Here is a 71339-nt window from a genome sequence, read left to right as displayed (position 1 = left end):
TATGGAGGTCAGAGGACAACTCTGTGCACTCATCACTATGGGGAGGTCAGAGTTCAACTCTGTGCACTCATCACTAAGGGGAGGTCAGAGTTCAACTCTGTGCACTCATCACTATGGGGAGGTCAGAGTTCAACTCTGTGCACTCATTATTATAGGGAGGTCAGAGTTCAACTCTGTGCACTCATCACTATGGGGAGGTCAGAGTTCAACTCTGTGCACTCATTATTATGGGGAGGTCAGAGTTCAACTCTGTGCACTCATCACTATGGGGAGGTCAGAGTTCAACTCTGTGCACTCATTATTATGGGGAGGTCAGAGGACAATAGGGATGAGTGCACAGCGTTGTCCGCTGGTGTTGAGCCTAGTGAGGCCGCCCAGGATCAAACTCAGATTTTCCAGCCTCTGAGTGACCTCACCAGGCCCAACACCAGACATTTTAACTTAAATAGACATGTTAAAGTAAATCACAACATATTCTTCTCAAGACTTTTTTTTTTGATCCTCTTTCCTTCAAGACTCCAGGAGATAGATGAAATAAGAAAACGAGAGAGAGAGAGAGAGAGAGAGAGAGAGAGAGAGAGAGAGAGAGAGAGAGAATATTTGACCATGATTGTTTTAAACAGGGAAAAATAACGCTGGTTAGTGTTTCAGAGCAACACAAGAAGCCAACAAATTGCTACCAAATAAGCTCAATTGTTTAAGTTATATAAAATTTGGAAATTAAATCTTTGTTTTGAAAAATCTTCCTATACATTTGGTAGTAAAAAGAGAACTGGAAAGAACCTGTGTTTATGAAGGATGAGTAACGGATTAAAATTTTAAAGACTGTGGAGAGGGTGGGAGGCTGTAGGTCCAGAGACTAACGCCAGCTTCTTTGGGGCTGTCTTCTGCCCCCTAAACAGCTACACCTTCACCCCCTCTGTGTCAGACCCAACACTCTGATAAACATAAAACCTTGGAACATACTAATTTAACAAAACCCTATTCTCTGCCAACCAAGGGCTTAGCACGCATCTGATAGCACACAAGACCCAGAGCTGAGGCCCCTGCACTTTGCAGGAGAGCCCATTTAATGCTCCCACCAATGGATTTGAAAAGCGCCTTGGTTTATGATTTTTCGTTGTTCTGTTGCTATAAAACCCTCATAAAACTGCTTGCCCTGTGGACCATGGTATTTGGAAAGAACAAAAATGTAAGTCCCTGGGCCAGGATCACTCACATTTGCTCCAGGATAAACTGTCTCCGGGTCTCTTTGAGGGGAGAGCTGTGAATTTTGCATGGAATCTGTAAAATAAAGAATCTGTAAAATAAAGACCATCACAGAGCTTAATCAACAGACCCTAAAAAGAAAGTTAAACAAGAGCAGGATTAGCGTAGTGAAGGCAGGGATGCCTGCAGGAGCTATTGCTACCTGTGCTCCTCCTGGCCAGGCTGAAGGAAGAAATCCTATAATTACGGCATCCTATATGGAGCTTGGCATGGAAAAGAAACCTTTTCTTTCTCCTTTGTCAAAAGTGAGGCGATGCTGACTCCCTGAAACGAGAACAATGTGCAGAACCACATCTTAGATGAGTAAAATAACCCACGACTTCCCTTGTTCCTGCTTCCTTTCCAATTAGAGGCAGTCGGGAGCTGGCTCCTGGGGGGCCTTGTCTCACAGCGTGGAAGACAAATAATCCCTTAATGGTCTTGTTTCCCACACCAACACAGTGACTGACACAGCATACGGCAATTAAAAATGAAGGGGACATTTATTTGAGATAAATCATACTTTAATTGGCATTTTAAGTGAGGATGTGTTAAGCGCGATGTCACTGTGTGAGGGCAGACAGCACTCTTTAGGCAAAGCCTCATGCTACTGTCGGTTGATTGTTGGTACATCTGAGCCGGTAAAGAGGCCTTTATTTAACAATAACTGTCAGTATTTCATGCTTGAAAAGTGTGTATCGTGATACCAGTGAGCCAGCTTCTGCCAGGTTCCTTCCTGCAGTGTTCAGGTGGACATTTCTCCATCAGGGCCCATGCTTCTGCACTTTGGGGCCCCTCACAAGGGTCACTGAGACCCTTCCTCTGCCTCTCTGCCTCCTTGTCTGAGACAGGGTCTCTCACTGACCATGGAGCTCATTGACTCAGTTAGGCTGCATGCCCGTAGAGCTCTGGAGATCCACCTGAATTTACCCCACTTCCCTGCCCTGGGGTTACAGTTCAGTAGCACCATGCCCGGATATTTATGTATGTGTTGGGGATCAAATTCAGGTCCATGTTTGTGGGGCAATCACAGTGCCAACTGAGCTATCTCTCCAGTGTCACAAGTTTTTTGTTTTTGTTTTATTTTATTGTGTGTGTGTGGGGGGGGGGGTTGTTGTTTAAAATTTAAAAAAAAAAATCCTTTGGTCAGATTTTGTTCCAGGCTGCCTTTGCATAGACTATGAAACAAAGGCCTTGGGACACAGAGTTGCTTACTCAGGGGCAAAAGGCAAATGGTTTCTTGACCAATAGAAGAAGGAAAATGTTTAGTGCTTGGCAATGTTTGGGCAGATTTGCTACTGACCTTTCTAAAAGCCTGGATTTCTCAGCTCAGGCTTCCTTAGCTGTGGCCTGCATGCACACACACGAAAATGCACACACAAACAGATGCATATGCTCACACGCATATCCAAATGTGCACACGAGTACACAAGTGCACACAGGTACACACACACACACACACACACACACACCCTGGGCAGCATCTAAATGTGCTGCTTCCCAGTCTTGCCAGGGACCCTGAGAAGAAGAGACATTCATTACACACCTAGGAAGCTCTGGCAGCTCGTGCCGTCTGGGGTGCTCTTATTAGCAAAGGCCTCTTGTATCTGAACCAAGAGTTCTGTGGCTCCCACCAGCATCTGGAGAGCAATAGCAGAGCATCCTGATCCCCAGCGCACTTTACAAACCAAAGGGTTCGTTCCTGAGAGGTGAATCTCCTGCACCAAACAAATGGGCATTGTCTCCTACTTAGAAACACTCCAGCCATGATCAGGATACCCCCATCTATTGTATATCAGTCTTGTAGCTAGGCCCTCAAAATTAGCTTGGGGGGTGTTAGGATCTGAGATTGCAAAACTGAAAAGAAGCAGATGGGAGTGGGAAGAAAGGTGTGTGAGACACATATTGACTGGATCCTGTGACCCTGAGGTAATGGATCCTGTGACCCTGGTTAATGGATCCTATGACCCTCAGGTAATGGATCCTGTGACCCTCAGATAATTGATCCTGTGACCCTTAGGTAATGTATCCTGTGACCCTCAGGTAATGGATCTTGTGACCCTCAGGTAATGGATCCTGTGACCCTCAGGTAATGGATCCTGTGACCCTCAGGTAATGGATCCTGTGACCCTCAGGTAATGGATCCTGTGACCCTCAGGTAATGGATCCTGTGATCCTCAGGTAATGGATCCTGTGACCATGAGGTTCTGGTTCATATACAAGCCTGGAATGAAAGGGGGAAGCTCTGCTCAGTCTCCCACCCTTGGGTTACAAATCCTGCTTCTCAGGGTGCTGTCTCTTCATCAGGTCATTCTTGCAGATTTGTGTCCCTCAAGGTCATGAGGTCCTAAGCACAAGAGTAATTCCACTAATGAGTGTCCTCCCACTACAAGACTCTGCCCTTCCTACAGAGAGCCCTAAGTCCCAAGGACCATCACCAGCAACCTACTCAGCGAGAGGTGGGTGTTGCTCCTCACAAACTTTGTCAAGCCACAGAAACAAATGCCACCTTTGACACGGACCTTAGTCTATAAAGTACTTCAGGACGCCTCTTTGTTATAAATCCCAGGTCCCTGACCTGCCCCTAACACTGGTGAAGGAGCCCCAGATCTCTGTAGTCCCAGGCTCTTGTGCTGAACAGAATACGTAGGTATCCCAGAGAAGCCTCTGGTGACTTTTCCTTTCAATCGGATGCCCATTTGGAAGTGTGGCTCAAGTTTCCTCTGCTGAGTTGATGGATCTTCACTGCGAACTTGGCTGGATTTAGAAGCAAGCAGAAGACACATCTTGGGAGTATCTTTGAAAGTGGTTTCAAGGAGATTTTACTGAGGAAAACATGCCCTAAATGGGGGCTAGGATCCTGGGCAAGATACAATGGAGACAGGGAGCTGAGCATGAACGTTTATGTCTCTCTGCTCCCTGACTATGGATGCCGTGTGACCCACTGCCTCATATGCCTAAGGTGATCTCAGCACTACACCTTGCCCTCCAAGCTGAACCGTACCCCCAAACTAAACCAAAGTAAAACCTTTCTTTCCTAAGTTGTAAGCGAGCTTCCTTGCTTGCTTTCCATGCGTGTGGGCTTCTGTTTGTGTATTTTCTTTCTGATCTTTGAGAAAGGGTCTCACTCTCCAGCCCTGGCTTGCCTGGAACTGGCTAAGTGGACCAGGCTAGTCTCAAATTCACAGAGAGCTGCCTGTTTTTCTAGTGCCAGGATTAGAGGTATGTGCCAGCCTGCTGCGGTTTAAGCTGCTTTGGCCAGGCGTTGCCACTGCAATGAGAAGGTAACGACAACATGAGCAAAGGGATCCAACACACAATGGTTGCCAGCCAGAACTGTACCACCCACGTCACAGAGCGCTGAGAGAGAGGAGCCGCAAAGCCAAGCACTGACCCCAGCACTTGGTAGAATGTCTCTATCTCCTGTCTTGTCCCATTTTGCAATTGGCCATCTTTTCCTTGCAACAATCTAGAAAAATGACTCAAACTCGACCTTCTGATTGGCTCTGTCCCTTGGTTGTCAAGTACACACTATCAGCACCACAATGATCTGGTAGAAACAGTGGAACGACAGGCCAAAACTGTCACTGAGCAGGTTGACTCTCCAGCCGCTTGTTGGATGCATCTTGGCTCTGACGTCACCACCCAGCAACAGATCACTCTGGACCTAACTTGTGGACTAGACTTTAGTAGGCTAAAGGTATCCACACCCAAAGTTGTTCCAAGTGGCATCAGACTCTTTTTTTTTAAGATTTATTTATTATGTGTACAGTGTTCTGCCTGCATGTATGTCCGCCTGACAGAATAGGGCACCAGATCTCATTATAGATGGTTGCTGGAAATTCCCATGTGGTTGCTGGGAATTGAACTCAGGACCTCTTGAGGAGCATCCAGTTCTCTTAACCTTTGAGCCATCTCTCCAAACCCAGCATCAGACTCTTAAAGAGCTGAAGAGATAGCTCAATCAGTACAGGGCTTGCAGCACAAGCACGGGGACCTATGTTCCATCCCCGAACCCATGCTTTCTTTTAAAAAAATGCAGGCACAGTTGGGGGGGCATAGAGCCAAGATGATCTCTGGAATTCCTTGGCCAGACAACCTACCCTACTCAACAAGCCAGGCCAGTAAGAGACCTTGACTCAAAAGACAAATTGAAGTCTGTCTGTCTGTCTCTCTCTTTCTCCCTCCCTCCTACACACACACACACACACACAAGCACATGCATGCACACACCCCTGACATATAGTATCACACCCGGCTTAAGCAGATATGCAGAGCCCTCAGATCCCCAGCAAATAACACATAATAACTCTGCCTTGTCATTAAGTCATTGTGGGCAGAAGCAGAAGGAGCTGTGTTTTAACTGAGATGTAAAGGGTCGTCTTTGAGAGACCTCCACTCCAGGAGAAACCATCAGATCAGAGTTGCCTGCAGACTACCTGAAGTTCAAACCAGCTGCGAGACTGTGCCCCCCCGCCCGTCTCCACGGGCAGCAGCATTTTCCTCCCCGTCCTCCCCTGCATGAAGCAATCCGTGCACTCTGTAATTAAGAAATCCACTAATTACAGCACAGGTCTGAGATGAACGTAGCTGTGTTCCACTGGGGGACTGTCAACTCCCCTGGAAGGGCGAACACGTTGAAGTGGGTGGGTTCTGACAGGCAGCTCGGCTGCTTCTCCCGAATGCCTCACCTCAAGGTGCAGAGACAGATTGTTCAGCTCTCAGGTAGAAGCCCTAGATGGTTTCCGGGTATAAAAATTGAAGAGGCTAGGCAGCAGACGGTTTATTAGCAAAGGTAGTGTTACATGGATGGAGGTATTCAAGTGAATAGTCCACAGCACTTGAGATTATACATGCATGGGCAACCACACAGTATGTGTGTGTGTGTATGTGTGTGTGTGTGTGTGTGTGTGTGTGTGTGTGTGTGTGTGTGTGTGTGTGTTTCTGAGGCTTGAATCTTAAGGAGTTTGTGCATGTTAGGCAAGCACTCTGCAACTGAACTGCAAGTCCAGCCCTCTTTTTTCCAAATCTCAGTAAATTGCTCAGGCTAGCCTTGAACTCACTACATAGTCTAGGAAGGCCTCCACTGGGTAATGGACCTGTCTTCATCGTTTTTGAAAACTCCTAGATTCATATTTAGTGATACTTTTGTTTTCAGATGATGCCACCTTTCCAGTCAACACTAACCATTGTCACGCTTCCTTCTCAGTAACCCCACTAGCAATTCAATGTCACTTCTTTTACTCTTTATTGTCTCTTCTGCTTGCCCCTCGAGAACCAAGGCTCCCTTTCCCCCAGACTGCCACAACGAGGCTCCTTTTATGGAGTATTTTAGACAAACACCTCCGTAGAGATCTGCCTAACTGGGTCGTGTGGTCTTCAGGACTTCACAGATTATGTGTCTCTACTGTCACTAGAACTATTTTTGTGGAGTTTTTAAGTAAGATGCCCTGTTGGCAAAGGGCTATTTGCTGACTCTAAATCCCAGATTTTCCCACTGAAGGGCTCTCTGGGACAATCTACTCACAGCTATGGCGATCGCTGTAAAGAAAGGTTTGCTGTTTCTGTCGAGGAATTAGTGGAGCTGGGGAGGTTATTTACACAAGCTGTCCTATGCTTGACTATTTTTTTTCATCTTGTTAATTTTTTTTGAAAAGTTCCTGACATTACATAACTAAACTGAAATGTATTAATATTCCACTTTTACATTTCCATGACAAACAAAAATTCATGAGCCGAAAAAAAACCCAAAAAAGGAAAAGGGGGGGAGAAGCTTATAAAACTAAATATGGATATCTCAGCGTAACTGCTGAACAGAGAAAGAATTAAAACACTTTCAATTAAAAAATCATGAGTGAATGATAAAGTGTGTAGAAACTGAAAATTTATAAACTGAAACCGCTGACTGTTCAGAAACTACACAGATGGATCATGGGTGGTGGTGAACAGCAGAAAGGGATTATGGATGAATCTGCACTGTTCTAGTTGCTCCCTGTGCCACCTCTCTCCGAGGAAAGCCTGACATTGATTAGATACTGAGCCAGGTTGATGCTGGCAGCAGACCCAGTGATGGTGACCTGCCTATCAGTAGATCCTTCCAATGGGTTTGCGACTTTGATCTGCACCCCAGACATCTGATGAATCTCATTGATTTGGGTGCCCTGACACCCAGTTATGCAGCCAACCAAATCATTTGGAATGGTGAATTCATGAGAAGTAGTTTGAGCAGATGTATTCCAACCTGCCCAATAGCCTTTCACCTCTGGAGAGCTGGATCCGATGCCACTGAATCCGGTGTTGCCATGGGTCATGGGAAAATGAGACTGTTGCATTGCCAACTGGTGCAGCTTGGTCAAGTCTGCCTGGGGAATGGCATACTGTCCTTGAATAATATAGGCCTGGCCACCTGCAAAGATGACTGGAGAACTCGAGGGCTTGGGCCGGTACGGGATGGCCATGCCTTTTCGGGTGGATTTCACCATGACCACGCAGATCTGTTTGACTCACTCAGTGATGGATTGTGAAATGCCAACAGTAGTGACTGCCCACTCGGGTTGAGCTGGGGAGCACATCCCCTGCCACCTGGACCTGATTTCCTGTTCTCTCTCTATTTCCTTGATCTAGCAACCCCCTTTTCCAATGAAAGAGCCACACTGACTAGCAGGGACCACGAGCCATAAGGTAACTGGGGGTCTGCTGGCAGCTGTGCTATTGGTCACATAGCCGCGTATGTCCTCTTCCAGTTTATCAATGATCATAGCAAAGGCTTTGAAGATGGCACTAGTTGGTCCAGCCAAAGTGATAATTCTCTCTGGACAGTTCTTTTCTGAGATGTGGATCCGTACACCACTCTCCTCGCGCACCTTCTTAACAGAGTCTCCTTTCTTTCCGATGACACCGCCAACTTCCTTCCCTGATAGTAGCCCGATAGCAAGAGTGACATTTAATCCACCTTCAATCGACTGTTTTAAAGCAGGAAAGACTTTTTTCAACAATGTAATTAATGAAATCATTAGGAAGGATGTCTACGGACTCACGGACTGCGCGAAAGGTGTGCTATGCATTGCTCCTCCATGTCCATGTAGGGAAGCTGAGAGGCAGCGAACGTAAAGAAAGCAGCTGGGATTTAGAGGGCTTGGAGCCGAGCTTGCCATTGCCATTCCAAACTCTGGGCAACCTTGAGCTCGGAGTTCTGAGCTCCGTTTCTGGGCGGGGTGGGGGGTAGGGGGCAGAGGGGTGGGGTGGGAGGCAGCCTTTCTATAGCACCTACTGTAGAACTGGAAAGATGTCAGGCTCCCAGTTTTCTTCATTTCAGAGGGAAACTGGTAATGTTCCTAGCTCCTCCATGATTGAAAAGAGAAGTCAAGAAACCTTAATTGGGTTCCTAGTTGGTATAATTCGTGTGTGTGTGTGTGTGTGTGTGTGTGTGTGTGTGTGTGTGTGAGAGAGAGAGAGAGAGAGAGAGAGAGAGAGAGAGAGAGAGAGAGAGATTTAGTTTTCAACTACAACAGGATTTTTTATTTTATTTCATACTTAGAAAGGGATGACATTGGAGAAAGGGGAAACGATGAGCTCTCGTTTTGAAATTATGCGTGTACCACATCAGAACTCTTTTGGGAATGTCCTCTAGGAGTCCCTTCCACCCTCACAGAGCTGCACAAAGTTCCCCAGGTGAGGATGCATGGTGTGTGCTGAAGGTGGTCAGGAAAGAGCTCCCATTCACAGCTTCTATGGCAGGAGATTCATCCCTTGGGGGTCCTTACAACCCGAAGGCCACCAGCACACACTTTGAAAGGCACCCACACAGCACTGAGAGGGTGCGTGCCCACAAACAAACTCGGGAAAAAGCTCAGTTCATTGGAGCAATCGAATGAAGAACAGACGGAGATGGACAGGAAGGCACTCTGGAGAAGTCATCGGGGTGCGTTAGGAAATAAAGTCAACTCCAGTACAGGTCAGACGGACATTTGTCAACCTCTGCAATGGGCGTCCCTCAGTGCAGATTGGCGGCCTTCATGAGACAAAACGTCTAGCAACAAACACGCCGTTGTCATACTGTCTGCCAATTCATTAAAAAATAATAAATACTGACCATGAAAAGAAGCATGAATAGTACACATCACTGGGGAATAAATCAATAATACGACTGACAGATGTTAGAGGCGAGCAGAGTGACGTCAGAACACTTCTTACATAACCACTGCTGGTGCCCAAAAGGGCATTGAAAGAACCAAGTAAGACTTTCAGAGATGAAAACTAGAAAATACAAGATTTAAAAAAAAAAATACATAGGGGCTGGCAAGATAGCTCTGTGGGTAAATATGTCTGCCACCAAACCAAAGACCCGAGTTCAGTCTTAACCAGGAGCCAGGTCTCTTGTACTTTGAAGGTAATATTTCATTTTGTTTATTTTGTTTGCATTTGTTTGTGGGAGTGGGCATGGGTCAGGACAATAGGCAGGAGTCACTTCTCTCTTTCTACTGTGTGGGGCTGAGGGATTGAACTCAGGTCAGCAGGCTTGGCAGCGAGAGCCTCCAACAGATGAGCTATCTCACCACCTGGCGTATTAGGAGCATCCCTGATTTGACTGTGAACTCTGCTGCCAAGAATGATGAGAGCTGGGTTTAATGTGTTTTCCCCTTTGCTGTTAGGTCAGGCAATGTATTTGTGCAACACACACATACACAGATATGCATACATATACACATACACAATACACACAGATATATATACACAAGTGTACACATACTGGAAAGAGCTCTGTTACACAAGATAACCCAGGGCAGTGAGATGTCTGGAATACAGGAGACTTGGCAAAGACTCTCTGTAAGATGCCTCCCTGACAGTCCTCTGTACTCAGAGCAATCACTGGGGTCAAAAAAAGCTCTGAGCAGTTCTTGGGACTCCACAGAAGTTTGGAGGCCTTTTATTTTTTTTTTTTGTCCATCTTTTCTGTTGATGGCTTTTAACCACAAGCCTGATTATACTTCCCTCATAAAAGAAAGGTCACCTTGGTCCATTGTGGTGCCCTGGATTTCCCTCCCATAGCTCTGTCACCTTCAGTTTAATCTCTGCAACCCCTGAGCCTCACCCTTCCAACAGCAGGTTATGCGCACAGCTCTCCTGCCTCCTAAACATCTGGCCATTAACCCCACACTGCCGTCCCTTAATTCCCATAGGGCAGATGTTGGCAATTAGCGCTTCTCAGGTTCAGACCTCCAAAAGGCCTCCCGCTGCGATCTTTCTGTAAATAGCTTCAGCTAGCTATCAAAACTGATGATATAAGTAAGGACTCAGGGGACAAACACAGCCATCTCTCCAGGCTCCCAATGGGGATATTCAGAGACACAACTCCCCGGTGAATATTTGAAACTGCCTATAGTAGCCAACCTTACATATAACTAGGGATTATTTTTCTATGTACATCACAGATACCTATGACAGAGTTCAATTTATTTTCTAGACACAGAAATGTTAGGCCATCCTCTTTAGGTTGCTCTTAAGAGGCCAGAAAACACAGTCATAAGAAATCAGGTCACACACCCTGCAATTCATTTTCTCTCTCTCTCTCTCTCTCTCTCTCTCTCTCTCTCTCTCTCTCTCTCTCTATATATATATATATATATATATATATATATATATATATATATATATGTGGCTTTCTCTTTTCCTATCTCTCTTATTCTTGCTCTTTTCCAGGTTTTAAGGTAAGTCTCTCCTTCCCTATAAGGTTTGTTGTATTGTCTTTAATGTTGTCATTTATTTCTAATCCTGTTTCAGTCCAAAGTCCAATCGTGCCCTTGAGTCCTTCCTCCTAATAAAACACTTTTAAAAAAATAATATCTTTATTCCTTGAACATCATACATACATACAACATTTGTTGGTCATAGCCACCTCCTACTCCCCCTTCCCACTCACACCCACACCCAGCATTTTGTATTCTTGTTTTCCAGATCCTATCAAGTCCAATTTGTGCTGCCCAAATGTTCATGGGGCCATCCCCAGGAATGTGACTGACCTACCAGAAGCCACACCCTTAAAGGGAACTGAGTTTCCCCCTCTTAGAAGCTATCAACTGTCTGTGGTTCTTCAGTTGGGGGTGGGGGATCATGAGCCCCTCCATGCTCCATGCTGCCTGGCTTGATCTAATACTGGTCTGGTACAGGCATGGACAGCGGCTGTGAGTTCACAAGTACAGAAGTCCTGTCGTGTCCAGAGGACACTGGTTGGGTCAAAAACACCTCATTCCTGAAGGGCAATTCCATGTTACTGTCCTTTACACAAACCGAACTGTGCCTTTTCTCTTTTTCCTTATAGTTAATAATTCCTGGAAAGAAGCTGCATCTACAAGAACTGGTTAGAACTGGTCATGTGGAAAGGTTAGAATGTGCTGGTTCTTTCCAGGGCACTAGCTTCAGTCCCCTGAACAGTCACCACTCGCCCGCCTCTGTGGACGAACTAACATCTTAATAAACAAAAACATTTGGGACTCTATTATTAAAAGTTAAATCATCAGATAGCATCTGAGTCTCTAAGAAAGATACCCCCATTTTGCTGTGACCATCTCCCTGATGGGTGGGTACCAATATATTTATGACTTCCTTTATTTTCTTATAAGCTCCCTGAAAATGCTTCCACGTCAGGGATGTGGAACCCGGGGTGACCCATGGCCACAGTCATTCAAATTTGGCCCAGAATAATCAATTTCCCTTCACTTCATTGAGATGTAAGCTGTGGTGTGTGTGTGTGTGTGTGTGTGTGTGTGTGTGTGTGTGTGTGTGTATTAATAGACAGAGATTTGCAACCATAAGAACCAGGAAAAACCACTGTAGGCATGCATTGTGCCCAGAGCTGGGGGGCTGGGGTCTCCTTCTCTCTCTAAAGGTCTCATTGCTGTGCTCTCCCATCAGGACGGTACGAGCTGACACAGTGCCTACGTTATAAGGCGGTGTGCAGCGAGTGGCGCAGGCCCATGACACAGCACCAAGCTTCCGCAGGGGGTCACTTGAATGCAAGCACAGCCATACGATGGACATTGATCTGATAAGGAGGGTGACTGATGACTAACGCGCAGGGAGCACAGTCCTTGAGGACATAAACAAAGGGGTGACTCCCTCCCAGGCAGGATGGGGCAGGGTGATCTGAGATTCATTATGTCACTCAAGTCAGCATGCCACTATAAACCTAACTGAAACTGTTTACTTTTAGAATTTGCCATGTACGTTTTTTTGGACTGCAGTGAACTGTGGGTAGCTGAACCCAGAGGAAAAGTTAAACTGAAGATAAGTTAGGACCGCTACGTTCCCCAGAGCAGTGTTTCCTATCTGTGACAGACACAGCCCGGGGGTCCAGTTTGATGGCACATTCTTGGGGTAGGAAGCATCCTTTGCAAAGCAGGCATTTGGGACAGTCACACACCTACTCACCTCCTAGTCCCTTCTACCTCCTCCATGGGCATGCTCCCCGGGGCTTGCACCCTTCGTGCTCCAGCACAAGCTCCATCCTTTCAGGGAGAGCATAGCAACTGGAGGAGAATTCAAGGAAGCTGACCATTGGCTGTACAAAATGAGATTTCATAGGGCGAGAACAGCACGTAGGCTGCCTTCCTAATGACGGGGACTCTCTTCAACCTCTCTGTGCCCCAAGTTTCTGGTCAATAAAATGAGTCATGAAGAATATCAGCAGGCTGGAGAGATGGCTCAGTGCTTAAGAGCACTGGCTACTTTCCCAGAGGACCAGGGTTCGATTCCCAGCACCGGCACAGTGGCTCACAATTGCCTGCAATTCCAGTTCCGGGGATCTGAGGCCCTCTTCTGACTTCTGTGAGCACTGCATGTACATGGTGCACAGACATCAAATAATGCAAATAAAACTATTAAGCTTTTTTAAAATGCCGTAAAATAAGGGCTGGTAAGAGGGCTCAGTAGGTAAAGGCATTTGCTGCCAAGCCTGACAACCTGAGTTTGATTCCCCAGGATACATACAGTAGAAGAGAGACCAGGTCACAGTCCTCAAAGCTGTCCTTGACCTCAATATGCATGCAAGCCGTGGCACAAAAGCACCTCTCTCTCTCTCTCTCTTTCTCTCTCTCTCTCTCTCTCTCTTTCCCTCCCTCTTTCCCTCCCTCCCCTCTTTTTCCTCTCCCTCTCTCTATCTGTGTAAATAAATGTAATGAAAAAGAAATCACAAAATAAACAAAAGGGTGCCCTACAGAGAGCTAAAAGAAATAGAAACCCACTGGGCCATGGGCATCATGGGCATGGTGACCCTTGCCTACAGTCTAGCACTCGGGAAGGAGAGGCAGGAGAATCAGGAATTCAAGAGCAACCTCTGGTACATACTGAGTTTGAGGTTGGCCTGGGCTACGTGAGATTGGGCTCAAAAACTTAGTAAAATAAAAGCCTAAAGTCAAGAAAACAGAATAGGGAGGTTTGGCAGCTGAATAAAAGGTTGGCACACCATTAAAGGGCCCAAAAAATGCATGCTTTAAATCCCGTCTAGGAAGACATGTAAAATTCACACTTTTTCTTTTTAACTTTCAAGTGTTTCTCGTAGCTTTTTATGAGACATGGTTTTGGCCTAAATCTGTCATCCCAGGCAGACATTAGCATTTCCTGGGAAGGGCTGACTAGGAAAGGAGTAGAAGAGAAAGCAGAATAAGCCAGATGGAGCAGAATTTGTTTTAAAGGTCTGTGTACATCAGAAAGGCTTCCAGAAGGTGCAGACTCAGATGCTCATCTCTGAGGAATGTCTATAGCTCTGGGCAGCTGATTTCCAGTTCACTGAGAAAAATGCATCTTAAACAACAGTACTGTGCTCACCGTTTGCCAGGCAGGGTGTCACAGATTGTCCTTGCAGACATTTGGAGCTGGGTAAATCCCTGCCTTACAGGGTGCTGTCCCTTGTGACATAAAGATTAATGGCATCTTTAGCTCCTCCCCTTTGAGATGCCGGCAGTACTCACTCACATCAGGCTGCTTAGGCAGAACTGTCTCCAAACGTCACCAGATTTTACCTGGTGAGGGAACAGGGAGAGAATCAATTCCACTATCCACTCAGTCCCTCACTGTCCAAAGACACCTCTTCCCCTCTCTCTCCCTCCTCTCTGCCTAAAAAGGTTGCCATCTTGTTAGGAGAAAAATTATATATATTATTGTAATATCTATAATTACTCTGAACTTGTTCATGTCATTGATTGTTTGTCTGTGTGCACATGACATAGGGAAACCTGGAGTGCACAGTGGTTAGCTGGGGACAGAACTAGAGACCAGCTTCCAGGTGTGAACTCAGTACCAACTACCTAGTAAGGGTGTGATTTATGGCACACCATTTCACCTATCTAGAAAAGACCATCTGCCAGAAGAGTGCCAGAAATGGGCCGGAAAGATGGCTCAGCAGGAAAGGGCACCTGCCAGGCAACCCTGATAATCTGGGTTCGACCTCTGGAACCCACGGAAATGCACAGGGAAAGAACCTACTCCACAAGGTTGTCCTCTGATCTGCACACACGCCCTCCCCTCTGTTGTCGGTTGCTGTTTTACTCTTTGGCTCGCTCTTTCAGGGGCCCCACCCAGCTCCCAAATAAATCACATAGAGTCTTATTCTTTATTATGAATACCAAACCTTAGCTTGGCTTGTTTCTAGCCAGCTTTTCTTAAATTATCCTGTCTGCCCTTTGCCTCTGGGCTTTTACGTTTCTCTATTTCTGTATATCCTTTCTTTCTTCTTTTTCCGTGTCTGGCTTTAAGGCTGAGTGACTAGCCCCTGGAGTCCTCCTCTCGCTTCTAGATCTTTTCCTCCCAGATTTCTCCTCCTATTTATTCTCTCTGCCTTTCAGTTCCACCTATCCATTCTCCTGCCTCGCTATTGACTGTTCAGCTATATTGACTGACCATCAGGTGTTTTAGACAGGTAAAGTAACGCAGCTTCACAGAGTTAAATAAATGCAACATAAAAGAATGCAACACATCTTTGCATCATTAAAATAAATGTCCCACAGCATAAAAACATGTAACACATCTTTAACAAATATTCTCCAATGCCTCTTCCCAACACACACGACACTTTTTAAAAGATTGAGGCTGGGTGTGGTGGTGCCCACCTTTCATCCCAGCATTCTAGAGGCAGAGGCAGGTAATTTCTGTGAGTTCAAGACCAGCCTGGTGTATACAGTATGTTCCAGGCCAGCCAGAGCTATGTAGTGAGACCCTGTCTTAAGTAAACAAAACCGTAGCAGATTATCAAAAGCATTAAGCAGAGATCGACAAGCACAGCTGTAACATACAGCATACGGTCAGCTGCGTAAGCCAGCTGTTGATTCCCAGGGCAGGCAGAAAGGACCCCCCACCCCCACCCCAGGTCTGTGACAAGTTGTACGCAATGTGCTTTACACACAATAAACTCTGCAAAGGAGGAGGGGCTGCATGTCTGTCACCTGACCCGTTCTCATTCCCTAGGTTGCTGGAAGCACCAACAGAGCGGAGTGCTGCTGAGAACAAGAAATATCGGGAACTCACCAAGGCCAGCTGGCCTGGGTCTGAAAAAGCATGGGATAAATCCGGACTGGCTGAACATAGAGGACAATGAGGAATACTGAGAACTCAAGAACAATCGCAGAGGGTTTTTGATCCTACTGCACGTACTGGCTTTGGGGGAGCCTAGGCAGTTTGGATGCTCACCTTAGGAGACCTGGATAGAGGTGGGCGGTCCTTGGGCTTCCCACAGGTCATGGAACCCTGATTGCTCTTCGAGCAGATGAGGGAGGGTGACTTGATCGGGGGAGGGGGAGGGAAATGGGAGGCGGTTGCGGGGAGGAGGCAGAAATCCTTAATAAATAAATAAATTAAATAAAAAAAATAATAATAAAAAAAAAAAGAAAAGAAAATCCTCGACTCGTGAGGGTTCCTGGTACCAGCACGCAGGGCTCTCTCTCCCTTCAGCCGTCATGAGTGGTTGCTGGCTACCACTCACCAAGATCTTTCCCGTCCGAGACTCTTACCAGAAGGCCACTCAGGCAAAGGTTTACAGATTCGGAGACCTTCACACATTTTGGCACTGGTGCCAGAAAGGTGCCTTCAGGCTCGCCAGGAAGCTGGGATGTCGCTAGCACAAACTGAGGAGGAGGTGGGCGCTCACAGCACTCCACTCGGACTCTCGCCCACTCCGACCATCTGCCTGTTTATGTTCTTGGCTTCACTGAACACAGTGAAGATGAAGGATGGGAAAGACAAAAATGAAAATCTGACTTCAAGTACACAGATTGGCGATTCTGTCTAGAGCGCTATCTCTCAATCCCTGCCTGCCTGTGACACTCTCTGGTTCCCGGACTTCCTGACCAGAGGGCAGAGATGGAAGCAAGAAGGGTGAGACGGGAAGAGCCATCGCAGAGGAAGACTTGGGGTGTCTTGGTATGTTCTGGATTCTCCACAGGTCCTCGTGTCCCCCTGTAGTTCTTCAGTAGAATGTTGAGTGTCCTCTCACCCCGATTCACCATTAGCCGCAGGTCTCATAGCTGTATGCCCTAAACACATTAGATTCTCCACAAGTGGTCAAGGAAGCCAGAAGAGCATGGATGTAAGTTTTCTCATTCCGTAAATGTTCCTGTAAGGTCTAGAGAACAGTGGTTCTGAGAACAGCAGGAGACCATCTTTGAGATGGCTGACGTGGTGCCAACCCTGATAGTATCTGCAGAATCTGCAAAAGCACTGTCTTCCTCCTCCTTTCTGCAAAATGGGAATCACGTGATCGTTTCTCTACCATTGCTGTGGCTAAGTCTCTTTAATACAAACCTCGGCCACCATATCATTGCAACCCTTTGTATTTCAATACACTTCTCCAAGGAAAATGGGGACTTAGGCCACCTCACAGCCATTGTCATCAGCAAGAGTTACAAAATCCTTGATACTATATAATACTGAGCCCATACTTAAGTTTTTCTCATCTTAAAAAAAGTCCTTAAATTATTCTTAAGGTGTATGTATGTATTGTGTGCTTGTGCAAGTGTGTATGTGATCATATGAGCCGGCATATGTGCATATGTGTGTGTGCACGAGTGTGTGTGTATGTGTGTGCACATGAACGTGTGTATGTGTGTATATATATATGTGTATGTGCACATGGGTGTGGGTATGTGTGTATGTGTGTGTATGTGTGTGTGTGCACATGGGTGTGGGTGTGTATGTGTGTATGTGTATGTATATGTGTATGTGTGTGTGCACATGAACATGTGTATGTGTATATATGTGTGTGTGTGTGCACATGGGTGTGGGTGTGTATGTGTGTATGTGTATGTATGTGTGTGTATGTGTGTGTGCTGTGTTAGAGGACACCATGTAATTTACAGTGTCATCTCTTTCCATGTGAGTTCCAGGGTCTCACAAAGCAGAAAGAAAATGGAGGAAAGGAAAACATAGCTTCCATTTTGAAGTCCAGAACTAGAGATGCTGGGCCCCAGAACCTACAATCTCACCTCAGGGGTTCACTGGCTCTCAGTGCCTTTGATATAAGCTGTAGCCAAAAAATGCTTGCCTTCCAGCTCAGTTCTCAGGTAGAACCTGGGGACCAAAATTCATGAGTCCATCCTGTATGCCTGGCACTGAGCTGGTTACTAAGTTAAACTTACCCAAAAAGTATCTGCTGAGCACCTATGATAGCCTGTACTGTTATGGATTAAACAGAGGACTAATTATTTAAGGTCCTTGACTATGAGACTTGGGTAGATGGCTCAGTCAGGAAAGAGTTTGCTACCCAAACATGAGGACCTAAGTTCAAGTCCCCAGCACTGATGTAAAAAGACAAATGTGGTGGTGTGTGCCTGTATTCCCAGTGGAAAAGCAGAAATAGGTAGATCTCTGGAGCAGCCAGACTAACCCAGTCAGTGAACTCCAGGCTCAGTGAGAAAAAAATAAAACAGAGACAACAATTAGTTAAGGGAGACGCCCAAAAATCTGGTCTCTACATACATATATGTGTATACACATACACAAGCACATGCACACACATATACCCAACATGCATAAACACCCAAAGCCTTGATTCTACAGAACTTGGATGTTGATGGAAACAATCCATTAGCTGAGTGACAAAGAGTGGCACGAACCAGGGGACGTTTCATCCTGGCTTGGATGAAGCCAGGGAGTAACGTGGAGAACATTCCAGGCAGAGTCTAACTATTGCACATTGAAGCTCTACAGTGGAAGCAAAGGTGGGAGGTCAAGGAAAGGGAAGGCTCTGGTGGCAGCAGAGAGAGCACAAGGGGGGGGGAGCTGAAGTCACCCAGGGAGGCAGGGTCACGCCATCTGGAGTGGGCTAATAGGCCCCTTCTCACAGAGCCAGGCCATAGTTAGATTCTGTAAGTCCTTTGGTCTTCATGAAACGAAGTAAACGTTGCCATAGACAATATGTAAATGAATGGGGGTAGTTATACTGCAGTAAACCCCACTTATGGTACCAGGTGAGATTTGGCTCAGTCTCCTACCCTGTGATCTAAGGCTTATAAGACCCAGTAATTAGCACGGATTTAATTAGAAGCACAGTTAGAAGCCACTGGAGGTTCTTAAACTGGAGAACAATACAATTTAATTTACTTTTTAATGATGGTCGTGGCTGTTCTTCACGCACAATAGAAAAGCAAGCTCAGAGACCAGAAGACAAACAGAACACACAGGATGCTGTGCTGGTTAATTTTGAAGGACCACTTCATGGATCATACAAGAGGTGAGCCGGTTTGAGTCTCTAGAAATATTTAGCTGAGGAGAGGAGGCCCACCCTCCATGGCTGACACTCTCCTGTGGACTGGGGTCCCTCCCACTGTGAATAAAGGGAACGTGAGCCACGCACCAGCCTTCTTCTGTTTCAGCGTGAGCAGTCTCAAGTCCCTGCCACTGTGCTAGACGGGCACCTTAAAACCACGAGCCAGAGTAAGCACTTCCTTCAAGTTGCTTTTGCCCAACTTTGTCAAGGAAATGAGAAAAAAGCTGGTACCAAGGTTAGGTACATCCCAGGCAAGAGAAAGTGTAGTTTTGACAAGGGCACAGCACAGTGAGTGGTTATGGTTATGCTCAGGAACATGACATTGGTTAAGGATCAAATATGGGGTGTTGGAGAATGGATGACTTGCCTGTTATTAAAGAGAGAAGTGTCACCTTCTGAGACATCATAGAGTAACCACCAGCGTTCACCCAAAGAGAAAAGAGGAGTGATGTCCCATTTGTGGCTCCAGTGCAGGGGAGGCAGAGATGGTGCTCCCCTGGTGCTCACTGGCCCACCAGCCCAGCCTCTTGTCTCATTAAACAAGGTTGATGAGAAGGAACGTCATCCACACAGACCCACGTGCATCTGAACACACAAAAACATACCACTCTATTTAGTGAGCTTGAGCTAGCGACTTCTTGGTGGATGCAGCTGTGGCATCTGAGTCTTTTTAGCTCCTCTCTTTCTGAGTGAATTAGAGAGAGAAGGGGACGTTGAAGAGGCTCCCTTCAATAGTCCTGTCTTTGCTGCCCTGTTTCAGCCATCCCCGCCCATTTCCAGGACGGTTTTCAAGACACCTTGTACAGTGATGGTAGGAAGCCGTGAACACCCAGCCCCCCCACTATCCTCCCCCTTTCCCTCTCAGTGCCCCCCATGCTATAACCATTTCTAAGCACCACCTGCCTTCTCGCACCTCCTTTTCCTTTCTTCTTCTTTTTTAATTCACATTTTAACTGGAAATGGTTTTTCATTTCCTAACATCTCTTTGGCATTTTAAGCTCAGCGAAGGGTTTTCCTTAAACTTTAATGCATTTCATCAGGATAAAATAAAGCAATCTTGCCAGCTTTTATGAATAATTAGTGACTCAGAAAAGAGCCCCGGAGTGAGTGGGAAATTCACTGTGAGGTGGTGAAGCGATAAAAATACACCGCGGTATACACTTTGATGCTCTTTAAAGAATTCATCATGGACTAATAATACACTGTGTCAAAGGAGCCCATCAGGCTGACGGGAAAATTGTTTTTCAGGAAACAAAGTCAGTACGACATTTGCAGCAGCCCCTCTAGAGGTTTACAGCACAAGAGAAAGAGGAGGCTTAATTCCATTATTTCCCTGCACTTAAAAAGTAACCAAGCCCAAAAGAGAGATTGGTGGGCCAGTGTGTGCACGCATGCGTACGCACACACACACACACACACACACACACTCCCTCAGAAAGTGGGACATGTTTTCCTTCTCTCTCTAGCATAACGAAGAATGAATTGCTTTCTGGCCACGCTTAGCCTCTTCTAGAAAAGTCTGATTTTTGAATAGAGTCAAAGTCACACTAGTTGCCAGAGTGGGACATGGTAGAGGGGCCTCTTGCGAGCCATTTATGTAATATGCTGTCGTGAGAATTTCTCCCCTAGGTTGGGGTTGGACAGGGGTGGGCATCTAGGCAATGGCTCTCTCCTCCCATCCTCGGTTCTAGTAACCAAAGTTCTATTTCGTGAAAAAGGTCCCCTGGAGAAACAATGAGCTTATGGGGTTTCCTTTACAGAGCATGGGTGAGGGGTTACAGGCAGGAGCATGGGTGACCTCAAAGCAGCCGCACTGGAAAGCCAACACCTATCATGAATGATGACTTCCCCATGACTGTGTAGATGGGTCCCCTTACTCTAGTCCTTCCCAGTCTACATACCCTAGCCCCTCCCAAGACCTAAATGCAATCTGCAATTAGGGCAGAACTGGGAGGAGTGGCTGTATACTTGGGTGAGGGTTCAACGACCTTCCTCATCCTCTTCTCCTTCTTTGAGGGAACGTGACAGTCCACAGGCCCAGTTGTAATATTTTTCAAGCTAACACAGCAGATCTGATGAGGAGGGGGACAGTTGGGTTCTGCGGCTAATCCTGTACAATGCATGCCTCATCCCTAGACAGATACGCGAAAGAATTCCATCCACACCTCGTAACATCTTGATTATTAGCAAGAGATGCTGTTGACTGTCAGTGCAAAAACAGAAGAGGATCATCTAAAATAACAACGCAACAACAGCAGCCAGGCATCCAGCGATGAGCAGGCTGGGACGGGACACACCCGGTATCTCATTAGCTCCCATTTCCTCCTTCTGGGATCCGGACAGCCAGGTGGGTACAAGGCAGACTCTGGAACTCAGCATCTCATGCTAGCACCGTGTTTCTGCTTCTTTCTGCCAATGACATCTTTCAAGGGCATCTTTTATTTAAGGATTCATTTATTTTACATTACATACGTGAATGTTTTGTGTTCATATGTGTCTGCGGACCACATGTGTGCTTGGTGCCTGCAGAGGTCAGAAGAGTGCCTCTGGTGCTCTAACTGGACTCAGAGATGATTAGGCACTGCCATGTGTGTGCTGGGAACCGTATCCGGGTACCCTGAGGAAGCAACACGTGTCCTTACCCCCACCAATGTGAACTCACTTAGATCTAACTTACATTCTCTATGCTGCAGCTTCCCTGTTCAATGGAACAATGCCGCTCCCCTCATAAAATCGTGAAGACAAGAGAGCCAGATGTGATGCACACACCGACATCGCAGAATTCAGCAGGAATGCAGGAGGTCATCCTTGGTTATACAGGAAGTATAAAAGCTAGTCTGAGCTGTAAGACCCTACTGCCCCCCAAAGAAGAGAATGTGTCTTAGGAGGTAGTCAGTAACGTGCTTGCATATATAAGGCCCTGACTTTAAATCCCAAGCACCCACATAAAAATGTTGGGGAAGGTGCCTGCCATCCAAACACTGGGAAGGTAAAGATGGAATTCCTGGAGTTCCCTGGTCCACCAATCTAGCTGGGTACCTCTGTGCTATAATTTCCCACAAAGATACAATCAAGGCATAGGCCAGAGTCATTGTCTCCCCCTGAAGGATCTCATTTTAGGCTCATCTTGTTATTCATGGGGTCTTAAGATGGAGGGTCTCAATCTCGCCCCCCCACCCCCGCCATCTGTCTCACACACACCAGCTAATTAGCCTCATCAGAGGAAGCATGCAAGAGGAAGAGAGAGTGCCTGGCGAAGCTGGCACATGCCTTTAATCCCAGCACTCAGGAGGAACAGTTTGTGAGTTCAAGGCCAGCTTGGTCTATAGAGTGAGTTCCAGGACAGGCTCCAAAGCTACAGAGAAATCCTGTCTCAGAAGAGAGAGAGAGAGAGAGAGAGAGAGAGAGAGAGAGAGAGAGAGAGAGACAGAGACAGAGACAGAGACAGACAGAGAGACAGAGAGAGAGACAGAGAGACAGAGACAGACAGAGAGAGAGAGAGAGAGAGAGAGAGAGAGAGAGAGAGAGAGAGAGAGAGAGAGAGAGAGACCAAAGCGTGGGGGTCATGGGGGTTGAGTAAGAGTAAGAAGCTTGTCTACCACTGGTATGGAATTAAAGTTCATTCTGCTTCACTCTTGACTCATAGAGTCAACCACTGTGGACCTCAGTTCTCCTTTCTCTAAACTTTGAATTCTATAAAAATGTCCAAGGTCTCCGTCAGCCCCAGTTTAATTCGAGGAGACCCCAAACATTACAGACAGCACACCTGAGAGACACTCTAGATCCCAAAAGAGCTCTACCCTCTCTCTCCCTTCCACACAGTGTGGTTAGTGTCACCTCCTCCCGTAGCCATCAGTGCTAACGAAAGTCATAGCGAGGAAAGCACTAGAATGCTCCGTCAGCTCACCTGCTGGGCCATAAGATCAAAAGGTACTGCTATGGTTATGTGCCAGATTGCAGCCTTTGGAAAGAGGGGACCATGAGCTTCCAAAATTTAATTGAAATGGGTGGATAGTTTTAGCGGTTTTCCAGAAACTGTCAATTAAAAAAAAAGCAAAAAGAAGCAGCTGCACATCCTAAGGTTAACAACATCCCTGCCTTATGGACTGACTGGCAGACTCTCTCTGATGGTGGTGAAATTTGTTTAGATGTCCTCCCGACCATCTTTTCAAAAATTCTATACGCTACACTTTTTGAACTGTTTTCCCTTTGAGTGGTCTTTGTAATCTCTTTGAACTCCTCACAGCATCACAACTAAACAAGACGAAGGAAAAGCCAGAGTTATCCATTCCTTGGATGTTATTTTTCTTAAATCCTTGAAATGCTTATTTATTTAAAGGGGACCTCCTTTAGGTGGAAGACAGGAAACATTACTGAATAATGTTGTTTGATTAAAAATCTGAGATAGGCAAGATTTGATTTTATTCTGCAGTTAATTGAAAGGGTTGTAGTCAGCATGCATGGATCCCTGCTGCTGCTGCTGTTTCCTTTCGAGCTGCTGTGGCATGCTGGTTTGTGCACTAGAGTTTCTGATGTTTGTCATCGAGGCCTTGCTTTCTTCTTCTGGCAGTGTCTTATCGCTGAATGATTTGATAACATTTGAAAACTGAGAGGCCTCGCGTGGACAGTGTGAGGGTTAGTGCCAGTCTCAGAGTCCAGAATCACCTAGGAGATGGGCCTCTGGGCGCACCTGTCAGGGGTTATCTTGATGAGTAGATAGAGGTGAAAGACCTGTCCACAGTGGGCGGCGCCATTCCTAGGCTAGGCTCACAGACTATGTCATGCAGAAAGGGAGCTGCGTAACCTGCATTCATTGCTCTCTTTTTCTTGACTAGGGATGCATGTGACCAGCTGACCAGCTCCCTCAAGCTCCTGCCACTCCAATGTCTCTATCAGGATGGATGCTACCCCAGAACCCTGAACCAGAATAAACACCCCTTTCACTTGAGGTATTTTGTTTTGTTTCATTTCGTTTCATTTTTGTTTGCTTTTTGGTCAGAGTATTTCATCACAGCAACAGAGGAGAAGCTAAGATAGAAGCAAACTGAGAAGCACAGCTTCTCATGACCAATCAGAGAAGGCTTATCAGTTCTTGCATGCATTTCAACATGGCAACAGATGGCCAAAGCCAAAAGGTTGTTTACTCCTAGTGATGGGTTGGGTCCCCTAGTACAGCTACCAATTCCCCAAATTCCAAAAGTCTAAGCAAGGATGCTTTTAGCAGCAAACAATACCCTCTCTTTTACAGAAGCCAACAACTTGGTAGCTAAGACAGTAGGGTCGGTATAATCTATGGGGCTCTAGAAATTCCTGTCACCTCCAAGTCACACAGCTATTATTTATCCAGGGTTTCATTCATTTAAATGAGCTCCATAGCTACCAGAGGCATCTGAGTCAGGCTGAGCAAAGCAATTCTGGTTTAAATATACCTCAGTCCAAGACATGATTGATTCCATTCATCTTGGTGAGCACCACAGGCATCCGATAATCATAGGTGGCGAAACCCATGTTCTTTGCATGATCGTGGCTTTTCTGGGTGTCATAGTTATCTGTTCTCAGATTTCTTGTTCTGTAGAGCAACAAAAGCTTCCATTCTTGACTATATAAGATGGTGTGTTATTGTCTTTGGCTGCCTTGGTTTTGTGTGACTAGCAGCTGTAATGCCAAAACTAACCTGTATTTTACCCTTGCTGGTTGTCCTGCATGAGGCACACAGCTGTTGTTAAACACATGGAATTAAGACAATCTGATCACCCTGGTGGATCCCATGTAACACCTGTGGATCCCATGTAGCACTGTTTGATCCCAATCCCATGTAGCACTGGTGGTTCCCATGTAGCACTGGTGGATCTCATGAAGCACTGGTAGATCCCATGTAGTATTGGTGAATCCATTGTAGCACTGGTGGATCCCATGAAGCATTGGTGAATCCCATGCAGTGCTGGTGGATTCTGGGTAGCACTGATGGATCCCATGTAGCGATGGTGGATCCCATATAACACCTATATAACATTTCCAATTTCTCATTGTACAATTTTAGTCCAGTTTGTGTTTGTTTACTTTTAAAGGCCTCCATAAACAGCGACAAATGCTAGTTACCACTGAAGAGCTATTTAAATCTGACACACAAATACCATCTAAGCATGGTGAGGGTTCCCTTCCTTCCATGCTTTTCAAAGGATTCCTGTAATAGTTCAGACTATAAGCAAATAGATATTTTCTTTCAAGAAAGCCTGTGTTCTATGTTACTTTCTCGGACTATTTAGATCAGCACCAACAAACTATTTCACCTGAGAGTAGACCTGTGTCTTCTGCAGCAAGCCTGAAGGCATGGCTTATTATTTATACAAGGCTATAGGGGTTCTACCATTTTGTAGTATTTCATTAATTCTCTGTTTCTAACTCCATTCTGTATGTGATCAAATCACACAAAACATCCAAGCATAGTCATGAGTCCATCACTGAAGGAAGTCAGGACAGAACTCAAACCAGGGAAGGAACCTGGAAGCAGGAGCTGATGTAGAGACCATGGAGGGGGCTGCTTACTGGCTTGCTCATGGCTTGCTCAGTCTGCTTTCTTATAGAGCCCAATATAGCAGGCTTTCTTTTAGGCCACCAACCAGCTCCCAAATCATGACACAGACTATTAGTTTTGAATGACTGGCCTTAGCTTAGATCTTTTCTTGCTACCTCTTATAACTTAACCTGTTTCTCTTCATCTATGCTTTGCCTTGGGCCTTTTAAATTTTTTCTTTCTGTATATTTTACTTTCCTGCCGTCTCTGTCCGTCTGTCTGGTGGCTGCTTGGCTTCTGGCCCTGGGTATGTCCCTCTCTCTCATCTCTCGTTCTCTCCTTTTCCTTTTCTCCTCTCTCTCTCTCTCTCTCTCTCTCTCACACACACACACACACACACACACAAAGTACATTTAAAAAAAAAACTAATTTCCCAGGAGTTTCATGCTGGGGAAGGGAAAGGCTAAGGACCTGGTGCCAGCCCAAGGGCAGTCTTGTCTTTATGCTGCCTCCTCAAGGAGAGATTTCACATTTTCTGACAAATTTGTTCTACCACACCGCAGGGAAGACTGGAGTGAAAACGAAGATAAATGGATCCAGGAAGGCCAGGACTCCTAAGGAGAGATGGATCCACGAAGGCCAGGACTCCTAAGGAGAGATGGATCCACGAAGGCCAGGACTCCTAAGGAGAGATGGATCCACGAAGGCCAGGACTCTCGGTTCTGTGTGCCTCTTACCATCTACTTGACCAGATTCCCCATGTCAGAACTCAGAAGACCTCATTGTTTCTCTTCTCCTTTCCCTGCTTTTGAGTATTTCTTGCCTGTTGTCTTCCATGAGCCTCGCTTCTTAGGGCCACCAGGATCCAGTCTTTTGTAACTGTCCTGGCAGAAACGATGGCATTCTAAGGAGGCTCTCTGCCCCTCATTTTGGCTATTAGTGTTGGGGCAAATGTCCCCCCAAGAACTGGCATTTCCCCCAGAGTAAAAGAAAGGGGGCTGTGGCCCGGAGCCACCAGACAGAGTGCTTGTTTCCTGGTCGGTTTCACAGAGCTCTGACAGCCTGCCTGACCCCTTGCAGGACAGACTGGAGTTGAGGCAAACATAGTCAGCTGGGGGAGGAGGGCAGAAACACACTTTGACTGGAACCGCTTACCTACCCATGTTCCTTGCCGTGTATTTAAGCCTAAGTATCATGTCAGCGCTATCAAAGGCAGAACTGGGTTGGGTGAGGTCACTGTACCTGTTTATTTGCCCCTCTTCCCATTGCAGCCACAGAAGAAATTGCCCTCCCACTCTTTTTCACTATTACATTGGCCTATTAAGGACAAGTGGCTAAGCCCAGCTTGTCAGGGCTGCGGGGGGCCAGGATCCGACCCTGGAGACACAGGTAACTGACACACGGTTTGATCCTTTTAAGGCTTTGCCTTCTGCCCAGCACCAGTGTTTGGCTGCAGCTTGCCTTCTTCCCTCCATACTAACTTCCTTCTAAGAATATTTCCACATCACCCATAGTTTAATTTTTTATGATCTGTTCCCTCCCAGAAGCCAGGGTGTCTCCAGCCACCCTCCACCCCTAAGTCCTTGGCTCCAATAACAGGATGCTCCTGTAGGTTATCTGGTCCACGGATGGGGCTGTGCTACAGACTGTCGGGTGGGGCTCTGGTGCCCCTGCTGACCCCTAAAGGATAAAATTATTTGAATCAGGCCAGTTTTCTGTTTCAGAATCAACCAGGCTTATGTTTTAGTTCGTTTGTGTGGTTAACCCGATTCCCTGGGGCAGGTAATTTTTAAAGAACAGTCTGCCTTCTCACAACCCTGAGGTTGGGCAGCTCCAGGGCACACAGCCAGCATCTAGCAGGGCCTTCTGGCTGTGCCATACCAAGGAAGGTAGAAGGGCAATCAAGAGGGACGAGATTCATTCTATAGTAAATGGTTATAGTAGCACTGATCTATATCTGGGGCAGAACCCTCATGCCCAAACCTTCTTACTTGAGTCTGGGAAAACTCTAGAATCCATCCTGAGCAGCTGAATGTAAACCCTGCCTTTTGAAGCAACGCCTGACTCTAATTAAACAACGGACCACAGCACAGATAAGATTCTCATAACAGATCTCCGTGAGTTCAGGGCCAGCATAATCTATATAATGAATTTCAGGACAGCCAGAGGAATATATTAAAGAACTCATCTCGAAATAAATAAGTCTACCTTGATGCTAAAGAGGTAGGTTAGGTTTAGGGGTTAGGACTGCTTGCTGCTTTCAGAGACCCAGGTTTGGCTTCCAGCATCTTTGATCACTTATCAAGCAGCTCCCAACTGCCTGTAACTCCAGCTCCAGAGGATATGACGCCCTCTTCTGGCTTCAACAGGCACCTGCACTAAATATTAAATATTTACTATTTAATAAATCTTAAAACAAGTGTCTTTGTTGAGAATTTAGAAATTATATATCCATCTTTAAGCTTATTTACAAACATTTACCAAAAATATCACATTGCAATGCTGACCCTTGGAGTTTAAACAATCTCTTCTAAAATTCTATTAATCCTGAAAGTTGCCCCATCTTACCCTGAGTTTTTACATGAAGACAATTCCCTGGGTATTCTGGCACATGAGTGCCATCTGCTGGGAAGGTAGTGCACAGGCCTTCCAACTCCAGGACACACTGGTGGTTTGAAGAACTATCTCCCCAGGTGCAGGTGTTTGAGGGGTGATGAGGAGCTGTGGCCTGGCTGGAGTAAGTACCTCACTGAGGTAGGAGAAGGTATGGAAACTGTACGTAGCCTCTCCCGTTTCCAGTTCAGTCTCTGCTTCCTGCTGCCATGCCTCCCCTGCCGACAGACTCTGAGCTGTTGTTTTGTAAGTTGTCTTGGCCACGCTATTTTCTAACAGGAACAGACAAGGTACTAAGACACGTCTCTTGAAGAGGGGTTAGGAGTGTTTGCACCTCAAAAATAAGTCTTGCTTTTAAACACAGTGGACTGATTTCTACGTCTTTATGAATATTTGATCACAAAGCACTACAAATCTAAAACTAACTCTAGTTAAAAGCGTGAACATTTTAGGAGCAGCAGATGGCTCAGCAGGTAAAGGTGCGTGCAGCTAAGTCTGACAACCTGAGTTCAATCCCAAGCCTATGAGGTGGACCAGGATAATCTCCGAAAGTAGTCTCTGACCTCTGCACAACCCCACCCCCACCCCACACACAAACGCCTTTTTAAAAAAATTCTTTCTATAGACCTCAATTTCTTGTTTTTGTTGTCGTTTCTTTGGTCCCATGTCCGTCCATCCGTCCATTCATTGCCCCTCCCCCCTCAAGACAGTGCTTCTCTGTAGCTTTGGGGCCTGTCCTGGAACTTGTTCTTGTAGACCAGGCTGGCCTCGAACTCAGAGATCCGCCTCTGCCTTCCGAGAGCTAGGATTAAAGGCGTGTGTCACCACCCCGCTTAGACCCCAATTTCTAAAACGTCTGCTTTTCCATGTGTAAGAAGATTGGCATGAATCATCAGTCCAGATATTACCAATATCCGAAACACAGATACACGTGTTCCAGAAGCCTTTAAGAGGCAGGCAGGTGGGTCTCTGCGAGTTCAAGGCCAGTGAGTTTCAGCCTAACCAGGACTACAGAGTGAGATCCTATCTCAAAAGACATAAACTTCTGGAGGCAGGAGGGCTAACTCTGCTCTAAGAGTTCCCAGCACCCACATACTGAGGCTCACGACCGCAGATGCCTTCAGATCCAAGGGATCTCATACCCTCTAGTCCCATGGGGACTGCACACACAGTGCACACACATGAATAAAAATAATCTTTTTAAAAACGACTCTTCTTCTCCTTGCCTGAAATATCTGCAGCTACTAGATTACATTTTATGGGGGGTGCGTGTGGAGGACAATTTGGGGAAGCTGCTTCTCTCCTTCCACCATGTGGGTCCCAGGGATCAAACTCTGCACTCAGACTTGTTGGGGAGTGCTCTTACCCAATGATTGGTCCTAAGGTTTCTTTTCTTTTCTTTCTTTTTTTTTTTTTTTGTTTGTTTCTCAGTGTAGCCTTGGCTGTCCTGAATCTCTCTATAGATCTTGAACTCACAGAGCTCCTCCTGCCTCACGCCTCTGCCTCCTGAGTGCTGGGATTAAAAGTTGTGTGCCACCACACCCACTCTAAACTTTTCTTTAGTTGCTTCGTAAATTGAAAACCTAGCTGGGCAGGATCTTGCCCTGAGGTCACCAATCCCTTTAGCCCAGCTTCCTAAGGTTCCTTAAGATTGAAAATTGCAAGAATTTTAAAATGATAATGTAGAAACAAAGAGTGTTTAACTGCTTTTAATAACATGACATAAAGCCCCTAAAATTGATATAATCATTATGCAAAATACATACATGAATACTGTCTTCTTTTAAAAATATAAAATAAATAAGACATGTGAAAATAGGCAAGTTTCCATTAATTAAATGAAAAATTTAAAAAAAGAAAGTTTTCTTCCGTTTCATTTAAAGAAGGGAAATTATCATTTAAGACAATATTCAAGTTTATTAAACAAGGTAAAAAAAAAAGTATTATAAAATGTTTAGCTTTCATCCGCCTCCAGGTTTATGTTGCTGCCAAACTTTGCGTATAACTGCACTTTCAAGTCGGCTAATACCCGCTGGATGGACGCCACTCGGGACTCTAAGGCGTCGATCTCTTCTTGCAAAGCTCTCTGGAAAAGAAACAGTTAAATTAATTGGCTTCAGGTGGATGACTTATACATGCGTGGAGTAGTGTTTGACAGGAATTTTAGGGAAAGAGCCCTAAACTGGTCAGGAACAAACTGACAGCAAGACCAAAGTCTGAGCGAGCAAACATTTAACTCAGGCCAGCACTAGCTCGTCGTGGTGTCATGGCTGCATTCTCAGGCTCTGCTGAGACTGAATTTGGGGTCCCTGGAGAAGCAGCCAGTGCTCATAACCACCGAGTCAACTCTCCAGCCCCTTCTCAAGGTTTAGCAGAACCAGATTCCATCTCCGGAAGACTCAGAAATCTGAAGCAGAGACTACCATTTTAAGTAACAGTTGAGCTAATGTAGCAACAGTGTCGGGGGTGACTGTCACCCACTTCTCACCAAGGGCTGGATGTCCTCTCACTAGGCACTAAAGCAGCAGCTTCAACCCCAGAACCACACTTCTCCCTATTTCCTGAAAACAAGCTTCTAAATGTGAGCAAAGACTTATGCATGCGGGGGATCAAGATCATGATGGGGAACCCACAGGGACAGCTAACCCAAGCTCCTGGGAGCCTGCATGGGACTGAACTAGGCCTCTCTGCATGTGGATGACAGTTGTGTGGCTTGGTCTGTTTGTGGGACCCCTGGCAGTGGGACCAGGATCTATCCCTGGTGTAGGAGCTGGCTTTTTGGAGCCTTTTCCCTATGGTGAGATACCTTGCTCAGCCTTGATGCGGGGAGGAGGAGTCCTGCCTCACTTAATGTGCCAAGCTTTGTGACTCCCCATGGGAGGCCTTACCCTTTCTGAGGCATGGAGTGGGGGGTGGGGACGGGCTGGGGGTAAGTCAGGGGGGAGGGAGGGGGAACTGTGGTTGGTATATAAAATGAACTAAAAAGACTTACGCATAAGATCCCTCAGTGGAAAATTACTACAGCAAAATATCGGGAACAAATTAACACTAATAAGGGCACAGTGAGCAAATCAATGCCCATCAACACAATATTAAGATGGCCTCAAACAAGTCATAAGACAGTGGGTGTTGGAGGCCTGCATGGTTCCCACTCAGTGTGCTATGCTATATAAACAAGCATCCAATAGAGAAAATGCTCCAGCACCATGTTAACTGACCCAGAGAGCAGGGCTACACAGAGGGGGAGGGGAGGAGATGGGGAGAGGAGGGGAGGCTAACAGAGCAGGTTCACCACCGACAGCACCATCAGACGGGGTGGCTCTCGGGGATTCCTTTTGACTGTGTAACATGCTACTGCATCCTCCAGGTTCTCAGCTGGAACCAAAGTTCTGGGGGCCGGACAACCACAGCCGTGCGCCATTTTCTAAGTCCTGAAGCTTCTCTGGGCCTCTGTTCCTCACTCTAAATTGTGCTATCTGGATTGAATAAAACCACACCTGTGAGTGCTCAGAGCCTGGGCCTCTGCACCAACACTTAAGTGCCACCAGGCACCACTACTCCCTCCTCCTGCCGTCACGTGTTCTTTATGCCAGGCTTCCCGATCTGAGAGTTAGATTCCATCACCCAGGGCAAGATGCCCACATACCTTTGCTTCTTCTAACATTTCTTGGGTTTCTTCTTGAGAGTGGCTAATGAAGACGTCTCCAATCTGGTACGGTATCATTAGGCAGTCGTCATCTGCCAGCATGATGTCGTCGCAAGCATCTTCTAAATTCTGCAGGTGTTTCTGTCAGGCAAGAGAACAGCCATGGAAACACGGTCAAGATTTCCTGACGGAACCAAGAGTAGAGTAATGCAGGGACACAGGCTCTCTGAGGGACCAGCATCGTAGCTACTGTCAGACATGGACATGCTTGCATGGACTCGCTCAGGAGCCAGCACAGCATCTTCCGGGTAGCTCTAGAATGTCCCAAGGCTCTTATATCTCTGTGGTGGTCAGTAGGGACAGTGACCACTCCCTTCTGTTTAACAATTCCCCACACTGCAAATCCTAACATCCCACAGAAATAGACCAAAACACCAGACGATACACCTCTCGGTCTTGCTTGATGAAAACCAATGCGTGCACTGGGACTGGAGCCTCTCAGGAAACTACACGAAAAGCCGAGCACCGGCCTCGAGTCATAGGACATGCAGCAGCAGCTCATGTCCCTGCGTCTGGCTGTAGGGCTGCAGGATCAGTAAACACAAGTGCAGTTTATCCCCAGGCAAGTCCTCAGGCATGGGTGCAGAACTGCACTGGGGATACCGCGCTGCGCTAGACTCAAGTCTCGCTCACTGTTACTCCCCCCCCACACTTAGGTGCACAAATGACCTCTCGAGCTGGGCTTGTAGTCACCTATAACCAGACAAGCTGGGAGGCTGAGGCAGGACTACCGAGTTTGAGGCTAGCCTCAGCTACACGGTAAACTGTAGAACAGTTTGACAAAGCAGAACTCTACCTCAATACAAACAAAAACAGACTTTGTATTTAACTGATCAGATAGACAGTGTCTCCAGTGGTGGCAGTGTCACCAGGGACAAGGAGCCATAAGGAAGCAAACACTCGCTAGACACAGTTCAGTGTTAAGGGTTACAGTATGACCTTCTAAAACAGATATGTGCATCGGTACCTTCTTCACTTCTATTTCCTCCTTTAGCTCTGTGATCCGACTCGTATTTCGAGCAAATTTGTTTATTTTTTGTTGATCTTCGAAAGTAACATTGACATCTTCTGCAGCCTGAAAAAGATATTTAGTTTTCTGTAGAATTTCAATCAAGAAGTCATAGGTCGGCAGCTTACATTGTGCTGCAGTGAGCAAGTACACCACCCATGCTAAGACAGCGGAGGGGCTCAAGGCCATGAGACACCACCGTGGGTCACACTCGTGAGCTGATCTCCACTCTATCATCTTCTCATTATTCTATAGGACCATTGTGAACAAATATTTGAAATATAAAGAAACAATTAGTAAAAGTCCTGATGATGATGATGATGATGATGATGATGATGATGATGATGATGATGATGATGGTGATAATGATGATAAAAAGAAATGCCAACTTGCCCAAAGGCAGAATTTCCCAAGCTGGGTCATTGTTTCACCAAGACATCCCCAGGAAGCAAAATGTTCCACAGTCAAACCCCCTTAGTGAATCTCGTAAATTATCTCTGAGGTACAAATCGTATGTGTGCGCTGTACGGGCAGGAGCACAGTCCTTCTCTGTAGTAATCTGAGCGGCGGGCTGTGTCCCGCCACCCTGCTGGCCACCGGGCTAGCTTTACACCCAAAATAATTACATGGACACTGTATTCTTTTAAACACTGCTTGGCCCATTATATCTAGCCTCTTCTCGGCTAACTCTCGCACCTGGACTAGCCCATTTCTAATAATGTATAGCACTGAGGTGCGCTTACCGGGAAGATTCTAGCCTACGTCCATCCTGGGTCAGAGCTTCATCGCGGGTCTCTTCTGAGGCGTCTGCTCCCGAGAGGAGAGCTGTCAAGTCTGAGCTCACTTCCTCTTCCTCCCAGCATTCTGTTCTGTTTTCTCCACCCACCTGTGTTCTAACCAATGAGGGCCAGCCAAGCAGTTTCTTTATTTTTTTTAACCAATGACCTTCCTCCATCACTTCTCCAGCTCTCAACCTGACACCCTGCTAGAGAGTCACCGTTCATTTCAGCGGTTCTAGTTCATACAGTTAAAATCTGTGTTTATGGGCTGGAAAGATGGCTCAGTGGTTAAGAGCACTGACTGCTCTTCCAAAGGTCCTGAGTTCAATTCCCAGCAACCACATGGTGGCTCACAACCATCTGAAATGAGGTCTGGTGCCCTCTTCTGGCCTGCAGGCATAACACAAACAGAATATTGTATACATAATAAGTAAATAAATAAATATTTTTTAAAAAAATCTGTGTTTATTTTAATGCAGTGAGCCCACTACAAGGTGACGAAATTGAACGTATCATACCTAACACTTGATGTGACAAAGCTGGAGACAAAGCTAAGTGTGTAGATGACAGATTATCTATGCAATAACAAGAAGAGCAAACGCTGCCTGAGCGCCTCTGGTGAGCTGAGAACCCTGCTAATCCCCCATCCCACAAGGGTTTCACCAATGTCACCACTTCACAGATGACCAGCGACCCCAGAGTTTAGATAACTTGTGCCAACTACATGGCCAGTAAATGAATAGACTTTGATTTAAATGCAGGCGATCTGTCCTCAGAGTCAAGTATACATATGCATGCCCATATGTTCAGGTATGAGAATTCCTATTCAGTTAGAAGATGTGGCAAGAAGTTCTTGGATTGCTTCAGAATCTTAAGAGGGGTTTCACTGTATTCAGAAAAGAAACTAAATACCAACCTCTCCTTACAGAGTACTCATTAAAATAAGGATAGGAGTACTTGACAACAGCTTAAAAGGGAGTAAAAGTGTGTGTGTGTGTGTGTGTGTGTGTGTGTGTGTGTGTGTGTGTGTGTGTGTAAAGACAGGTTCTACTAGTTGGGCATGATGCCCGTCTCAGCATGAGCAACTGAGGCAGGAGGATTACAAGTTTGAGGCTAGCTTTAGATACATAAAGAAACCATGTCTCAGAAAGCTCGGAGTACTAGAGAGATAGAGATGCCATGGCTAGGAATGCCTGCTGCTCTTCCAAAGGACCTGAGCTCCGTTCTCAGCACCCACACCAGGCAGCTCACAACTGTTGTAACGCCAGCTCCAGGGCACCTGAAGCCCTCGTGTGTCCTCATGCACACACACATACAAACAAAACTAAAACTCTCCCAATGGAGCTACCCTAATATATATCCATACTTACAGATAATATCTCAGATTGGAACTAATCAGTTCAGGGACAGTAAGAACGGCTGGTCCTGTCAGCAGCGACACTAACTCTCAACAACCATACTGCACCGGCTCCCGGTCTCCGGTAAGCTATGGCACGAGGTGTGCACAGACTTCTCCAGAGAATGAAAGACAGCACAGTTCAGTGGTCTGGATAGAGACAGGTCATCAGGCTCTCAACCTAGGAAGCAGCTCTGCATCAGACCCAAAATGCATGCCGGAAGAGCCCTTCCCACTGTGGTGTGCACGGCACGGAGGTTCAACACTGGAGCTTCTATCAACACAAGGAGGAACACTAGACACTGAGCAACCCCAAGGCAGACAGACTGGCACCCTGGTTGCTTTGCCTGTGAGAATTTCCAATCTTCTAGACAGAGAACCCTGAAGACTTCTGTTTACCTTGGACGTTTACAGTGTTTTGTTTCCACAGTAAGCCTCCAAGCCCTAGAAGGCATTTACAGAGGACTCTATCAATATGAAGAATTTAAAGGTAATTTAGGTAAAAGTGGTTCTCAACCTGTGGATCATGTCCCTATGGGGGGAAGGTTGAGCAACCTTTTCACAGGGGTCACCTAAGACTATCAGAAAACACAGAGATTTACATTATAATTCATAACAGTAGCAAAATTAATTAGGAAGTAGCAACAAAAATAATTTTATGGTTGGGCTCACCACAGCATGAGGAACTGTATTAAAGGGTCGCAGTATTAGAAAGGTTGAGAGCCACTGGTCTAGTAGGCCCTGTTTGACAAGCAACTGGGCAGAGAAGTTTCTGAACTGGAATCTGATCTGATACTGGAATATGACAGATCAGACTATTAATATTTGGATGACAAAAAGTGCTTCAAGTTGGTTGGCTATTTTCTATCTTCCCAAAGCAGGCATTTCCTGGTGTAGCACTACCAAACAGCAGCCACAAGCAGGCACTTGGCCCCTAGGACCCAGTTCCTTGCAGTGGTTTTTCTCCCAGTGGTTAAAGACTGTAGTCAGTAAGTTAAAGGCAGGGTGCTACTTCACCCTGTGTCAGTGGGTGGTCCCCAGCAGCAGCTAAGAAATTGGCACCTGTAGGCCCTGAAGGCAGCAGCTCCTATAACACATCTTGTTTCTTTTTAAGGTGCTAGGGGAAGAACCAAGGGGGTAAGCTGGGCAAGCACTCTACCATACAGCTGCCCCCCACCCCGCATCTACATTTCTTGAACTGCACTCTGGCAGGGAGACAGTAACTTTTAGCTGGGATGCAAAGACATCAAGAAGTTGGTTGAGCCCCCCCACATCATATGCACAATAGGTATGCACTGCAGGGGTGTCCAACTTTTCGACACTGTGACATGATGCCATCTACAGATGGACTGGGCCACATTCACAGCTATCCTGGGACCAAAGATCACAAGGTGAGCATGCCCAGGATACAGCGTGCACATTCTCTGGAAGGGGACAGAGGGCAAGCAACTCCTGTCTTAACTGAAGCCAGTTGCAGCAACTACTGAAACCAGTTCTTTTCTAGTACTGAAGGCAGCAGTGAAAGAGAGGCAGGGCACACTCCAAACCGCGCATGCAGAACTTTAGGTAATTTGCTCAGATCCCTGGAGCTACCCCTGATCTGTCTGTCATCTGTGAAATGAAGAAGGTACTCCTACCTTTGCAGGGATGGTAAAATGAGTACCAAGCACAGGGCCTGGGTGTGCAATCACCCTTTGACAAATGATAGCTAAGGATTTTGTCTGCTCAGTATTGCTTCCAACGTTCGATACAAGGCTAGCTCTGCGGCTGAAGTGCTCGCCCGGCACAGGTGAAGCCAAGGTCCACCCCCAGAACTGTATAAAATCAGGTGTAGTGGAACAAACCTGCAGCGGCCTAGCAGTCAGGAAGTGGAGGCAGGGGGATCGAGAGTCCAAGTTCATCCACAGCTGCACAGTGGCTCTGAGGCCAGCCTGAGCTAATGAGACTCCATTAAAAATAAATGAAGGAAGGGAAGAATGGCGGGAGGGATCATGACAGATGTAAGGGATTTCTGCTAGGGGTAAGAGACGTGACTTGCTCTGGAACCAAGAGAAAAGTGAAATACCCCGAGCCTTGACAATACCCTTTTCTTGTAGCATCTTCTGGGAGTGTCAGAGGACGCAAACCAAGTTTAGGTACTGAGAGTTGGGTGCCCAGAAAAAAAAAGTTCTCACCAACTTCAGTTGACAGTACGACCTCTGCTACAGACCAGCCAAGGCTACACAGTGACACCTTGTCTCAAAAAACAAAAAAAAAAAAACCAAAGAAACAAACAAACCAACAAAAACACAAAACCAAGGACAAACCTCAGTGTTTATCACATAACTAAACAGTATAACATTTGGGGCCCAATCTAACAAAAAAGACAAGAGGAACCCATTTCCTACTTGGCCAAATCACCAGGATCTTGAACCATACTCTGCTACTACTGTCTGAGATTTTGTGTGAAGCGTTCCCAGTCTCGGCGATCATCCATTCTTACATAAACTGGAAGGGCTGACCGTCACCCTTCAGTGGTCACTAGATAGCAAGAACACCAACATTCTCAAGGGGTCTTTAAAAAGTAGGATTAGCTGGGCTGTAGTGACGCACACCTTTAATCCCAACACTGGGGGGGGGTGGCAGAGGCAGGAGGATCTCTGTGAGTTCGAGGCCAGCCTGGTCTACAAGAGACAGGAGATGCTACACCAATGTTACAGAGAAACCGTGTCAAAAAAAAAAAGGTGGGATGAAAGGCAGGTAGGACTCCCCTTAAACACACACACACACACATACACACACTTAAAAACAAAGAGCCTGGAGTGAGAATGCTGTTTAAATCCCAGCTTTTCTTCTGTACTTCAGTTTCCTCATCAGCTAAATAAGGATAAAAACACAATCCCCCAAAGGTTTAAATAGTAGTTAAAAATAAACAACACGCAGCCGGGCGGTGGTGGCGCACGCCTTTAATCCCAGCACTTGGGAGGCAGAGGCAGGCGGATCTCTGTGAGTTCGAGACCAGCCTGGTCTACAGAGCTAGTTCCAGGACAGGCTCCAAAACCACAGAGAAACCCTGTCTCCAAAAACCAATAAATAAATAAATAAATAAATAAACAAACAACACGCAAACACTAAGAACAGTACCGAACACGCAGTAGAACCCCAAATATTTTTTTCCCTGCGATTTTCTTTTTTCTACTTAGATTGCACATGTGGAAATCCCTTTGGGTTATAATGCCCACGTGAAGTTGAGCAGAGGATCGGACAGCCATGTAGTTTAGTTGCCCACCATGAATGAGGCCCTGGACTCACCCCACCAGCACACCAAAAGCCAGATGTGGTGGCAAACACCTGTAATCCCAACAACTGCAAGCTGGGTGGTGGAGGTAGAAGAACCAGAAACTCAAATCATCTTCAGGCTAGAACACACACGGAAGACCAAGTCTTCTAAAGGTGTGATAAGACACCACACTGAGTGAGCCCCAGGCACAAATTATCGGGTGTCGTTTTATAATAAAATAATAAAGAGTCGTGGTTTGGGAACAGACCAAATCCCCTGACACAGCACCTTGCCAGATGAGTCACCAGGGGATGGCTAACTGTCAAGTGCGGGGAGTGGGGTGGGGGGATGGGGGACCCGCGTCCTTCCTAAGGAGCAGGGGAAATCCGGCGTAAGCATCGCGCTCCCTCGGGCCGGCTCCTCTAACGTCACTCAACACCAGCCTTCGCCTGAAGGGCACCGGGGCACGGAGCGTGGACGGAGCCCAGAGGCTGCGGCACCGGGTCTCCCGGGATGCAGAGACCAACCCGGTCCCGGAGGAGGAGACGCACGAGCCCGGGCAGGTTGGACGCTTTCCCCGCACTGCGCATCCCGTGGCCCCGGCCCCTCAGATACCGCATCTCCTCAGACCCCAGCGCCCCTCGTCTCCTCGACCCCCACCCCGTCCCGCATCTCCTCAGCCCCCCACCGCCGCACCCACGCCGCCCGGGACCCCGGCCCGGCCACACTCACCGCCTTCTTCATGGTGGCCGCCATCTTGGACTGGACCACGGGGCGCAGGGGAAGACCAGCCGGGCGCACGCCACCCCCGCGAGGTCCCTCTCGAGCCCCGATGAGCCAAGCCCCCCTGAGACACAGCCCTGTCTCCACACTGTTTCCAACGAGGTCTCTGACGGTGAATTCCAAGGACAAGGACTCAGGGAGGAACTATAACCTGGAAAGAGTTGGTACCTTCCAATTAAAGGGACAGGCGGCTTTCCTCTCGGCCGTCATAAACACCAAATGCGGCCAATAGAACGGCCTGAGAGTCCAGCCACGAACAGCAGGAGCAGCAGAGAGAGCGCTGGGTGCCACCCAACTGGGCGGGCCGGGAGGAGGGAGAAATTCGTTACCCAGTTCTTCAACAAGCTTTGAAGTGGCAGTGCTACCTAAAAAGGTGCTACGGAGGCTGGGGGCGTGGCTCTGTCTCCTTTGGTAAAGTATTTACACTCAAGCATGAGCCCCTGAGTTCGATACCCAGCGCCCACATTTAAAAAAAAAAAAAAAAGAAAGGGCCAGGGAAAGCTACAAGCTGAAGGCACTGGCATGCAGACCACACTTGAAGTTGGCCTTAACTTGTGTGCCACATGGAATGAGCAGCCAGGAGGGGATGAAGCCAAAGGCAGTGACCCCAAAAGGCTCTAGAGCAATATAACAGACTCAACAGCTCAGATGGTAGGTTGCTGGAAGATAATTGGATTTTAAATTTATTTTTATTTTTATCTAATTATTTGTTTGTTTATTGGAGACCGTGTCTCTTGACGTAGTTCTGTCTTTCCTGGGACTAGCTACTTAGACCAAGTTGGCCTTGAACTCAGAGATCCTCTTGCCTTTGCCAGTGCTGCAATCAAAAGTGAGTTCCACCATGGGCAGCTGAAATTAATTCTTTTAAGTATTTAAAGTGGTTCAGCAATATGACTGCTACTCGCTCAAGTTTGGTAGCCTGAAAAGGCTGTCCACTCAGAGGCCTGGTAGGCAGGAGGCTTTCCTCAGCGACCAGGACCACTGTTAACGTCCTTGAGCCTTGAGATGGCGCAGAGCTCTGAGCTCTGAGGACAAAGGAGCTGAGAACTTGGGGCAAGGGTCTCACCTGCCAACCAAGCGATGTGGGACAGGGATGGGCTTGAGCAGCAGACAATGAAGGCATGGCACTGAACTGGGCACCGGGCTGGTCACCAGACTGGGCACCGGACTGGGCACCGGGCTGGGCACCGGACTGGGCACTGGGCTGGGCACTCTGTGCCTCGGCCGTCCCTCCCGTGGCTTCTTCAGGCATCAGTCCTCACACGGGCACGCAATGGAACAACGGAGGGAGGGGGACAGAGTTCAGCTGTCTGCTTACAGCGCAGTGCTTCTCAGCCTTCCTAATGCGGAGCGCTTTAATACAGTTCCTCGTACTGCGATGCTGTACTGACCCCCAGCCATAAAATTATTTCATTGCTATTTGATAACTGTAATTTTCCTAGTGTTATGAACTGTAATGTAAGTATCTACTATGCAGGATAACTGACATGTGAGCCCTGTGAAAGAGTCCTTCAACGACCCCCATGGGTCATGACGCACGGGTTGAGAACTGTTACTGTAGTATATAATGTATGTACCCATTTGATTACGGTCTGTCTCCTATCATTACAATGCATTCCTTGCTCCTTGTGAGCTTACCAGCAGGCTCTGTGGGTAAAATGAACTCAGACCCCTCAGACAGAAGTTCTAAGACACCCTCCCGAGGAGTCTTTGCCGTTTGCACTCTGCTCCTTAACAGCTACACACAGAAAGTTGAATCTCGGCACCTGAGGCTCCCGGTGGCTCCGCTTTCAAGGAACTCATTTGTATAACACCACAAACCGCAGATGATCCTTGACTCCAGAACCCTTGGAGCAGCTCGGAAGGGAGAGCTAGTGTCTGGCTACAGGTCAGTAGAGACCAAAAGGATGCCAGGCACTGGGGATGCTGCGTATCAAAAACAGATAAAACACCCTGTCCTCTTATAACTTGCCATCTAGTGATAGGAAACAGGCCAAACCAAATACTTAAATAAGGATCGTGTGCCCCAGCAAGTATGCACAAAAAGATAAGGAACATATGCAACTCTGTCATGAGAACTCCGCTGGGGAGGCATGCAAAAAGATACAGAAAACACAAAATCCACTGGAAACCAACGTTCACTAGTGTGTGCAAACATGCCCCAGCTTTAGAGTATGTCACAAGGGGATAATGAGTGTATTCGTCGTTTAGTGGGAGTATGTATGCGGGTGTTCTCTCCCCCACCCCCAAAAAATAAAAAATAAAAAACCTGCAGCATGGCTCTATGCTCACTCTGCTTGGCAAGGGAGCCCATAAGTCTGAATGACAGGAATGGGCAAATCTCGCTAGCAAGAAGTAATTTGATCCTGTGCCTTCAGGGGGCGCCCAAGAATCATGATTGTGTTCCCCACACTGTCAAGTCTACCGCCTGAGAATTTGTATTCAGATTAAATTTTTTTGTAAATTATCTTGCCCTGACAAGGTTTGGAATTCTCATGTCTTTCCACAGCATATAGTGTCTAACTCAAACTAGGCTTCCTCTCTGGTTATTGTGTGACATCTTTCCTGGAGAGTCATGGACAAACATCTACTCACCTAGACAGAGAACCAATGAAGAAACAAAGTAAGGACACCACAAGAGTCCAATTTAGTGAACCAATGGGTTTACTGAGGTTCCTTACAGGACTTGGGGGGGGGGGTACTGGGAGGAACATAGAGAACTTAAAGTCCTTTGGTCCAGTCAGCATGCCATGGTTTCAGAGACTCCCCCACTGGCCACCGCAGCCAGACACTAGCTCATCCACCTGATCCTGGCCCAAGGAGTACAGCTCTTGGGACCCAGGTTTGAGGTTAACTACAAAAAGATGTGGGATGATGGGTTCTTTCTTTTCTACCTCTGCTAAGAGGACACAGGGTTCTCCAGAAGATACAGGAGCAGGGCACCATCTTGGATGAAGAGGCCGGACCCCTCTCCACACACAGAATCTTCCAGCACCTTGCTTTGGGCTCATTCTTCTCCACAATGCTGAGAAGTACATTTCTATAGCTTATGAATTACCAGTTACCCAGTCCCGGGGCTTCTTTGTTATAGCAGCATAGACTAATACAGACTCTTGCCTTAAACACTCCCACCCCTGCAAGCAACTCTGTAGTTCTTTCTGACCATTTCCCTGGGAACTCTTTCTCTTCTACTAAACCAGAAGTGCCAAGGGAAACAGACCCAGACCATACCTGTTCGTTAATGAGTAAATAAAAGCATGAAAGAATTTAAGAATAAGCAGCTGTGTGCTTAAGGATTAGAGAGTAATGTGAAGTGCATGATAGCCGCTGGGGCATTCATTGAGTTACGGTGTTCAAGAGTCCATATTTGTGTTTGCTTTTTTTTTAACTTCTCCTAGGAGGAGTACCGTGAGCCTCACACAAACTGTGGGCCTGTGGGCTGGGCTCCTGAATAACCTCACTTCGTCACCAGGGGGCACCATGACTCCAAACTTTCATTTTTCTTCTATACAAAGCCTTAGTACTGCAAAGTACTACAAAGTAGGAGGACCCCAAATCAAGTAAGCCGCTCTCAGGGCCAAATATAGTCACCTCTTGCTAGTTTCAGTTTGTAATTTCTTTTTACCAGGAAAGATGCATATTTTTTCAAAGATATCCTGAATATATGGGATTTTTAGACCCGTGTGAATAGATCATTCATTCCTTGGCTCTGTGTACAGCTCGGGCACAGGGCTTGACCAGCTTCCAGAATACTTGAGTTCAGTCCCCAGAACCACAAAAAAGATTTAAAAAAAAAAAAGGAAAAAGAAAAGAAAAGTAAACCACTATCTAATTAATCTGCTTACATCAGTGGTACCTGGCCAAGCAACTGTAACTTTGAGAAAGGAATCTTCTTTTTAGATCATAGCTATTACCCAATACCCATTCCCTGGTGTGATCCATCCAGTGGGGACTCGCACTTTGCACTTAGCTGGGCGCGCGCGCGCGCGCGCACACACACACACACACACACACACACACACACACACACGGCTGCTCCCACAAACAGGTCTGATGTGCACTGATGTGGACATCTTAGATATGTATACTCTCCTAAAGCACTTTGGATCTTTTTCTAGGGTTCATTCTTACACCTGCATTCTAAAAGCCAGACCTCAGCTACCTAGCATCCTTCAAAGACTGTACCTGTTCAGAGAAAGTCAGACAGATTCTCCAAGTCACTGCGAGCCCAGCTCAAGACAATCCGATTCAGCAGTGCAGTGAAAGCATCCAGAAAAACAGTGGAGGCGTGAGGGCACTGCAAGGAATGGGTTCCCAGAGGCCAGGGTGCCCGGGCAGAGGGACCGGGAGCTCTCAGAAGTCACAGTGAAAACATGTTGAGTTCAGGGACTTGGACCCAGAGTTGGGGAGATTTTAGGAGCCAGCCAGCAAGCAAGGTGCCCTCAGTGTCATTCCCCAAGGTTTGCTGCATCGTTTTCCTCGTTCCTCTGATGGATATTGTGCTGTTTGCACGAAGCGCCGTGAAGAGGTTAACTTACATGTAGTAAAATGTTATTTCTCAAAACTCCAGCCAAGAAAATCCAGAAGACCGGGGAATGTGGCAGTATTCTTGAGGCTGTGGTGAGGTGTGGATAAACAGCTCTGGGGTGGAATTCTGTGTAAAGGGGGAAAAGCCGCCCTTTCTTCGTGAGTCGCTACAGAGCATCTGCCCACTGTGCTCATGTTCATGCTTCCTGCTTTACAGACCCCACACTTGGGGAACTTGTGCAATGCTGAGCCACAGGCTGAGAGAGGACATCAGAGTTGTGCTGAGCTCCGGCGCCAGAATAGCAACCGGCATAATGAATGGAACAACGGCCAATGGCACTGAGTAGGGATGAGTGGGCGGTACTCGCGCCAGAGGGAAGACGCGAGAAAGAGAAGAGCAGGCGAGATCCGGGCTTGTCCTGGGTGCCCTAAGTGAACTGGCCTGGGAATGTGGCCCAGTGGGTAGAGTGCTTGCCTAGCATGCATAAAGCTCTGAATTTGAATTCCCAATTTTGGCAGAAATTCATGCTGGCCTGGCCCCAGAGGGTTAGCAAGTAACCCTCACTAGCCATGAAACCCTGCTGGGCTATACTTGGCCTAGCTCCGGAGTTTTTACTCAGCCCCTAATCTGCTATGGGACAATGGTATCCTGTCAATTGTATTTAATAAAACGCTGATTGACCAGTGTAGGCTGGGCGACTAGGCGGGAAGTAGAGGCAAGGTGACCAGAACAGGAGAATTCTGGGAAGAGGAAAGGGTCAGTCTGCAGCTGTCACCCAGACACAGAGCAAGCAAGTTGTTACTGCCTTGCTGAAAAAGCTACCAAGCCACGTGTCTAACATAGACAAGAATTATGGGCTAATAAAAGTTATAAGAGTTAATAAGAGACTGAGCTAATAGGCCAACCAGTTTATAATTAATGTAGACTTCTATGTGTTTATTTGGGACTGCACTGCAGGACCGGGCTGGACAGAAAAGCTCAGTCAACACCTAGTCCATCCTTTGTGTTACAGATACCTTCTGTGGGCCCTGTGTGAATCTTGTCTGAGAGTTTCCAATGGATTTAAAATCCGTGCAAAACTTAGTTTAGAGGGGGCTGGCTCAGCGGTTAAGAGCGCTGACTGCTCTTCCAGAGGTCCTGAGTTCAATTCCCAGCAACTACATGGTGGCTCACGACAACCTATAATGAGATCTGGTGCCCTCTTCTGGCCTACAGGCAGGATACTGTATGAATAAATAAATAAATCTTCAAAAAAAAATTTAGTTTAGAGGAAACCCGGAAAACCATGGTACCTCATGAATTGGGTATTTCACCTGGCATTGTATTGTTGGAAGCTTCATTCAGTTTGTTTTGAGATATGGAAATCTAGTACCTAAAGTGTAAATATAGGGAAAAAATAAAGATGCCAAGAGGTGAAGGGAAAGGCTTCAGTTCACCCAGACTGAGCCCCTGAAGCCGCAGAGGCTAAGTTCTTTCTCATGTGTCTCTGAGTCTTCATTTCACAGACCGTGTGAACCCACAGACCTGCGCCGAAATACTCGCAACACCAAGTACCATGTAAATGGGCATTGATGGTGCACGCCTATAACCGCAGTCCTCAGAGGCAAACAGACCCTTCTCCCTCCTCTCTTGTCTCTCTCTCCTATCTAGTGCATTTGTGCTGTCTATGTGCCCATACGTGTGGAGCATGGTGGCTATGGATTTTTAAGCTTTCAGATAAAAATTAATACTAATATTAATCAGTATATAATATGATATGCTGTACACAATGATAAAAAACAAAAGCAAGCCATAAAATTTGCATATTGTGATCCCAACCAAAAATTCAAAACCTAACAATAAATAGAATACACAGGAAGAAATCCACAGAACTCTTAACAGTTGCTAAGAGGGGTGGCTTTTTTTTTTCTTAGTTGATCTTCCTCAAATTTCTTTTAATGTTGAGACATTATTTTCATAAAACATAGGACACTTCTAGTTCACTACAGAATGATCTGTTCTTCAAAAATCAGCAGAGAAGGTCAGCTAATACACCCCAATTGGACTCAATCATAGAGCCCAGTTATCAAAGACAAGGGATAAATAAGATCTAAGTCAGCCCTTAGTGTCTGCCTGGGGTTTTTAAGAAGCCACTAATTAACTACAGTTCCTGCCCACGGGTATAATCATCTGTGTGATGGGCTCAGATCCCCTAAACCATGATGCTACAAGAGATTATAGTTATGCACTGAATCTATACATTTTACTATTGGGAATTATTTTGCTCACTTAAGCTGTTGCCTGATGATATGCATATGCTTTGATAATTAACTCACCTTATTTTAAGGTATGTGAAAGCATATGCTCTCTTGTTTGTGAAGAGGTTTTCGACTCACACGTCCATTTTCTTCTTTTTTAATCAGATGAAGTTTGACTTGAACAGATTAGAATCCAAACGTATGCAGAACCTTACTCTCCAGGGGTACCAGCGATAGAGTAGTTGCTACTTAGTTTGCAAACTAAGGGAGATTTATTTGAGTGATTTTCTTACACATTAAACAACTTAAATAATACATGCGTTGTTTTTCTTGATTGATGTGTTGTTCTATTTTAGCTCATTGCAAGCTTCGCTTTGTGCAGTCTCTCCACCGATGGGGGTTGGAAACAAACTGTGTACGTCAGATTCTCTGTTTGATTTTTGACTGGAGACTTACTCCCGCTGAATAGAATGCTTTCCTCCTAGCATCTGCTCCATCTTCCTCAGTCAATATCCTTTATTTCATTTTGGGGCTGCACTTGCTATAGGAGTGAATTCACTTGGGAACGGAGCCAGCCCAAGAGGAAACAGAAGGAAAGAAAAAGTAATTGATGTGTGTTGAACTTTGATAAGTCTCTAATTCATACCCCAAAATAGAACCTTTATGTCTAATTTTATGACATTAAGTAGTCCATGATTAGCACATTTTTTATTTCAAAAAAATGATTCCATTTCAGTGTATATTAAATTTCCATAAAAGCTTTGTAGCAATCCCACCTAACTGGAAACGGTGGTGGGTAATTCATATTGCTTATTTTAAGCTTTGTTGAGATTCTTCGTTGATGGGTGTGGCCTTCTGAATGAGAATGGGCGCAATGGGCTCACAGATTGGAATGCCTACTTCCCAGGTGGTAGACTGTGGGAGGATTAGGAGGTGTGGCCTTGAGGAGGTGTGAAATTCAGAGTGGGCTTTGAGGTTTCAAAAACCCACACCAGGCTCAGGCGCTCTCTCTCTCTCTTTCTCTCTGTCTCTCTGTCTCTCTCTGTCTCTCTCTGTCTCTCTGTCTCTCTCTGTCTCTCTCTGTGTGTCTCTCGCACGCTTGCACGTGTGTGTGTGTGTGTGTGTGTGTGTAAGCTTATACTGTGCATTCTCTCAACCCTCCCTTCCAAGAGTTTAAATGGGATGCTTCAGTTGGGTGTCTTTGTGTCCACGAAACTGAAACAAACTTGAACTGCCATAAACAATGAGACCTAGACAATGAGGCCTGTGAGACCCGCCACCCCACCTCAGCTGGTGAGCACTGACAGACATGAAGGAGGAGCCTTCAAGAGGAATCCAGCTCCAGCCACTAGTAGGACCCTCAGTGAGGACAGCTGTAGCTGGTCCAGCAGACCTACCAGAGCGGGGAAGGTAAACAGTAACAAGAAATGGCTGTTTCCCATCTCTGTGTGGCAGAGAAAGAGCACCCGGCAGTGTCGCAAACCCATCCACTACAGAAGTCGGGAGGATGGCGGTCGGCTCTTTCCTATCTTTCAAGTGTGAGTGTGTGTTATTTGACTTTGGTTAGAGTGCAGAGGGTGCACCCTCACTCAACAGGCCTCCCTATCCTTGTTCATCCCTGACACACAGTGCTGGCTGGGGCTGGTGCCTGGCACTCAGCCAGGTCTGCTGAGGACTCCTCCAAAGAATCCCATTCTGACTGGAGAGAATGAAAACAGATCGAGCAATCTCTGGAGATGTCTACTAAATTAATTTTCAACGGGAAATGCCACCACGGTGGAAGAATCTGGATGCTCAAGTGTAAACACATAGGATTCCAATCATCCTACCCACACTGTGGTGACCTTGAAGCTGGAGCCAGCCCTCCTCATTGCCACACACTCCTAAGAAGGAGAACAGAAGGGCTCACACAGCTGCTCTCCCCGGGTGGACGAGCCAGTAGCACAACCTCTGTCATAAGAACAGTTGGGCAATTGCTACCACACAAAGTATGAGTACATACTCAGTTGATGGAGCTTTTTTAAATTTTTTAAGAGAAGGGGACTCTTCCAGAATTGATCTGGAATTGTCCCGGTGGTCCTCTGTATGACGATCAACAAACAGCGATCAACAAACAGTGGTGGAGCATCCGCGTTCACGCCACCAGGCATTTCCCTTCCCTGACGACAGAGGTACTTCATGTATCAGTCTCCTGGTAAGGTGAAGAATGCTTGGTGGTTCGCTGCAGAGCTCTGGAAAAACTTAGTCAGTGCCCAGGAACGCCCATCTAAGTCAACAGTCCATCAGATGCGTCAAGGCAGGCTCCTGGCATATAAGAACAAACCAAACTGCTTCAGGGCTAAAGGATTTGCAGTAGGAATCCCAGCATGAAATTTCCCTGAATTACACATGGATGAAATTAATCAAGTCAAACCAAGGAGGAAAACGCACAGGATAGGTATCTGTGCAATGATGCAATTTTAAAAATTATGAAATGTATATGGTACCAAAGGAAAGGAAGGGAGGGAGGGAGGAAGGAAGGAAGGAAGGAAGGAAGGAAGGAAGGAAGGAAGGAAGGAAGGAAGGAAGGAAGGAAGTCAGTCCATGGTGGAGTCTGAAAAATCAATTCAAGATCAGACAGGGTTTAAAACCACTCTCAGCCACATAATGAGATCAAGGCCTGCCTGGGCTACATGAGCACCTGTGTCACAAAACAAAACCAAACAAGGGGGAAAAAAATCTGTGAACTTTTTCATTCTCTGGCTTAATTGGCCTGTGGATCAGACAGTTGCAACAAAACCTTCCAAAGTCTCCATTTCTAATGACAGCTAAGGTATGGTGGCCTCATAATATCAACACTGGAGAGGCTAAGATGGGAATTGCCACAGTTCTAGTTCGAGGCCAGTCTAGGCTGTTTAGGAAGTACCAGGCCAGCTTAAACTACAGAAGGAGACCGTGTGTTATTTTTTATAAAATATTAGTAATGCCAGTCCTACCAGGCTAAGTGGTTATGGTGTGTGTTTCTCTTGCAGAGCTCAGCACCCGTGTGAGGAGGCTCACAAGCAGTAGTAAATTCAGACTGGACACACACCCTCTTCCGACTTCCTTGGGTTTCTACACACATGTGACACAGGCACATACATATATACACATACAAATAAATTAATCTTTAAAACCCTGACTTGTTAACCTAGGTGTTCAAGCCTTGCTCATCCTCTGTTTATTTTAAAACAAGGCAACTCTTTTTACAATGAATCCATTCAAAACCATCCCCCTCCCATGTGACTGTATTGGAGGTTTCCAGATACCTTTATCCACACTTGGAATAAAAATATTGACTGACCAACATGACCTACTCCTGCTCAGAAACCATTAAGCCAGTTCCCGTGCCAAATGGACTCCATGAAGACAAAGGCCGCGTTTCACCTGGACTTTTAATTCCTCATCTTAGCCTACCAGGGATGAGCATGCAATAACGTCCAATGTTGCCAATGAGGAAACTGGGTTCAGAGAAGCCAAACACCTTCCCCAGCCTACAAGCCAGTGAGTTGGAGAAACACTGTTTCAGTCCAACCTGGCCCAAACTGTTATTTTTGTTGCATCAAATGGTGAGCATCCTCAGGGTTTACCAATAACTTCCTCAGAAAACAAAGGGTATATTGTTACTAAACTCTCTGGGTTTTGCTGGAAAATGAGGAAATAATCAGTTATCAATTGCCTATTATTTGCTTATTGGGTGCTATTCAACAGAAACAGCCAGTGTCATGTGTTAGAGGAGGGATAATCAACAAAAAGACAACAGCTTACAATTTCGAGGAGATGTGAGTAACTGGGCAGAAAAACACAGGGGAAAAGCCATAAACATTATGGCTTCAGTGATCCCAGAGTCCGTTTTCTATAGTTATGAATTCCATGGGCAGTCAGATTCATGCCAAGGGCCTGCTCCTGTCGCTTTCAGAAAAAAACCCTGCGGAGCAAGTCCAGTTTTCTGGAAGCATCGCTGTGACTTCAAGCAAGGGGAAATTGATCCCGGTGTATGCGCTGTTGAATGACTGAGCTTAGCTTTGTCCTCACTGGGACCCTCTTTACTCCACTGCTTCAGCTCAACTCGACTGCACACTTGCTAAACCAAACGACGTGACGCCAGCTGCTTGGATGGCCCAAGGCAAGAAGATGGCAAGTTTGAGCCCAGCCTAAGCAACTCAGTGAAACCCTACCTCAAAACAGTTAAAGATCTAGAGACCTTGTTCAGCAGAAGAGTGCTTCTCTGGCGCGCATGAGGTCATGTCTCCAAAGCCCGGCACCACAAGCACAAATTACAACTGTTTAAGTGAGCACGGAAATAATGATCGTAACACCTGCCTTCCGTGTAGCTTCAAAGAGCACTGCTATACATACACGCCACATGGTGAGTTCCTGCACGCCTCATTTTGCCAAGGGCTTTATATGCAGGGTCCTCACAGGAGCCTCTGCTGCTACTGTCCTCATTGCTCTGATGTTTGCGTTTGGCTGTGGTGTTGGTTCCAACACTCTCTGCTCAAGAAACGAAAAGTCAGCCCTCCGACTTTCCACAGTCAAAAAGTGGCTCTGAAACTCTCGCCCTAGGGCAGTCAAAGTTTGAAGCTTGAAGCTGTATTGCCAATCCATATATTTAAGAGTTTTGTGTTTCCTAGTTCAGAGGATCAAGCCTTTACCTTCCAACAGGTTATACCACATACATGTGCGAGCACACACACACACACATTCACACGTATAAGCATATATGCTCACACACACCGCATAGGAGCATACCACATACATGCACACTCATACATACATACAAATGCACACACATATACACACAAAATGTCACGTGTGGTTGCATAGTAGAAAGGCTAGGGTCTAATTAATCTTTTCAGGACTTGGTTAAGACTTCCCGGAACCGGGCTGGAGAGATGGCTCAGAGGTTAAGAGCACTGTCTGCTCTTCCAGAGGTCCTGAGTTCAATTCCCAGCAACCACATGGTGGCTCACAGCCATCTATAGTGAGATCTGGTGCCCTCTTCTGGTATGCAGGTAGAATACTGTACACATAATAAGTAAATAAAAAAAAAAAGACTTCCCGGAACCATAGAGGTGGTCTGGGCCAGTCTTGGAGATGAGGTTGGCACTTAGGAGCCACTTGCAGATTCTTCATTAGGAAGAATGCCTGGCTGCATGGCTCACAGAGGCTGTGAAATGAAGCAGGCATGAAGCCAAGGGAGAAGGGTGAGTCGCCGAGACTGCACAACATAATCGTCCGGTGTTCTGAGCCTCTTCAGGGACTGAGGAATGTTCTACTCAATGGACTTTCAATGAACTTCATGCTTTCTTTCCACTTCCGTCCAGGATAGCAATGGCTGGGGACTTTCTCCAGTGCACATGAGACACAAACTTCCATGAATAGCCATTTTCTTTTATGAATAGTAGTGTATACTCCTACGTATACACTAACTGGTCATCTCCTGTCCTCCTAAGTATCTTTTTTGGAATACATGAAGAAGTGCAGCCCTAGCTAGGAGTGTGGCACATGAGTTTACTACCAGCACTTGAGAGGCAGATGCAGGAAGATCTCTGTGAGTTCAAGACCAGCCTGCTCAACATAGCAAGTTCCAGGGCATCCAGGGAGATGTAGTGAGACCCTGTCTCAAAAACAAAACAAAAAGCACTAAAGCTCCTGCTATTGGTCATGGGCAAAGAGGAAATGAAGGAAAGGAAATGAGATTCAGGGATCTTGTTCTGAAAAGAAAGGGGGCGATATGGAAATGATAGAATAAAAGGTTAGATTACTGAATCTACTTTCTTTTTTTTTAAGATTTATTTATTTATTACATATACAATGTTCTGCTTGCATATATACTTGCAGGTCAGAAGAGGGCACCAGACCTCATTACAGATGGTTGTGAGCCACCATGTGGTTGCTGGGAATTGAACTCAGGACCTCTGGAAGAGCAGTCAATGCTCTTAACCTCTGAGCCATCTCTCCAGCCCTGAATCTACTTTCAAACTAAAAAAAAAAAAAAAAAAAAAAAAACTAGTCTCAAATTTTTACATTTGTATGGATTTTTGTATATTGATCCAAACTAAGGTTATTTTGTCATACTGTATATATGTTTCTACTCTGCATCGTCATCTGAAACTTGTCTCCTTCCTGAGCACACAAAATAAAAGAAGAATAAGGGAAGCCGGGCGATGGTGGCGCACGCCTTTAATCCCAGCACTCGGGAGGCAGAGGCAGGCGGATCTCTGCGAGTTCGAGACCAGCCTGGTCTACAGAGCTAGTTCCAGGACAGGCTCCAAAGCCACAGAGAAACCCTGTCTCGAAAAACCAAAAAAAAAAAAAAAGCTCACTGGCTGAACTAGGAAGACAGTTGCCACAGATCAGTTTTACAGCATCCAGACACGGTCAGAAGAGATGCTGAAACAGACCCTCCCTCTAGGGATGTCCTTTTCCATCACCAACAGCACGAGACCACTTACACCACACTCTATGCCAGATACCCAAAGGAAAGCATTCTAACCCCATCCTCCTCGGGAAAGACATTGTCGTTGAAGGAAGAGTTCCAATTGTCTCACATAGGTGGAGCAAACCTGTCATTCTAGCACTCCAGGGGTGGAGTCAGGAGAATGAGGAGTCTGAGCTAGCCTGGGCTATGAGACACTGTTTCTCTCATGAAAGCGATAGAAATAAAGATGCACGTGATGTCTATGCTGAAGAGTCAGGCTGGGTCAGAAACTGCTGGATGTGAATGTCGCTGAGGCCGCTGATGTCTGTGACAATGGGCAGGGAGGGTGTTTAATTCCTTAAGGGTGGGGGGATGAGGCTGCATTTGCTTTCCGCTTTTGTGTTTTCCACATGGAGATGAGGTGAAATTTTAAATAGAAATTTGGGTGCAAAATTCCTATTTTGTCACAAGTTCTCAAAAATAAAGCGTATGGTACCTTCGTACAGTATCTGGCTTGCACTACATTACATATAATAAGATGTATGTTTTATGAACACCCAAAAGACTATGTAAATTTATAGCCGTGCCCTATGTACCCTGCAGTGCATATTCAAATTGGTCTAGTTAGTAGATTACATCTAAATCATTATTTATGTATAGCTACTGTTTTTGATTCACCCTGGCCTCTTAGAACAAATTTGAAACGGCAGTATTGGAGCCCAAATCACAAATCACATTGCAAAAGATTTTTTGGAAACAGCAGATGTTTACAGAAGACTTCACAGGGAAACATTGCGAGTGCCTGGGTCACAACAACCTCAGGTCAGGTGACTGGAAAGCAGGCAAGAGGAAGTCTGACTCCTGCCTGGGTGCTGGTGGCTTTGCACTGGGTCAGCAGGAAACAACGTGAGTCACTTGGAACCAGCAAAGAGCAATTTCCTTTCCAGAATTAAGAAAGTGCGTCCTGTCCTATTGTAGCCAGGCACAAGAGCACGGTCACGTCTGTGGGTAGCTCCGCTTGCTTTAGGTGGACTTTAGGTGGGGAGTGGGGTTCTAGGGAATCTGTGGGCGCCTCTGCTCTGCACAGGGTGGGTGGATCGCCAGAAGGAAAGGCTTAGGGGAAGGGAGGGAAGCTGTCCAAAGGAAACTAAGCCATGTCCTCCAGCGCATTCCTCAATCTCCAGAAGAGCTAACGCCACTAGCACCCTTTATGGATGGAACTGCGGACACACACCTATGTAACACGCATTGGTTTATTCAGTTCCCTAACAGCCCTCTCTGAAGCATCTAGGAATCTGGTAAAGAAATTCTGCAAACAGTATTGGACTTTCCTGCCTAACTTAAGACCCACGGTAAGAAGGTCACAGCCTCCCTTTTGATGCGTTTATACTAGTCTAAAGTCCCCTCCTCCTTTAGGCTATCAAAAAGGCAACTTTTGTCCAACGGTAGTCCAGCTCAGGTTGCATAAACCTGTCTCCCGGGATGCTGGAAGAATCCCGCTCTCCACTCGCTTGGCAGGCGCGGGCAGCTTTACGGGCTGTCCTCGGGGACCTTGCCCGCCCTGCGTGGTGATTGTGCAAGCGCAGCTTCGGGCAGCTGCAAGGCCAGCTGCAGCCTGCAGGAGGGCAGGGAGGCGCGCTCGCAGCGCACTCGTTGAACCCTGGGCTCGACGCGCCTTGCTCGGGTTATCTCCAGGGTGGAGTCCACGGTGCGCAGCGCACCAGTCACCCTAGGCCTTGGCGCCCTCATTCACCTTGCTGACTCCATCCTCTTCTCACTCCCGTCCCCCCCTCCCCGCGTCCCTCCCAGCTTTGCCAGCAGGTCCCCCTCCGCCCTACTCAGCATGCTCATTGGCCATCCCGGCATGCCCTATATCCATAAATACGAGGTCCCTGAGTCTGGGAGCTTGAGGAGACACACCGAGGTACATCCGACCCGGCGGCATCTCTTCTACCCTCCTTGACACCCTGTGGCTTCAGACGGGAGAAGTCAAATTTGAAGACCCACAGAGGACTCGACTCAGCTAACAAACCCCGGCTGCTCTTCTCCAGCCCCTGTGGCCAGCTCAGGGCAGGCACCTGTGCCCTAAGCCGCTGAACTTTGCAGCATCCCTGGGCATCTGCCTCTTGGAAGTCCCTCCTGCTCTATACCACTCCACCACACCGAGTTCTGTTTGCCTCTCTTCTCAAATCGCCAAAACTTCAGAACCCAGCACCACCTCCAAAACACTTTACCCCTTCCAGTGCCTGCTCCTCCTCATAACCCACGTGTCTCCTGCTACTATGAGCTGCCCCATTGACAAAAGGCGTTCTCTGATCGCCTTCCTGAGCCGGCTGCGGGACCTTGGGCAGCCCCCTAGAGGGGTGACATCCAAGGCGTACGCTTCCCGAGAGCCAAAAGAGGTACCCCTCTGCCCGCTGGTGACAGGTGGTGAGAGTCGGGACGCCACCTCCCTGCCTGGACCAACCAACTGGCCACTGCTAGGCAGTCTACTGGAGATTCTTTGGAAAGGTGGCCTGAAGAAACAGCATGACACTCTGGTAAATAACTTGTCACTCCCCTCTTCCCTATTCCTTCCGGTCGAAGTGGCCAGGCGGGGCTGAGGGGAAAGGGAGCTCACTCAGGCGGCCGAGCAGCGGCTCAAGGAAAAAGCGCCCCCAGCACCAAAGGATGCGTGCTGATGGCATTAGGCCCGCCCCTCTGCAGGTAGAGTACCACAAGAAGTACGGCCAGATTTTCCGGATGAAGCTGGGCTCCTTTGATTCGGTGCACCTGGGCTCGCCGAGCCTTCTAGAAGCTCTATACCGGACGGAGAGCGCGCATCCCCAGAGACTAGAGATCAAACCCTGGAAAGCCTATCGGGACCACCGCAACGAGGGCTATGGGCTGCTGATCCTGTGAGTGTCCTCCGCGGGGTGGAGACAGTGGGGGCCAGGACGTGCGGGGCAGTAGGGAAGGGGGTAGTTAGAGTTCCCTAGGGTTGGACTTTTCTTATGCAGAACGAATGCAAAAGCCCCTGCTCCAATGTGTGCAATCCTCAAATTATAGTGCAGATGTGGGTCTCCCCAAAGGGCCTTACAGTGAGGGAATGCACACATGCCTGCCTCCCCACAAGGACATACCTAAAGCGCCAATCTCTTTCAATTTAGCTTCATGTTCCTGGTATCAATATAGGCAAGATTTAACCCTAATGTCAAATCAAGTGTATATAATATATATATATATATGTATATACACATATATAATTTCTGGTCGCTTTCGTCATGCGTCTTGTCTTTGATCCCCCCTCTCACTCCCGGGGAGACTCTACCTGGTCCCAACAACTCCCCATCCAATTTTCATGTCTCTTTTGTTGGTGTTTATGATTCCCTGAGGTTGCTTGCACGAGCATGGGTTGGGTTATTTAGAGCCCTGTCAACTTGGTAGGAGCCTATACTACTGAAGAAAAATGACTATCCCTTCCCCATCGACCATGAACAGCCACCAGCTCCCCCAAGGAGCAGAGGGACACTGGGAGCCCCTCTCGGGTCCCTAATGGACAGCGGCGCATATTCAAAGCATGCTAAAATTCCTGAGAATTTCCCTGGCGACCTGCAGGGTTAGCTTACTCCCAGGGTTAGCTTACTCCCGGGTGGGTGCGCTGCAGATCGCTGCGCTGCTTCTTTCCGGGCGCCCTAAACGCAATCCGTTTCCGCAGGGAAGGAAGAGAGTGGCAGAGGATCCGCAGCGCCTTCCAAAAGAAACTGATGAAGCCGGTGGAGATCATGAAACTGGACAGTAAGATCAATGAGGTGTGTGCGTGTACTAGGGTCAGCTTTCCCTGGGCTCTCCACAACCTTTGAGGGGCCTTTGCAGTCAGAATAGGTGAGGCGAGAATGAGGGTACCAAGTGGGAAGCGCTCTTGTAGGCTAGTCTTCTGACAATGGAGAGGGATGAAATGGGATGATGTGTCCGGAGATTTCACATTCCATGCCAATGGATGATCCGGAAAAGATCCCCTTACCCTTAAGAACGACTTTATACCATGCTAAAGGACTTTAGCAACAGCATCGAGCCAACAGGGGGCCATGCAGTTGTGGTCTCTTCTTATTCTTGTTCACGTTGGAGGTTGATTTGAGTTGGACGTGGACCCAGATGGGCTCCGTACAGGTTAGGAGCTCCTAAAAGCCGGATAATTAATATAACACAGTAATGCAAGCCCCAAGTCAGACATTTAGCAAGCTGCATAGTTAAGACTTTTCTTTTTTTAAAAAAAGATTTATTTATTATGTATACAGTGTTCTGCCTGCATGTATCCCTGAAGGGAAAGGGCACCACATCTCATTACAGATGGTTATGAGCCACCATGTGGTTGCTGGGAATTGAACTCAAGACCTCTAGGAGAGCGACCAGTGCTCTTAACCTCTGAGCCATCTCCCCAGCCCTGGTTAAGCCTTTTCTAGAGGGGCTATCTGCTCCAAACCCAGCTAGCTATTGTCATGTGTGGTACACACCCAAGGTCATCTTGTGGTGGTAATAGGGATGTGTTAATAAGCCAGGTTGTGGAAATCCATACATGATTTGAAATCGCTTGGGTTTTCTTCTTTTATTTTTTCCTTTTTCTTTGAGACAGGGCCTCCCTGCATGTAATCCCTACTGGCTTGGAGTTTTCTATGTATACCAGGCTTGCTTCAAACTTATATAGATCCACCTGCTTCTGCCTCTCTAGTCTTGGGTTAAAGGTGAACCCCCACGCTTAGCTTTCCTTCTTTTTGCTTTCTTTTTTTCTTCCCTTGGCTTTTTTTATATAAAATTCAGATTACTTTTAAATGCATTACATAAGCAAGCTAAGCAGGCCCATTTGTTACCTGCAGGCTCCGACCACTCACCCCTTCCCTCGGGTATAGCTTAGCAGGTCTTCAGTTATTTGGACAAGGGACATAGTGTCTTTGAACTGTTTCTCATCTGTGATGTGTAAAAATATGAGCAATGGCTGTGTCTCCTGCCTTGCAAGGTTGCAGTGCAGGTCAGCTAAGATAGCACACTTTATAACCACGTGTGGTCCCAGATACACTTCACAAGTGTGAGGCCTGAGTCACCTCAGGCTCTGGTTTTGGAGTCCAGCAGCTAGAGACCGTGTATGACTGTCCCAAAGTTGCAGCTCTATCTACAGAGGAAGCGATGTCCAGAACTTGTAGGTTTCCTGGCTCCAAATTCCACATCACACAAAACAGCTGATGGGAAGACAGGCTTCTGCCCAGATGTGGAAGTGCAGCAAAGTGCAGCGTGGAGATGCTGCTCTCAACTTCACCACAGTCCCTGAGCGGCTGTTCCAGTTAGTCTGACTCCACCCTCAGGGTTCACCTACCCAGTCTGCCCACAAAGCATGCTTTTCTTCTTAGAGGATCAGAACCAGAGCTGGGGAGATGGCTCAGCCAGTGAAGGGCTTGCACTCTTTCATGGAGACCTGAGTTCAAACCCCAGAACCGGTGCGCGTGTTTGTACTCCAATCATGGAGTTCAAATCCCAGTACTGATGTCTGCGGGAGTGGGGGTAGAAACAGGAGGATCCCTAGGAGCTCATTGGTCAGTCACATTTCAGAACTCCAGGTTCAATGAGAGACCCTGTCTCAAACAGTAGGATGTGGAGCAACAGAAGTAGACACCAAAAGTCAACCACTGCCCTCCACACGTGAGCACATTGACACATGCCACCCCCCCACATATACACATACATACACACATACATACATACATCTCTCTCTCTCTCTCTCTCTCTCTCTCTCTCTCTCTCTCTCTCACACACACACACACACACACACACACACACACAGACACATACACGTGAACATAAGACAATTGCCAGAAATACCCTTTAGATGAGCCTGAAGCTTGAGTTTCTGTGGCGACAGGAAGAACTTAGGAAACAGTGAGGGACAGACCTGGAGAAGACAGTGTATAATTAGTGCCAATCACCACCAACAGCAGAGATACCCTCCCGAGCTTGAACTTTCTCTGTCCCTTCAGTGACATAAAGATGTATCTTTCCTGGTTGCTTTCTTTCAAGGTCTTGGCCGATTTTATGGGGAGGATAGATGAGCTGTGTGACGAAGGAGGCCGCATCAAAGACTTGTACAGTGAGCTGAACAAATGGTCCTTTGAAAGTAAGTTGACTTTGTAGTCTTGTTCGTTTAAGTTTGCAAGTGATCTGGGGGATGAAACTGAGCTCTTCTTACACTTCCATAACGATAGATGGACTAAGCCATACAAACCTGTTTTAGTTATGAGTAAATACAGGTTGTTTATGAAGTCATCCAACAAGCACTTATTAAACAAATCCTATATGCCAGGCACTGTTAAGTACTAGGGACATGGCAAGGGACAAAGTGGACCGTGTCTTTGGCTTCACAACCTACAATTCTAGAGTGACAGATACAGGACATTTAAAGGACTAAAGAGCAGACTGTGGGCCTCGCGTGGACCTCGCTGAGGGGAGTCCTCTCCACCAAGGAGACAAAAATCAGGAAAAGAGGAAGTTGGAAAGGCCTCTTTGGATGAGAGTTCCAGACAGTGAGCCGGGAGTGTAAAGCCCCCGCCCAGGCACAGTGCATGCTCTTAGCGTGTTGGCTGGAGGAAAAGCAACAGCAGCTGCCCCTCCCTTTGCCTCTGCACTCTGCACAGAAACAACGGGGAAACCGGGAGATAAAAATGGACTACTCTGCTGCCTTTGCATCCAGAGACCTAAGAGAGCGCTGGGGGGTAACTAAGCAGAAAAAGATTTGCGTGCGAATGCGAAGACCTGAGTTCAAATCTCCAGAACTCACACCAAGTCAAACACAGGAGCACAAGTCTGTGATCCCAGTGCTCCTGTGGCAAGATGGGAGGCAGGGGGAAGGGAATCCCGGGAAGCTCCCAGGCCAGCTAGACTGCTGTATGAAATCACAATCCACAAGATGGTAGCTCAGGCCTATAGTCCTAGCATTGAGGAAACTGGGGCAGAAAGATGGACATGAACTCAAGGCTAGCCTGGGCTACACAGCAATATCCTGTCTCAAAAAACAGGGGGAAAGTTTATTTTCCTTTATCAAAAAATGGGTCACGTAGCTACTGAAGCTGTCCTGGGGCCTCAGGATTATCATCAAAATTCTGTGTCCGGGGTGCCATTCCATGCTGATAAGTCCAAAACCCTGTGATCTTAAGTAACTTTCCCAGAGAGGACCAACTAGTTATTAAACCTAGGTGTTCATGAACAAGGAAGTTTGATGTTGATTTTACTGTAGTTTTTGTGAAATGGTCATTTTCTAAACGATCTTTATCCATTCATGACTCTTCCTATACTGGATTTACCATGACCGCTTAAAGCCTCTGCATTTAGTAGACTGTCAGGGAACATTCCCAATCACTGATCTAAGTTTACCTGGAAGGGAAACAGTAACGCCTCATAACTTCAAGACCAGCCTCACAATTGTGCGCATGGCTGTGAGAATAAGTGGTGGACACTGCTTCACAGTCAGGGGACATCCCAGAGCTGTGCCACAGGCTCCTGGTGGCACCCAAGCCAGGCCTTGCGGGATAAAAAGGCTATTGAAATCTTAAACAGGATGCATTCAGTCAGGAAAGTTAACAGTTACAGAAGGTACCCTTTAAGACAAGTGGGGGGCTTTCTAAACAACCACGTAGTGGATCTGGTAAAGAACGGGTCAAGCTCTCAGGGACATTAGTGATGTATCATGGTCATGTAGGACAAAACCGTCATTCTTAGATTAATGCTATGGTACAGAAGCAAAGCATCATGGGAACTAAACACTGTTGCAGATAATGCCACCCACACCAACCCACATACATCCCCGTGTGGACACACAGTTAAGGAGAGAGTAATTAAGACAACATGTTCACTCACCACATCTAATTCAGGGAACATGGGTATCCTAGAATTCAAATTTTCTCTATGTAAAAAGTTTTAAAGACTAAGGAATCTTATTTGAAAATAGGTTGAGCCTAAACAACATTGTTAAATGGAAAAGAGAACAGAGAAACACTTGTCCTATGCTGGTCCAGTACCTGGAAGGTACTGGGAACTTAGTCCCTAGCTCAGCTTTTTCCAACCCTCTTTCTCATGGTGACTTCCTGTAGCCTGAGTCTGGCAGCATAAGCCAATAACTACTCCGACAGCCTGAGTGAAAGCAGCGCAGGTCTCTGAGCCAGTGATACACCTCTGTCCTTACTTCCCTGTGACTGATGGGACAGTGCGTCTCTCATCAGGATGGGAAGCTCATGGGTCATTTGCTCCCGGAAATGACGTCTCGAGACAGAAGAGAGTGTTCCTGGCCTCCTTTCTTACTCTTTGAAATGTTGGTTTCCTTCCAGAAGAGACCACAATGTCATGAGACACAGGACTCAGTCTTTAATAGCTGGCTAATCATAGACTCTAGCGTGCTACGATTAAATAACAGTAGTGATTATTCTCAATGACAGGCATCTGCCTCGTGTTGTACGAGAAGAGATTTGGGCTCCTCCAGAAGAATGCTGAGGAAGAAGCTCTGACCTTCATTACAGCCATCAAGACGGTAAGCCGTCTCTCTGGGCAGCCTAACAGAGCTTGTCTCTGCGTCTCCCAGGGAGGAGTGTACACACTTATGTATTTTCATAATTAGTCCATTCACTTTGATATCTATATCTTAATATATTTATGTGTACCAATCACAAACATACAAAAAGCCTATTATTTATCAGTCTAAGCAAAGTTATTTTACTACAAAAAATCATTTTAAACTTACTTAAGGTGTCTCAACTAATGGTCACTTGGGTCAAAGGCACCTTTTTAAAGTTTCAGAATGTTTCAATTTTACAGTTTTCAATAGTGTGGGTAACTTGAGATATCATAGATGCAGTGAAATTAATTTGGGATTAGCTAAGGATTCTGTGGTATTCAGAAGCTGGACTCAATAGACAAATTATAGTTTTCCAGTTCTTTCTTCTTCCTTTGCAATTAGACCATATAAAAACTGGGTGGTGGCACAGGCCTGTCATACCAGCCGCTTGGTTGAGATGCTGAGGCAACATAATTCCAAGTTTGAAACGGGTTGGGGCCGCAGAGTGAGTGCAAGGGCAGCCTAGGAATTTAATGATCCTTTGTCTCAAAATAAAAAAATAAAACAAAAGGAATATAGCTTAGCTCTATAATGGATGCCTTTTTAGCAACCAAAGGGCCCTAGGTTTGATTCCTACTATAAACCAAATGTGTGTGTGTGTATATGTGTGTGTATGTGCGTATATGTGTGTGTGTTTGTGTGTATGTGTGTACACGTGTGCATATGCATGAATGTGTGTGCATCAGAAGGGTCATGAGTCTGATACTTTTCATTAAACACAGAGTACAAAGCCATCTTTGAGATATGAGGGAGCTGGAGGGCCTTTGAACCCCACCCTTTGGAGATGCAAGAGTCTGATTTAGGATCCTCCCCCTCCAAGAGAACGCTGGCTTAGAGAGAAGAATGCAGGGTCCAAGTTCTTGTGTTTCTTCCAGATGATGAGCACGTTTGGGAAGATGATGGTGACCCCCGTGGAGCTGCACAAGAGCCTCAACACCAAAGTGTGGCAGGCACACACTCTGGCCTGGGACACCATTTTCAAATCAGGTAAAAGAGCCTCCTTTCCCACTGCCCACGGCAATCCAGTTGTCCTGACCCTGTGCCCAGGACAGGCCTCGTGTGATCTACCTGACTGGGTTGTCATGATCTTCCCGCGGCCATGCTTCTGCTCCTCTCTATAGCTTTCAAAAGTCTTGAGCATAGGGGGCTGGAGAAATGGCTCAGTGGTTAAGAGCATTGCCTGCTCTTCCAAAGGTCCTGAGTTCAATTCCCAGCAACCACATGGTGGCTCACAACCATCTGTAATGGGGTCTGGTGCCCTCTTCTAACCTTCAGGCATATACGCAGAAAGAATATTGTATACAGAATAAATAAATAAATATTTTTTTAAAAAAGTCTTGAGCATAGCGGGGTGGGGAGGCAGTGAGAAGCAGCTTTCTGTCACCCACTCTGCCAGCTGAAGGGGGCTCAAGGAAGAGTTTCAGAGACAGCCTTGAGTCCGTGTGTGGTGGCTTAGGCCTGTGTGTTACCACCTTTCATCTTTGGTTGCTCCATCTTTAAAATAACAAATGACAGCGATTCCCACTTAGGTACAACGTTTAGTGCACAAACATTGGGTGATTACAGTATTTTAGTGGTTAGAGCTATTTCTGCGCCATGACATGGGGCATTAGGAGTTCTGTATATGTTTAACCCTTACGCAAACCCACACCGTCAACTCTTCCAAGAGTCCCCAAGGAATGGTCCTGAGACACACTGAAGTAGCTTTCCCAAGACCCCAGGCCAGGCCAGGCTTCAGACTGAAATGTGACCTACACCACAGGCGATCACCCTGTCCACTAGCTCCATGGTGATTTTAATTTGGTGTCTGCCCACATAACGAATTGGAGTGAGAGAGACAGTTGTCTGAGTATTTCATAAATGCTAAATAGTTTGAGTGTCAACAGTGTTCCCAGGCACTGTACTTGTATGTATGGTTAGTGATGTCCACAGCCAAGTTTGGAATACGCACATAAGGCCAGTTCTCATCCCCTCTCATGCTGATCCCTTCTGGGCTCTTGTTCATCAGAAGGTGACTATAGACCAGGAGCACCTGCGCAGGGCTTGATAGAAATGCAGACTTCAAGGCCATACATGGTGGTGTGTGCACTATGTGGGTGCTACCAGCACTCTAGAGACAGAGACAGGCAGATAGCTGAGGCCAGCCTGGGCTACAGAGCGAGCTCCGGACCAATCTCCAGACCAGCTAGGACTACATAGTGAGTCCCAGGCTGAAGAGAGAGAGAGACTGGCTTCAGGCTCCCCAGTCACTGATTCTGAATCAACACTTTTAGAAGATTCCTGGCGGATCCTGAGAGGTCCTGAGAAGTGTCGGTCTTGACCAGTCCTTTCCAGTGTAGCGAGAATAGTCACTGGGCGCCTGTCTAGTAAATTGTCAGTGTCCCTGGACTCAGTGTCTCAAGGTCTTCTTGGGTTCTTGCCCTCACCCGAATTTTCAGGCTCTCTCTCCTTTCTGACTCTGTTACACAGTAAAGCCTTGCATCGACAACCGCTTGGAGAAATATTCCCAGCAGCCTGGCGCAGATTTCCTTTGCGACATTTACCACCGCAATCATCTTTCCAAGAAAGAACTGTACGCGGCTGTCACAGAGCTCCAGCTCGCTGCGGTGGAGACGGTGAGGGTGGGCGGGGACTTGGTTGGCTAAACGCTGAGTTGTTTTTTTTTTAAATTTATTTATTTATTAAAGATTTCTGTCTCTTCCCCGCCACCGCCTCCCATTTCCCTCCCCCTCCCCCAATTAAGTCTCCCCCCCAGCCCGAAAAGCAATCAGGGTTCCCTGTCCTGTGGGAAGTCCAAGGAACCCCCACCTCCATCCAGGTCTAGTAAGTTGAGCATCCAAACTGCCTAGGCTCCCACAAAGCGTCTGGAAAAGCCTGGGATAAACGCTGAGTTTTTAAGCAGCTGTGGAAATCATTCTCTCCACCAGAATTACCCGAGTAGCTACAGTCTCACGAAACCAGCAGTAAGCATCCCATAGTGAGCGCTGTGGGGGACGCAAAGCTTGGCCTCTCAGTGCTTAAGGGCTTGGCAGGGACTTTGTGTAATAATGTGCTCCAATGATAGCGCCATGAGTAGGCTTTGGCCAGCACCGAGGCGGATATTGGAACTGACCGGGGAATTTGGAAGCCCATGATCTGGCAAGATAACTTAAGTTTCTCAAGCTTGAGAGATGGAGAGATAGTTCAGTTGGTAAAGTACTGTCTGTGCCTTCATGAGGACCTGATTTAAAAAAAAAAAAAAAGCCAGGTGAGCTGGCTCAGATGGGTAATGCCAGGGCTGGGGACGTGGAGAAAGGAGGCCACAGGGGACAGGCAGAGTAGCTAGTTCAGGAGAGACCCCGCCTCAAAGAATAAGGTAGTGAGTGGTTACGGAAAATGCCTGATGTCAGCCTCCAACCTCCACATGCGTGTACATACATGTGCCCCGACATGAGCACACACACGGATGTCTTTTAGTAATAACCCAGACTACCCCCATGGTGACTACCTGTGGCTGATTATATTTTAAATAAGATGAGATAAAAATCAGAATACAGCCCTCCAGACCAATAGTACATTTACTGCTTCAAAGTACCAAGATGAGCTTGGGGCGGCTTGGTTTTGATTGAAATGCAGCAGCTCGTGTGCAATCCACCAGCTGATGATTCTCCATGCAGCCGCCTCCCGTTCCTGTCTTAGGCTGTCACTGGTGTGACAGGTACTCAGGCTCCTCAAAATCCCACATTCTGTGCCCCTTAAAGCCTCCAGGCAGAAACCTCCCCGGCTGTCGACTTCTTTGCATTTTCCCCTTTCATGGCTTCTGGGAGGAGAAAGGCAGGGTTCCTGTATTAGGAGCACACCCCTTTCTCCCCCTCACTGCAGGAGGCTGACAGAAGCAGTAAGCGATCCGATCTCCCTGTGAGATTGAATGGCAGGCCTTTCCACACAGCAACAGGGGCCATGGTTCCTCTGTTTGAAGTGTGAGTTCCATGAAAGCTCTGGCCTTGCTTTGTCTACAGCGTCATTCCAGGGATACAAAGGAGCACATGGCATATATAAGGCCGTCAAGGAACGCTTACTGAGCAAATAAAAGAGGTCGAGAACTATAGAGCGCCTACTATGTGCCCCGCCCTTAAAAGACCACTAGGAATGAGAGGCAAAGTCTTGTTCCTTGTAGAACTTAGATGGCAGCGGGGAGGAGGAGGGGTGTGAAGGCACACACACATGGCTACTTCAGATAGTGGTATACGCCATGAAGGAACATTTTCTAAGCAAGGGAGTAAGCTGGCCAGTTTAGGCTTTGACAAGTGGACGACAGCTGGTGGGTGGAGAGCGAATTTGCTAGAGAGGTCAGTTAAGGAGACAGGTGCCCCTCCCAACAAGGTCATGCCAGGACAGGCTGCTGAGCCCTTGAGGTTTCCTTACCCACTTCCCCTGGAATTAAGCTCTGCTGTCTTCCTGAGGGGCCCAGACAGTGTTCCCTGGATGTGGTGAAACTGAATCTAACCAACCCCATGGAGCCCTGTTTGACACTTGTGGTGAGCCGCTCGCTGATATGGTTACACACCTGATCCATTTCCTTTCCAGTCCCCTTTATTCTGAAAGCCACCTTGGGCGGATCAGAGAGGCTCCATTGACTTTAATGTGGAGGCCCCACCCTCTTCCTGCTCTGTAATAATGCCATCCACAGTTTATTTGCAACCGAAGCCACTGGCCCTCCGACATGAAGAAGCCTGCCTGGGAGGCATGTTCTTCCAAAACTAATAAATACCAGCTGGCTCTGGCCCGTCTTGTGCTCTGCCCATCAGTGTGGGAGTGGGCCACGGCGTCAGTCCCAGCCCCTTGGTGTCTGCGGAGGGAGGACATGACCGCCATGTTCAGGAGACTGTTGGGTTTAAGTCAGCTGAGGAGCCCCACGTGCATCTCACTCCTGCTGGTGACGATGGTGACTGCTCCTTATTACCTCCAGGAAAGACACCAAAGATCCCCTTAAGAGGCCACCAGCCTTTGTCAAAAACAGCCTCTGGCGGCTTCTTAGCATACTCAATTCTATATTAGAATTTATCCCCTGTCCCCCATCCTTTTTCGGCAGGGTATTGCATTCTCAAATGAAGACATTTTGCGTGTGGCTAGAACCCTTTTCATGTCTGTGGGTGATTTAGGGTGTAGCCAGAAGAACTTGTATTAGATACCAGAAAGGCAACGTGTTGTGCCTTCAATCGCACTGGGGAAATATCTTTAGACAGCCTCTCATTGGCACCACTAGAGCGTTCCTGCCCTTTCTGGACTCAGTTTTACATCAAGTTTTGCCCACTAAACAAGTTCTACTTCAATTTTTATTTTGAGGTCATGCTGGAGTCACGTTTAGGTCTGAAATGAGCCCCGATAGTCCCTAAATTACCCAGCTCTTGTCAGTAGTACGTGCATTTGTTCACGCTCAAGCAGTTCCGCTGTGGTTCTAAGTGTGACCTTTGGCTCACCTGATGGATTGATTGGCAGACTCTCTTATCTGTTTGCCTTTCAGACAGCAAACAGCTTGATGTGGGTTCTCTACAATCTGTCCCGGAATCCCCACGTACAAGAGAGACTTCTTCTGGAAATCCAGAGCGTGTTGCCCGGGAACCAGACACCCCGGGCGGAAGATGTGAGGAATATGCCCTACTTAAAGGCCTGTCTAAAAGAGTCCATGAGGTAAGGACAGGCCTCTGAGTCAATACTTGAGAAAGGATCTCTTTTGCTTTGGGCAATACATTATGTCACTAGACAAGAATTCTCTTAGAACATCATAGTGACATCTCTAGATGGCTCCCCTCAAGATACCTCCCTTGGCTGATCATAGGCATCTATCGAGCTAGAGAGAAGGGCCTCAGTTCATAGTCATCACTTTCCAGACCTCAGGGGCCAGCTCTTCAGCCTGCCTGTGATGGACGCTGTCAGTGGGAGGGAGCCAGCTGTGGTTATAGGGTTGGAGATGAAGGCGGAGCAAGAAGACACAGAGACAGACCTCTTGGTCTTTTAGCCTCTAGCTCTTCCTGGAAAGCAAACTTCCAGCTTTCGGATCAGAAGGAAACAGCACCACCTTTGTGGAGAACAGAGTAGAAGGGATGCAGGCTTTGGGTGAGACGTGAGATGCACACAGATTGAATGGAACAGAATAATCGATGAGCCACTAGCCAGCCTTGTAGAAGGGATTTAACTAACATGATAAGAAAGAAGAGACAAACATATTAAAAATGAGGGATTTGTTTTTTTATAAAAACTGAATTCTTTGTGGACTCATACACTGTATCTTGATCATATTCACCCCTGCCCCAACTCCACGCAGATCCTTTGCCTTCCTTCAGTTCCCCAGCAGCTGTCAGTGGCCAATAGCCCCTCAGGATAAGAGACAGGGTTTCTTTCCCAACCCTGACTGGACTTTAACAGCACCTCCGCTTCTCATTCTGTCTCTGTCCCTAAGGCCACATCAGAGAGTGGTTTGTGGCCACCTTTACAGCTCCGGTTGTGATTTTTCAGGCTTACCCCAAGTGTGCCGTTTACGACTCGGACTCTTGACAAGCCGACGGTTCTGGGTGAATACACTTTGCCCGAAGGAGTGAGTATATTTACATATCTGTTCCTTAGCAAAACTTGACAAGGTTACATTTCCCAAGTGTTTATCCCATCTTCCCGAAACTTTTCACCAGGAGAGCATTCATTCTGGAGACCATAGAAAGACTCACCCTCCTCTTCATCCGGAAAATGGAGAGAGAGGAGATGATCATGAGCATGAAACCCAAAGATGAGGAGCTCTGGGACAGGGGAGGGGTTTCAGTAGGTCAGATTATGCTGTACATGTGTGAGGACCTGGGTTTGAATCCCCAATACCTGTGTAGAAAATCGGATGTGGTTGTTTGAGTCAGCATTGTGCAGGGCAGGCAGAGGTTCAGTGGGCCTTGCTGACTGCCGGCTTAAATCGAGGTTCATGGAGAAACCCTGTCTCAAAGGACTAAGGTGAAGTGTGATAGAGGGCATCAGGTACCCTCCTCTTGCCTCTGCGTGTGCTCATGGGTACATGTGCTACCCCACACATACACACATATCATACTCTCACTAACATATGTTAAGAAATACAACCATCATTATTGTGTTTCTGTGAATTATTTTTGCTTCTGATTTTTGAAAGTATCATCTCTTTCTGTGTGTTTTTTAGACGGTGTTAATGCTAAATACCCAGGTGCTGGGCTCCAGTGAGGACAACTTTGAAGATTCCAGTCAGTTTAAACCTGAACGCTGGCTTCAAAAGGAGAAAAAGATCAATCCCTTTGCCCACCTCCCATTTGGCCTTGGGAAGAGGATGTGCATTGGGCGTCGACTGGCTGAGCTGCAGCTCCACTTGGCTCTTTGCTGGGTAAAAGTTCACTGGGTTTCTAGAACCACATTCTGGGCTATTCCACAAGGCATGGAGAGAGAGAGAGTTAATTCTGCTTTCGTCTCAATGTGTGTTACAGATCATCCAAAAATATAAGATTGTGGCTACAGACAATGAACCTGTCGAGATGCTGCACCTCGGCATCCTGGTACCCAACCGGGAACTGCCCATTGCATTCTGTCCACGGTAGGATGCTAAGGTGAGTGTCTGGGTCCCTGATGCCCTCAGGTGCCTTACCTGGCCAGGAGTGAGGCTAGCTTGAAGATGCCTAGACTTATCTTTATTTCTTCCTACCTCCCCCCTCTTTCTCCTCCTTCCTTCCTTTCTTTTTAATAGATTTTATTTTGAATGTGTGTGTTTGCATGCCACAGGAGTGTGGGTACCCACTTAAGTCAGAAGAGGGCATCAGATGCCCTGGATCTAGAGTTACAAGTGACTGTGAGCTGCCCAGATGACATGGGTGCTGGGAGCCCAGCTCAGGTCCTCTGCAAGTGCAACAAGTGTCCTTGGCCATGAAGCCATCTCACTAGCCCCATGTACTAGTTTGTTTTTAAACTACTGAACTGTTTTCTTTCTTTTAACTTGGGCCTGAGTATGTCACTCAAGCCCTATGCTAAGTAATCGCTTCTGCACTAAACCCCAAGCTTTGCCAGTCTGGTTGGTCTCCTCATGTACATTACAGTGAGCTCAAAACCAGTAGTGTGGCCAGAAGTGAGATGGAGACACTTTGTTGTCTGATGTGGATGGTGACATCTCAACTTGTGGCCTGACAGCCAGCCTCTCTTGCTCTGTCTTCCCAACAATGTGATTAAGGTCAAGAGAGGAAGCCATGGAGGTGGGTGGATTATTTAGAGTAACACAGTTATTGTTGGAGCTTCTGAATGAGGTCCCAAGAAATACAGAAATACTTCCATGGTGTCTGCAAGTGACAGAAAACCTGTCAAACTCTGAGAGGCCACATGAAGTGGTAGTGCGGAAGGAGTGTTAATTACAGGCCCCAGGCATCAGCAAGGCCGGAGGGCACATTCCACTCAGTCAGCTACACTTTTGGCAGATACATGTGGTAATTTTAATTTTAGTTTTTTTGTTTTTGGATGATTGAAGTATCCTGTGTGACCTATGATGGGTGTCTACTTGATTTTCCAGATTTTTTTTTCCACCGAGATCAAGACCAGCAATCTTTCCCTTTCTGCAAGAACGGTGCTTATGGCTTCGGTGTTCCTAGATGGCAAACGTCAAGAACCTGATATGGGACAGTCTGCCATGGATGGAGCACAGTGCCTTCTGTAGAACTATTCTAGAAGCCATTGTCTACTCAATGATGTTTACAGAGACCCATCAGCTCAGGGAAGCCCATGAAGTGTGGGCATGCCAGCCCTACCCCCAGACCTCACCACTGGTTTACATCAGCCAATCACAACCCTCCTCCCTTCTGTGGACTTGTTCAAGAACCTGCTGCCCATCCCTCTTCTGTGATATCACTAGGAGGCCAACAGTCAGCCATTCTAGTAAAGGTTGCTAAGCGTTTCTGCTCTCAAGCCCAAAGAAGCATCCTTAATTCTCATTTCCAGTTTACAAAGAAAGTCTTATTATGGCTTAATTGTCTGGGGATCTGAGATGGTCTGACAGCCCATTTATTATAACTCTGTTTCTGCGAGATTACAGACTGAATATTTTGAGAAGTTCTTTAGTGAAGCCAGCTCCTTGTTTGAGAATGCCTTGCTCTCTAGTTTTTATGTCATTGGTACCCTTTCCTCTGCGGTCTTGGAGTGTGGATGAGTGAAATCAGCAGTTTCTAAGCTGTGTGTGTGCTGGCACGTGTGTGTGAGTGTGCATGTATGTGTGACTATGGGCTCTAGGCTTCAGTCTGCTTTCACAGAGACGACACAAGGTACCCAATTTAGGGTCTGCAATGCAGGGCTGTGACCTGAGATTTAGTCACCGCTTAAAGGTACTCATCGCAACTCTAAGAATGGAACGTTCCATGTCTTAGTTTCTTTGTCTCTTCAAAGTGATAACGGTAATAGATGTGTACTTCGAGACTCCCTGTGCAGCTTGTGTAGTGTGACTTGAGCCCCCCAGGAAAGCATGATGTCGTCAGCGCAAAATGTGGAATTATGCACGGCTCACAAACTTAGACATGTTTATACGTGACTTGCTCATTTTCTAACCAGCACTGTTTTCTATAGACGTTTACTGTTTATGTCTGTATATTTGGTAAAGATTTCCCTCTTAGGTTATGGTTTTAGGATAATTCCAAATATGCATCCATATGTACATCTGGATGAATATGTGTGTACGGCTAGTATCAGTATGTGCCTTCTCTCTCTTGTGAGATTATTTTTAGAGTCATCAATCCAGAGACTAAATATGTAATTTCATAGCAAGAGTGTTCGCCTAGTCTATGTGAGGCCTGGGTTCAAGCCCAGGACTGCCAGAAAATAAAAGGTAAAATAAACAAGTACACCCTTGTTGTCAGATTTTGTTTTTTATTTATTCATTTATTTGAGGGAACCCCTGCCACATCACACCTGGGGAGGTCGGAAGACAACTTAGGGAGTCAGTTCTCTCTTTTCAGCATGCATGTACTCAGGATCAAACCCATTCTCAAGCTTAGCAGCAAGCACCTTTACCACCGAGCCCTTTAGCCAGCCCTTATATTTTATATCTTTAAATTCCTTGAAAGTAAGAATAAATTTTTTAATTTAAATACCAGAGAGATTTTTTTCTCTTTGTTATGCTTCAGACAACTGCTCTTCAAGGGTTGAACGTTGTTTTAGTAGTAGAAACTGTGTGGCCATTTTACAAGCCCTCACCGCCAGTACGAAAGTTCAGATTTTGACAGCCCCTTGCCTGAAAGAGGGCCCCTTAATAACAAAATAAACTCCAGCTTCTGCTCTTCCTGGATTTTCAAGTCACTTGTCCATATTCCTACCACAATGTCAGTGTTTATGTGGTCACCATGACCTGACAAGAGACAGCGTAAGGGAGGTGGATTTACCTGGCTCCCGGTGTAAGGATACAGTCAGTTCATCATGGCAGGGAAGGTATGTA

At 46.8% G+C, this 71339-nt stretch overlaps 2 protein-coding genes and 1 pseudogene across 2 annotated transcripts; 1 reads left to right on the top strand and 2 right to left on the bottom strand.

The window, feature by feature from the left end:
- Positions 1-7137: 7137 nt before the first annotated feature.
- On the bottom strand, positions 7138-8261 carry LOC142844447 (poly(rC)-binding protein 2 pseudogene; annotated as a pseudogene).
- A 21559-nt stretch (positions 8262-29820) lies between these two features.
- On the bottom strand, positions 29821-39159 carry Pfdn4 (prefoldin subunit 4). The gene is made up of 4 exons (XM_075963197.1): positions 39009-39159; positions 32801-32908; positions 31774-31914; positions 29821-30213 (listed from the first exon to the last, which is right to left on the bottom strand). Exons 1-4 carry the CDS (start codon positions 39030-39032, stop codon positions 30082-30084), a joined length of 405 nt encoding a protein of 134 aa, XP_075819312.1. The 5' UTR covers positions 39033-39159; the 3' UTR covers positions 29821-30081.
- A 15040-nt stretch (positions 39160-54199) lies between these two features.
- On the top strand, positions 54200-68478 carry Cyp24a1 (cytochrome P450 family 24 subfamily A member 1). Its single transcript, XM_075963944.1, has 11 exons — positions 54200-54806; positions 54973-55163; positions 55964-56057; positions 58312-58408; positions 60720-60811; positions 61771-61882; positions 63365-63510; positions 66399-66565; positions 67391-67469; positions 68067-68264; positions 68365-68478. Exons 1-11 carry the CDS (start codon positions 54549-54551, stop codon positions 68473-68475), a joined length of 1545 nt encoding a protein of 514 aa, XP_075820059.1. The 5' UTR covers positions 54200-54548; the 3' UTR covers positions 68476-68478.
- Positions 68479-71339: the final 2861 nt, after the last annotated feature.

Source organism: Microtus pennsylvanicus, chromosome 2, assembly GCF_037038515.1.
Source record: "Microtus pennsylvanicus isolate mMicPen1 chromosome 2, mMicPen1.hap1, whole genome shotgun sequence".
Classification (NCBI taxonomy): domain Eukaryota; kingdom Metazoa; phylum Chordata; class Mammalia; order Rodentia; family Cricetidae; genus Microtus; species Microtus pennsylvanicus.
The sequence above is the reverse complement of the archived record's forward strand: the minus strand, read 5'-3'. Positions and strand labels throughout refer to the sequence as shown.

Coding starts and splice junctions, on each gene's coding strand:
- Pfdn4 (XM_075963197.1), bottom strand. CDS start 39,032: ATGGCGGCCACCATGAAGAAGGCG. Junction 32,909..39,008: donor CGGCCACCATGAAGAAGGCG/GTGAGTGTGGCC, acceptor TATCTTTTTCAG/GCTGCAGAAGATGTCAATGT. Junction 31,915..32,800: donor AGGAAATAGAAGTGAAGAAG/GTACCGATGCAC, acceptor CTTGCCTGACAG/AAACACCTGCAGAATTTAGA.
- Cyp24a1 (XM_075963944.1), top strand. CDS start 54,549: ATGAGCTGCCCCATTGACAAAAGGCGTTCTCTGATCGCCTTCCTGAGC. Junction 54,807..54,972: donor AGAAACAGCATGACACTCTG/GTAAATAACTTG, acceptor GCCCCTCTGCAG/GTAGAGTACCACAAGAAGTA. Junction 58,409..60,719: donor GAACAAATGGTCCTTTGAAA/GTAAGTTGACTT, acceptor TCTCAATGACAG/GCATCTGCCTCGTGTTGTAC.